At 40.1% G+C, this 72,089-nt stretch overlaps 1 protein-coding gene across 1 annotated transcript; it reads right to left on the bottom strand.

Annotated features, from left to right (window-relative positions):
- Positions 1–17,630: 17,630 nt before the first annotated feature.
- LOC136118470 (RAD52 motif-containing protein 1-like) lies at positions 17,631–61,864 on the bottom strand. Its single transcript, XM_065871725.1, is given in 12 exon segments — positions 17,631–17,732; positions 19,179–19,264; positions 20,913–21,011; positions 21,970–22,138; positions 22,519–22,641; positions 25,781–25,877; positions 25,879–25,951; positions 26,324–26,467; positions 54,848–54,879; positions 58,849–59,078; positions 61,451–61,645; positions 61,757–61,864. Coding segments are annotated over 12 exon segments (1,458 nt in total).
- Positions 61,865–72,089: the final 10,225 nt, after the last annotated feature.

The raw sequence follows: 72,089 nt of genomic DNA, 5'->3' as shown, positions 1-72,089 counted from the left end.
TTAGAACGAAAAAAGGAGCTGGAGGAATAAGGCTCCCTGACTTCAGACTATATTACAAAGCAACAGTAATCAAGACAGTATGGTACTGGCACAAAAACAGAAAGATAGATCAGTGGAACAGGATAGAAAGCCCAGAGATAAACCCACGCACATATGGACACCTTATCTTTGATAAAGGAGGCAGGAATGTACAGTGGAGAAAGGACAGCCTCTTCAATAAATGGTGCTGGGAAAACTGGACAGGTACATGTAAGAGTATGAGATTAGATCACTCCCTAACACCATACACAAAAATAAGCTCAAAATGGATTAAAGACCTAAATGTAAGGCCAGAAACTATCAAACTCTTAGAAGAAAACATAGGAAGAACACTCTATGACATAAATCACAGCAAGATCCTTTCTGACCCACCTCCTAGAGTAATGGAAATAAAAACAAAAATAAACAAATGGGACCTAATGAAACTTCAAAGCTTTTGCACAGCAAAGGAAACGATAACCAAGACCAAAAGACAACCCTCAGAATGGGAGAAAACATTTGCAAATGAAGCAACTGACAAAGGATTAATCTCCAAAATTTACAAGCAGCTCATGCAGCTCAATAACAAAAAAACAAACAACCCCATCCAAAAATGGGCAGAAGACCTAAATAGACATTTCTCCAAAGAAGATATACAGAATGCCAACAAACACATGAAAGAATGCTCAACATCATTAATCATTAGAGAAATGCAAATCAAAACTACAATGAGATATCATCTCACACCAGTCAGAATGGCCATCATCAAAAAATCAAGAAACAATAAATGCTGGAGAGGGTGTGGAGAAAAGGGGACACTCTTGCACTGCTGGTGGGAATGTGAATTGGTTCAGCCACTGTGGAGAACAGTATGGAGGTTCCTTAAAAAACTACAAATAGAATTACCATATGACCCAGCAATCCCACTACTTGGCATATACCCTGAGAAAACCAAAATTCAAAGAGAGTCATGTACCAAAATGTTCATTGCAGCTATATTTACAATAGCCAGGACATGGAAACAACCTAAGCGCCCATCATCGGATGAATGGATAAAGAAGATGTGGCACATATACACAATGGAATATTACTCAGCCTTAAAAAGAAATGAAATTGAGCTATTTGTAATGAGATGGATAGACCTAGAATCTGTCATACAGAGTGAAGTAAGTCAGAAAGAAAAAGACAAATACCGTATGCTAACACATATATATGGAATTTAAGGGAAAAAAATGTCATGAAGAACCTAGGGGTAAGATAGGAATAAAGACGCAGACCTACTGGAGAACGGACTTAAGGATATGGGGAGGGGGAAGGGTGAGTTTTGACAGGGCGAGAGAGAGTCATGGACATATACACACTAACAAACGTAGTAAGGTAGATAGCTGGGGGGAAGCAGCCGCAAGGCACAGGGATATTAGCTCGGTGCTTTGTGACAGCCTGGAAGGGTGGGATGGGGAGAGTGGGAGGGAGGGAGACGCAAGAGGGAAGACATATGGGAACATATGTATATGTATAGCTGATTCACTTTGTTGTAAAGCAGAAACTAACACACGATTATAAAGCAATTATACCCCAATAAAGATGTTTAAAAAAAAAAAAAAAAAAAAGTACTCTAGATAGGATCAATAGCAGAATAACTGAGGCAGAAGAACGGATAAGTGACCTGGAAGATAAAGTAGTGGAAATAACTACTGCAGAGCAGAATAAAGAAAAAAGAATGAAAAGAACTGAGGACAGTCTCAGAGACCTCTGGGACAACATTGAACACACCAACATTCGAATTATAGGGGTTCCAGAAGAAGAAGAAAAAAAGAAAGGGACTGAGAAAATATTTGAAGAGATTATAGTTGAAAACTTCCCTAATATGGGAAAGGAAATAGTTAATCAACTCCAGAAAGCACAGAGAGTCCCATACAGAATAAATACAAGGAGAAATACGCCAAGACACATATTCATCAAACTGTCAAAAATTAAATACAAAGAAAGCATATTAAAAGCAGCAAGGGAAAAACAACAAATAACACACAAGGGAATCCCCATAAGGTTAACAGCTGATCTCTCAGCAGAAACCCTACAAGCCAGAAGGGAGTGGCAGGACATACTGAAAGTGATGAAGGAGAAAAACCTGCAACCAAGACTACTCTACCCAGCAAGGATCTCATTCAGATTTGATGGAGAAATTAAAACCTTTACAGACAAGCAAAAGCTGAGAGAGTTCAGCACCACCAAACCAGCTTTACAACAAATGCTAAAGGAACTTCTCTAGACAAGAAACACAAGAGAAGGAAACCACCTATAGTAACGAACCCAAAACAATATAGAAAATGGGAATAGGAACATACATTTCGATAATTACCTTAAATGTAAATGGACTAAATGCTCCCACCAAAAGACACAGATTGGCTGAATGGATACAAAAACAAGACCCTTATATATGCTGTCTACAAGAGACCCACTTCAGACCTAGAGACACATACAGACTGAAAGTAAGGGGATGGAAAAAGATATTCCATGCAAATGGAAACCAAAAGAAAGCTGGAGTAGCAATTCTCATATCAGACAAAATAGACTTTAAAATAAGGACTATTAAAAGGGACAAAGAAGGACACTACATATTGATCAAGGGATCGATCCAAGAAGAAGATATAACAATTGTAAATATTTATGCACCCAACATAGGAGCACCTCAATACATAAGGCAAATACTAACAGCCATAAAAGGGGAGATCGACAGTAACACATTCATAGTAGGGGACTTTAACACCCCACTTTCACCCATGGACAGATCATCCAAAATGAAAATAAATAAGGAAACACAAGCTTTAAATGATACATTAAACAAGATGGACTTAATTGATATTTATAGGACACTCCATCCAAAAACAACAGAATACACATTTTTCTCAAGTGCTCATGGAACATTCTCCAGGATAGATCATATCTTGGGTCACAAATCAAGCCTTGGTAAATTTAAGAAAACTGAAATTGTATCAAGTATCTTTTCCGACCACAACGCCATGAGACTAGATATCAATTACAGGAAAAGATCTGTAAAAAATACAAACACATGGAGGCTAAACAATACACTACTTAATAATGAAGTGATCACTGAAGAAATCAAAGAGGAAATAAAAAAATACCTAGAAACAAATGACAATGGAGACACAACGACCCAAAACCTATGGGATGCAGCAAAAGCAGTCCTAAGGGGGAAGTTTATAGCAATACAAGCCCACCTTAAGAAGCAGGAAACATCTCGAATAAACAACCTAACCTTGCACCTCAAGCAATTAGAGAAAGAAGAACAAAAAAACCCCAAAGCTAGCAGAAGGAAAGAAATCATAAAAATCAGATCAGAAATAAATGAAAAAGAAATGAAGGAAACAATAGCAAAGATCAATAAAACTAAAAGCTGGTTCTTTGAGAAGATAAACAAAATAGATAAACCACTAGCCAGACTCATCAAGAAAAAAAGGGAGAAGACTCAAATCAATAGAATTAGAAATGAAAAAGGAGAAGTAACAACTGACACTGCAGAAATAAAAAAAATCATGAGAGATTACTACAAGCAACTCTATGCCAATAAAATGGACAATCTGGAAGAAATGGACAAATTCTTAGAAATGCACAACCTGACAAGACTGAATCAGGAAGAAATAGAAAATATGAACAGACCAATCACAAGCACTGAAATTGAAACTGTGATTAAAAACCTTCCAACAAACAAAAGCCCAGGACCAGATGGCTTCACAGGTGAATTCTATCAAACGTTTAGAGAAGAGCTAACACCTATCCTTCTCAAACTCTTCCAAAATATAGCAGAGGGAGGAACACTCCCAAATTCCTTCTACGAAGCCACCATCACCTTGATACCAAAACCAGACAAGGATGTCACAAAGAAAGAAAACTACAGGCCAATATCACTGATGAACATAGATGCAAAAATCCTCAACAAAATACTAGCAAACAGAATCCAACAGCACATTAAAAGGATCATACACCATGATCAAGTGGGGTTTATTCCAGGAATGCAAGGATTCTTCAATATACGCAAATCTATCAATGTGATAAACCATATTAACAAATTGAAGGAGAAAAACCATATGATCATCTCAATAGATGCAGAGAAAGCTTTCGACAAAATTCAACACCCATTTATGATAAAAACCCTCCAGAAAGTAGGCATAGAGGGAACTTTCCTAAACATAATAAAAGCCATATATGACAAGCCCACAGCAAACATCATCCTCAATGGTGAAAAACTGAAAGCATTTCCACTAAGATCAGGAACAAGACAAGGTTGCCCACTCTCACCACTCTTATTCAACATAGTTTTGGAAGTTTTAGCCACAGCAATCAGAGAAGAAAAGGAAATAAAAGGAATCCAAATCGGAAAAGAAGAAGTAAAGCTGTCACTGTTTGCAGATGACATGATACTATACATAGAGAATCCTAAAGATGCTACCAGAAAACTACTAGAGCTAATCAATGAATTTGGTAAAGTAGCAGGATACAAAATTAATGCACAGAAATCTCTGGCATTCCTATATACTAATGATGAAAAATCTGAAAGTGAAATCAAGAAAACACTCCCATTTACCATTGCAACAAAAAGAATAAAATATCTAGGAATAAACCTACCTAAGGATACGAAAGACCTGTATGCAGAAAATTATAAGACACTGATGAAAGAAATTAAAGATGATACAAATAGATGGAGAGATATACCATGTTCTTGGATGGGAAGAATCAACATTGTGAAAATGACTCTACTACCCAAAGCAATCTACAGATTCAATGCAAGCCCTATCAAACTACCACTGGCATTTTTCACAGAACTAGAACAAAAAATTTCGCAATTTGTATGGAAACACAAAAGACCCTGAATAGCCAAAGCAATCTTTAGAACGAAAAAAGGAGCTGGAGGAATAAGGCTCCCTGACTTCAGACTATATTACAAAGCAACAGTAATCAAGACAGTATGGTACTGGCACAAAAACAGAAAGATAGATCAGTGGAACAGGATAGAAAGCCCAGAGATAAACCCACGCACATATGGACACCTTATCTTTGATAAAGGAGGCAGGAATGTACAGTGGAGAAAGGACAGCCTCTTCAATAAATGGTGCTGGGAAAACTGGACAGGTACATGTAAGAGTATGAGATTAGATCACTCCCTAACACCATACACAAAAATAAGCTCAAAATGGATTAAAGACCTAAATGTAAGGCCAGAAACTATCAAACTCTTAGAAGAAAACATAGGAAGAACACTCTATGACATAAATCACAGCAAGATCCTTTCTGACCCACCTCCTAGAGTAATGGAAATAAAAACAAAAATAAACAAATGGGACCTAATGAAACTTCAAAGCTTTTGCACAGCAAAGGAAACGATAACCAAGACCAAAAGACAACCCTCAGAATGGGAGAAAACATTTGCAAATGAAGCAACTGACAAAGGATTAATCTCCAAAATTTACAAGCAGCTCATGCAGCTCAATAACAAAAAAACAAACAACCCCATCCAAAAATGGGCAGAAGACCTAAATAGACATTTCTCCAAAGAAGATATACAGAATGCCAACAAACACATGAAAGAATGCTCAACATCATTAATCATTAGAGAAATGCAAATCAAAACTACAATGAGATATCATCTCACACCAGTCAGAATGGCCATCATCAAAAAATCAAGAAACAATAAATGCTGGAGAGGGTGTGGAGAAAAGGGGACACTCTTGCACTGCTGGTGGGAATGTGAATTGGTTCAGCCACTGTGGAGAACAGTATGGAGGTTCCTTAAAAAACTACAAATAGAATTACCATATGACCCAGCAATCCCACTACTTGGCATATACCCTGAGAAAACCAAAATTCAAAGAGAGTCATGTACCAAAATGTTCATTGCAGCTATATTTACAATAGCCAGGACATGGAAACAACCTAAGCGCCCATCATCGGATGAATGGATAAAGAAGATGTGGCACATATACACAATGGAATATTACTCAGCCTTAAAAAGAAATGAAATTGAGCTATTTGTAATGAGATGGATAGACCTAGAATCTGTCATACAGAGTGAAGTAAGTCAGAAAGAAAAAGACAAATACCGTATGCTAACACATATATATGGAATTTAAGGGAAAAAAATGTCATGAAGAACCTAGGGGTAAGATAGGAATAAAGACGCAGACCTACTGGAGAACGGACTTAAGGATATGGGGAGGGGGAAGGGTGAGTTTTGACAGGGCGAGAGAGAGTCATGGACATATACACACTAACAAACGTAGTAAGGTAGATAGCTGGGGGGAAGCAGCCGCAAGGCACAGGGATATTAGCTCGGTGCTTTGTGACAGCCTGGAAGGGTGGGATGGGGAGAGTGGGAGGGAGGGAGACGCAAGAGGGAAGACATATGGGAACATATGTATATGTATAGCTGATTCACTTTGTTGTAAAGCAGAAACTAACACACGATTATAAAGCAATTATACCCCAATAAAGATGTTTAAAAAAAAAAAAAAAAAAAGTACTCTAGATAGGATCAATAGCAGAATAACTGAGGCAGAAGAACGGATAAGTGACCTGGAAGATAAAGTAGTGGAAATAACTACTGCAGAGCAGAATAAAGAAAAAAGAATGAAAAGAACTGAGGACAGTCTCAGAGACCTCTGGGACAACATTGAACACACCAACATTCGAATTATAGGGGTTCCAGAAGAAGAAGAAAAAAAGAAAGGGACTGAGAAAATATTTGAAGAGATTATAGTTGAAAACTTCCCTAATATGGGAAAGGAAATAGTTAATCAACTCCAGAAAGCACAGAGAGTCCCATACAGAATAAATACAAGGAGAAATACGCCAAGACACATATTCATCAAACTGTCAAAAATTAAATACAAAGAAAGCATATTAAAAGCAGCAAGGGAAAAACAACAAATAACACACAAGGGAATCCCCATAAGGTTAACAGCTGATCTCTCAGCAGAAACCCTACAAGCCAGAAGGGAGTGGCAGGACATACTGAAAGTGATGAAGGAGAAAAACCTGCAACCAAGACTACTCTACCCAGCAAGGATCTCATTCAGATTTGATGGAGAAATTAAAACCTTTACAGACAAGCAAAAGCTGAGAGAGTTCAGCACCACCAAACCAGCTTTACAACAAATGCTAAAGGAACTTCTCTAGACAAGAAACACAAGAGAAGGAAACCACCTATAGTAACGAACCCAAAACAATATAGAAAATGGGAATAGGAACATACATTTCGATAATTACCTTAAATGTAAATGGACTAAATGCTCCCACCAAAAGACACAGATTGGCTGAATGGATACAAAAACAAGACCCTTATATATGCTGTCTACAAGAGACCCACTTCAGACCTAGAGACACATACAGACTGAAAGTAAGGGGATGGAAAAAGATATTCCATGCAAATGGAAACCAAAAGAAAGCTGGAGTAGCAATTCTCATATCAGACAAAATAGACTTTAAAATAAGGACTATTAAAAGGGACAAAGAAGGACACTACATATTGATCAAGGGATCGATCCAAGAAGAAGATATAACAATTGTAAATATTTATGCACCCAACATAGGAGCACCTCAATACATAAGGCAAATACTAACAGCCATAAAAGGGGAGATCGACAGTAACACATTCATAGTAGGGGACTTTAACACCCCACTTTCACCCATGGACAGATCATCCAAAATGAAAATAAATAAGGAAACACAAGCTTTAAATGATACATTAAACAAGATGGACTTAATTGATATTTATAGGACACTCCATCCAAAAACAACAGAATACACATTTTTCTCAAGTGCTCATGGAACATTCTCCAGGATAGATCATATCTTGGGTCACAAATCAAGCCTTGGTAAATTTAAGAAAACTGAAATTGTATCAAGTATCTTTTCCGACCACAACGCCATGAGACTAGATATCAATTACAGGAAAAGATCTGTAAAAAATACAAACACATGGAGGCTAAACAATACACTACTTAATAATGAAGTGATCACTGAAGAAATCAAAGAGGAAATAAAAAAATACCTAGAAACAAATGACAATGGAGACACAACGACCCAAAACCTATGGGATGCAGCAAAAGCAGTCCTAAGGGGGAAGTTTATAGCAATACAAGCCCTCCTTAAGAAGCAGGAAACATCTCGAATAAACAACCTAACCTTGCACCTCAAGCAATTAGAGAAAGAAGAACAAAAAAACCCCAAAGCTAGCAGAAGGAAAGAAATCATAAAAATCAGATCAGAAAGAAATGAAGGAAACAATAGCAAAGATCAATAAAACTAAAAGCTGGTTCTTTGAGAAGATAAACAAAATAGATAAACCACTAGCCAGACTCATCAAGAAAAAAAGGGAGAAGACTCAAATCAATAGAATTAGAAATGAAAAAGGAGAAGTAACAACTGACACTGCAGAAATAAAAAAAATCATGAGAGATTACTACAAGCAACTCTATGCCAATAAAATGGACAATCTGGAAGAAATGGACAAATTCTTAGAAATGCACAACCTGACAAGACTGAATCAGGAAGAAATAGAAAATATGAACAGACCAATCACAAGCACTGAAATTGAAACTGTGATTAAAAACCTTCCAACAAACAAAAGCCCAGGACCAGATGGCTTCACAGGTGAATTCTATCAAACGTTTAGAGAAGAGCTAACACCTATCCTTCTCAAACTCTTCCAAAATATAGCAGAGGGAGGAACACTCCCAAATTCCTTCTACGAAGCCACCATCACCTTGATACCAAAACCAGACAAGGATGTCACAAAGAAAGAAAACTACAGGCCAATATCACTGATGAACATAGATGCAAAAATCCTCAACAAAATACTAGCAAACAGAATCCAACAGCACATTAAAAGGATCATACACCATGATCAAGTGGGGTTTATTCCAGGAATGCAAGGATTCTTCAATATACGCAAATCTATCAATGTGATAAACCATATTAACAAATTGAAGGAGAAAAACCATATGATCATCTCAATAGATGCAGAGAAAGCTTTCGACAAAATTCAACACCCATTTATGATAAAAACCCTCCAGAAAGTAGGCATAGAGGGAACTTTCCTAAACATAATAAAAGCCATATATGACAAGCCCACAGCAAACATCATCCTCAATGGTGAAAAACTGAAAGCATTTCCACTAAGATCAGGAACAAGACAAGGTTGCCCACTCTCACCACTCTTATTCAACATAGTTTTGGAAGTTTTAGCCACAGCAATCAGAGAAGAAAAGGAAATAAAAGGAATCCAAATCGGAAAAGAAGAAGTAAAGCTGTCACTGTTTGCAGATGACATGATACTATACATAGAGAATCCTAAAGATGCTACCAGAAAACTACTAGAGCTAATCAATGAATTTGGTAAAGTAGCAGGATACAAAATTAATGCACAGAAATCTCTGGCATTCCTATATACTAATGATGAAAAATCTGAAAGTGAAATCAAGAAAACACTCCCATTTACCATTGCAACAAAAAGAATAAAATATCTAGGAATAAACCTACCTAAGGATACGAAAGACCTGTATGCAGAAAATTATAAGACACTGATGAAAGAAATTAAAGATGATACAAATAGATGGAGAGATATACCATGTTCTTGGATGGGAAGAATCAACATTGTGAAAATGACTCTACTACCCAAAGCAATCTACAGATTCAATGCAAGCCCTATCAAACTACCACTGGCATTTTTCACAGAACTAGAACAAAAAATTTCGCAATTTGTATGGAAACACAAAAGACCCTGAATAGCCAAAGCAATCTTTAGAACGAAAAAAGGAGCTGGAGGAATAAGGCTCCCTGACTTCAGACTATATTACAAAGCAACAGTAATCAAGACAGTATGGTACTGGCACAAAAACAGAAAGATAGATCAGTGGAACAGGATAGAAAGCCCAGAGATAAACCCACGCACATATGGACACCTTATCTTTGATAAAGGAGGCAGGAATGTACAGTGGAGAAAGGACAGCCTCTTCAATAAATGGTGCTGGGAAAACTGGACAGGTACATGTAAGAGTATGAGATTAGATCACTCCCTAACACCATACACAAAAATAAGCTCAAAATGGATTAAAGACCTAAATGTAAGGCCAGAAACTATCAAACTCTTAGAAGAAAACATAGGAAGAACACTCTATGACATAAATCACAGCAAGATCCTTTCTGACCCACCTCCTAGAGTAATGGAAATAAAAACAAAAATAAACAAATGGGACCTAATGAAACTTCAAAGCTTTTGCACAGCAAAGGAAACGATAACCAAGACCAAAAGACAACCCTCAGAATGGGAGAAAACATTTGCAAATGAAGCAACTGACAAAGGATTAATCTCCAAAATTTACAAGCAGCTCATGCAGCTCAATAACAAAAAAACAAACAACCCCATCCAAAAATGGGCAGAAGACCTAAATAGACATTTCTCCAAAGAAGATATACAGAATGCCAACAAACACATGAAAGAATGCTCAACATCATTAATCATTAGAGAAATGCAAATCAAAACTACAATGAGATATCATCTCACACCAGTCAGAATGGCCATCATCAAAAAATCAAGAAACAATAAATGCTGGAGAGGGTGTGGAGAAAAGGGGACACTCTTGCACTGCTGGTGGGAATGTGAATTGGTTCAGCCACTGTGGAGAACAGTATGGAGGTTCCTTAAAAAACTACAAATAGAATTACCATATGACCCAGCAATCCCACTACTTGACATATACCCTGAGAAAACCAAAATTCAAAGAGAGTCATGTACCAAAATGTTCATTGCAGCTATATTTACAATAGCCAGGACATGGAAACAACCTAAGCGCCCATCATCGGATGAATGGATAAAGAAGATGTGGCACATATACACAATGGAATATTACTCAGCCTTAAAAAGAAATGAAATTGAGCTATTTGTAATGAGATGGATAGACCTAGAATCTGTCATACAGAGTGAAGTAAGTCAGAAAGAAAAAGACAAATACCGTATGCTAACACATATATATGGAATTTAAGGGAAAAAAATGTCATGAAGAACCTAGGGGTAAGATAGGAATAAAGACGCAGACCTACTGGAGAACGGACTTAAGGATATGGGGAGGGGGAAGGGTGAGTTTTGACAGGGCGAGAGAGAGTCATGGACATATACACACTAACAAACGTAGTAAGGTAGATAGCTGGGGGGAAGCAGCCGCAAGGCACAGGGATATTAGCTCGGTGCTTTGTGACAGCCTGGAAGGGTGGGATGGGGAGAGTGGGAGGGAGGGAGACGCAAGAGGGAAGACATATGGGAACATATGTATATGTATAGCTGATTCACTTTGTTGTAAAGCAGAAACTAACACACGATTATAAAGCAATTATACCCCAATAAAGATGTTTAAAAAAAAAAAAAAAAAAAGTACTCTAGATAGGATCAATAGCAGAATAACTGAGGCAGAAGAACGGATAAGTGACCTGGAAGATAAAGTAGTGGAAATAACTACTGCAGAGCAGAATAAAGAAAAAAGAATGAAAAGAACTGAGGACAGTCTCAGAGACCTCTGGGACAACATTGAACACACCAACATTCGAATTATAGGGGTTCCAGAAGAAGAAGAAAAAAAGAAAGGGACTGAGAAAATATTTGAAGAGATTATAGTTGAAAACTTCCCTAATATGGGAAAGGAAATAGTTAATCAACTCCAGAAAGCACAGAGAGTCCCATACAGAATAAATACAAGGAGAAATACGCCAAGACACATATTCATCAAACTGTCAAAAATTAAATACAAAGAAAGCATATTAAAAGCAGCAAGGGAAAAACAACAAATAACACACAAGGGAATCCCCATAAGGTTAACAGCTGATCTCTCAGCAGAAACCCTACAAGCCAGAAGGGAGTGGCAGGACATACTGAAAGTGATGAAGGAGAAAAACCTGCAACCAAGACTACTCTACCCAGCAAGGATCTCATTCAGATTTGATGGAGAAATTAAAACCTTTACAGACAAGCAAAAGCTGAGAGAGTTCAGCACCACCAAACCAGCTTTACAACAAATGCTAAAGGAACTTCTCTAGACAAGAAACACAAGAGAAGGAAACCACCTATAGTAACGAACCCAAAACAATATAGAAAATGGGAATAGGAACATACATTTCGATAATTACCTTAAATGTAAATGGACTAAATGCTCCCACCAAAAGACACAGATTGGCTGAATGGATACAAAAACAAGACCCTTATATATGCTGTCTACAAGAGACCCACTTCAGACCTAGAGACACATACAGACTGAAAGTAAGGGGATGGAAAAAGATATTCCATGCAAATGGAAACCAAAAGAAAGCTGGAGTAGCAATTCTCATATCAGACAAAATAGACTTTAAAATAAGGACTATTAAAAGGGACAAAGAAGGACACTACATATTGATCAAGGGATCGATCCAAGAAGAAGATATAACAATTGTAAATATTTATGCACCCAACATAGGAGCACCTCAATACATAAGGCAAATACTAACAGCCATAAAAGGGGAGATCGACAGTAACACATTCATAGTAGGGGACTTTAACACCCCACTTTCACCCATGGACAGATCATCCAAAATGAAAATAAATAAGGAAACACAAGCTTTAAATGATACATTAAACAAGATGGACTTAATTGATATTTATAGGACACTCCATCCAAAAACAACAGAATACACATTTTTCTCAAGTGCTCACGGAACATTCTCCAGGATAGATCATATCTTGGGTCACAAATCAAGCCTTGGTAAATTTAAGAAAACTGAAATTGTATCAAGTATCTTTTCCGACCACAACGCCATGAGACTAGATATCAATTACAGGAAAAGATCTGTAAAAAATACAAACACATGGAGGCTAAACAATACACTACTTAATAATGAAGTGATCACTGAAGAAATCAAAGAGGAAATTAAAAAATACCTAGAAACAAATGACAATGGAGACACAACGACCCAAAACCTATGGGATGCAGCAAAAGCAGTTCTAAGGGGGAAGTTTATAGCAATACAAGCCCACCTTAAGAAGCAGGAAACATCTCGAATAAACAACCTAACCTTGCACCTCAAGCAATTAGAGAAAGAAGAACAAAAAAACCCCAAAGCTAGCAGAAGGAAAGAAATCATAAAAATCAGATCAGAAATAAATGAAAAAGAAATGAAGGAAACAATAGCAAAGATCAATAAAACTAAAAGCTGGTTCTTTGAGAAGATAAACAAAATAGATAAACCACTAGCCAGACTCATCAAGAAAAAAAAGGAGAAGACTCAAATCAATAGAATTAGAAATGAAAAAGGAGAAGTAACAACTGACACTGCAGAAATAAAAAAAATCATGAGAGATTACTACAAGCAACTCTATGCCAATAAAATGGACAATCTGGAAGAAATGGACAAATTCTTAGAAATGCACAACCTGACAAGACTGAATCAGGAAGAAATAGAAAATATGAACAGACGAATCACAAGCACTGAAATTGAAGCTGTGATTAAAAATCTTCCAACAAACAAAAGCCCAGGACCAGATGGCTTCACAGGTGAATTCTATCAAACGTTTACAGAAGAGCTAACACCTATCCTTCTCAGACTCTGCCAAAATGTAGCAGAGGGAGGAACACTCCCAAATTCCTTCTACGAGGCCACCATCACCTTGATACCAAAACCAGACAAGGATGTCACAAAGAAAGAAAACTACAGGCCAATATCACTGATGAACATAGATGCAAAAATCCTCAACAAAATACTAGCAAACAGAATCCAACAGCACATTAAAAGGATCATACACCATGATCAAGTGGGGTTTATTCCAGGAATGCAAGGATTCTTCAATATACGCAAATCTATCAATGTGATAAACCATATTAACAAATTGAAGGAGAAAAACCATATGATCATCTCAATAGATGCAGAGAAAGCTTTCGACAAAATTCAACACCCATTTATGATAAAAACCCTCCAGAAAGTAGGCATAGAGGGAACTTTCCTCAACATAATAAAAGCCATATATGACAAGCCCACAGCAAACATCATCCTCAATGGTGAAAAACTGAAAGCATTTCCACTAAGATCAGGAACAAGACAAGGTTGCCCACTCTCACCACTCTTATTCAACATAGTTTTGGAAGTTTTAGCCACAGCAATCAGAGAAGAAAAGGAAATAAAAGGAATCCAAATCGGAAAAGAAGAAGTAAAGCTGTCACTGTTTGCAGATGACATGATACTATACATAGAGAATCCTAAAGATGCTACCAGAAAACTACTAGAGCTAATCAATGAATTTGGTAAAGTAGCAGGATACAAAATTAATGCACAGAAATCTCTGGCATTCCTATATACTAATGATGAAAAATCTGAAAGTGAAATCAAGAAAACACTCCCATTTACCATTGCAACAAAAAGAATAAAATATCTAGGAATAAACCTACCTAAGGAGACGAAAGACCTGTATGCAGAAAATTATAAGACACTGATGAAAGAAATTAAAGATGATACAAATAGATGGAGAGATATACCATGTTCTTGGATGGGAAGAATCAACATTGTGAAAATGACTCTACTACCCAAAGCAATCTACAGATTCAATGCAAGCCCTATCAAACTACCACTGGCATTTTTCACAGAACTAGAACAAAAAATTTCGCAATTTGTATGGAAACACAAAAGACCCCGAATAGCCAAAGCAATCTTGAGAACGAAAAAAGGAGCTGGAGGAATCAGGCTCCCTGACTTCAGACTATACTACAAAGCAACAGTAATCAAGACAGTATGGTACTGGCACAAAAACAGAAAGATAGATCAGTGGAACAGGATAGAAAGCCCAGAGATAAACCCACGCACATATGGACACCTTATCTTTGATAAAGGAGGCAGGAATGTGCAGTGGAGAAAGGACAGCCTCTTCAATAAATGGTGCTGGGAAAACTGGACAGGTACATGTAAAAGTATGAGATTAGATCACTCCCTAACACCATACACAAAAATAAGCTCAAAATGGATTAAAGACCTAAATGTAAGGCCAGAAACTATCAAACTCTTAGAGGAAAACATAGGAAGAACACTCTATGACATAAATCACAGCAAGATCCTTTCTGACCCACCTCCTAGAGTAATGGAAATAAAAACAAAAATAAACAAATGGGACCTAATGAAACTTCAAAGCTTTTGCACAGCAAAGGAAACCATAATCAAGACCAAAAGACAACCCTCAGAATGGGAGAAAACATTTGCAAATGAAGCAACTGACAAAGGATTAATCTCCAAAATTTACAAGCAGCGCATGCAGCTCAATAACAAAAAAACAAACAACCCCATCCAAAAATGGGCAGAAGACCTAAACAGACATTTCTCCAAAGAAGATATACAGAATGCCAACAAACACATGAAAGAATGCTCAACATCATTAATCATTAGAGAAATGCAAATCAAAACTACAATGAGATATCATCTCACACCAGTCAGAATGGCCATCATCAAAAAATCTAGAAACAATAAATGCTGGAGAGGGTGTGGAGAAAAGGGGACACTCTTGCACTGCTGGTGGGAATGTGAATTGGTTCAGCCACTATGGAGAACAGTATGGAGGTTCCTTAAAAAACTACAAATAGAATTACCATATGACCCAGCAATCCCACTACTGGGCATATACCCTAAGAAAACCAAAATTCAAAAAGAGTCATGTACCAAAATGTTCATTGCAGCTCTATTTACAATAGCCCGGAGATGGAAACAACCTAAGCGCCCATCATCGGACGAATGGATAAAGAAGATGTGGCACATATACACAATGGAATATTACTCAGCCTTAAAAAGAAATGAAATTGAGCTGTTTGTAATGAGATGGATAGACCTAGAATCTGTCATACAGAGTGAAGTAAGTCAGAAAGAAAAAGACAAATACCGTATGCTAACACATATATATGGAATTTAAGGGAAAAAAATGTCATGAAGAACCTAGGGGTAAGACAGGAATAAAGACGCAGACCTACTGGAGAACGGACTTGAGGATATGGGGAGGGGGAAGGGTGAGTTTTGACAGGGCGAGAGAGAGTCATGGACATATACACACTAACAAACGTAGTAAGGTAGATAGCTGGGGGAAGCAGCCGCAAGGCACAGGGATATTAGCTCGGGGCTTTGGGACAGCCTGGAGGGGTGGGATGGGGAGAGTAGGAGGGAGGGAGACGCAAGAGGGAAGACATATGGGAACATATGTATATGTATAGCTGATTCACTTTGTTATAAAGCAGAAACTAACACACCATTGTAAAGCAATTATACCCCAATAAAGAGGTTTAAAAAAAAAAAAAAAAGCCCTAGGTATGCTCTCCTCAGGTTAAATGGCATCCATAATGGGATCTAAATAATCACCCTCCAACTGTTGTTCTAGACCCTGACTGTGTTGTTTTGAAATTGGCCTGTAGTTCCAACAACAACTTTGGCAAGCCATTGATGCTGAACTAGACCTTTCTTCAGGTTTGGGGGTGAAACCATAAACTTCATTGGTTTTGAGCTCTTACTACCTAGAGGTGGAACAAGTATTCCAAACGATTGATGATCTTCAGCCTGATCTAGACCTATGTCTTTAGCCTTACTTTTGTGTCCAGAAGGCAGAAACAAGGGCTAATTCTGATCCCAGTCTAGAACTGAAACTGCCTCTGGGAGCTTTTGCACTGGAACTGCCTCTGGGAACTTTTGATATTGCGTTTGCTTGTTATTCAGATACTGATGTGGAACAGCAAACTGATCTGGCCCTGTAGGCATCTCTCCAACCGAATCCGTGTCCAGGTATGGAACCTCAGTCTCAGGCAACTCCTGATGAGGTGGGGCAAACATCTGGACTGGAGACAAGGACATCAAGTAATTAAAGACCCCGGCTTCTGCCAGGGGTGTAAGGGCATGGGGCAATTTGGGAGAGGTTCTGAGACATGTGAATACAAAGCCTCGGTCAGACGTGTGGGGTTAGGGGTCACCTGCACGGGGCCCATGGCCCACTCCGGAGGCTGAACTGCCTGGACTAGAAACCAGAGTCCTTGCCACGTGAGGAAGAGCCGTGGGGCGCAGCCACGACACAGAGGCGCAGCCGCGACATAACATGCGGCGGCTCCCAGGCCCAGCGACCCAGGCCAGTGAGGAGCCGGAGCCTCATCCTCCTTCAGAGCCAAACCTAACTGCTCTGCCAGCACCGGGACACGAGGGCTCACGTTAGCAACCGCGGGCCCCGGCCCCGCCTAACGTCCCACCTGTTATTTATGACATCTTTAGTTGCGCCACAGTTATTAGGCTCGTGCGGAGATCCAATCCGCGCCACCAGAGTGGGCCTTTTTCCCAGAGTCCCCAGGGCGCAAGCCACCCTTCCCCTTGCAAAGGCAAAAATTACCTCTTGCTGGGCCCTCTTCCCAACCCCTCCCTGCCCTCCCTGGCCCCAAACAATGAGGCGGGATTTGGGCTGCAGACCCGAGTGGCCCCAAACTCCAGCAGCCCAGGGGTGGAGGGGGGCTGGGAAGGATGCAGACCTTCCCGTGGAAACCAAAGGACCTGGCATTCTGGGAAATTCAAAAGTGCTAGTCCGGTTCTGGCAATCTGAACTCTTCCTCCACAAAGCTGAAGTCTGAGAGACATTCTTCCTCCCTTTGGCCACATGGCTGACAAGAAAAGTAGCTGACCTGCAAAATGAGCACCAGTTAGGGTGGTGGGAGGGGAACACACCTTACAATTATGCAAAAATGTTGCCATTTCCTCCAAACTCTCAATATTCACGTCTCATTATTCATACATCACTCTGTTATTAGGGGTCACCACTGAATCAGTGATGACTCCAGAACTTCTGTAGGAGGGGTTTGGGGCAGGTGAGCAATTCATTCTGGGAAAGAGTCTAAAACCAAGTGAATGGCCCTTTACGTTACCATGGGAAGACTTCCCCCATCCCAACTTGTCCCAACAGAGCCATTAATCTAGAAAAAACTACAGTGTCACTTTTCAAAGGTCTACCCTGTGTGCACATATGGAGAATACACTTAGAATGTTAAAGTCAGCATGTTAAGTAATGTTCTTGAAATACTGTAACTAGCACCCAGTTTGCTTTCTTCACAGTCCTTTTTATAATCTATTTAATTTTAGTCCTTTTTAATTGTCTGCTACACCTTTAACACCTAAACTCCAAGAGAGAAGGAGCTTCATCCTATTTCCAGTGCCTAGCACATAATGGTTTCTAAAGGGAACTGATTCCAAGATTGGCCTCATTTAGGAGTGGATCTGTTGTTATAATCAGATTTCCAAAATCTTTAGTATCAATACGGAATCCTTTCCTCTCACATTTCACAGGAAGATAGACTTCTTAAAGCCCAAACATGGATACGTTTGAAGTGTCCTTGACTGATTAAAATTGAACTGAAATAATTATTCTGTAGAGGAAAAACTTTCAAAATTTTTTCATTTTTCAGAACATAACCACCTTTTCTTTCTCTACTTTCTTCCCTTCAAAACAAACTTTGCAATATTGGGGTGAGTTAAATAATCAGAAATCTAGCCCCAAATTAAGCTCTCAATGGCATGAAACACATTTTTTGCTCCTTTTAAAGAAAAACCCTATATGCAGTACATTAATTTTTTCTTTTAGAAATTACGTTGACAACTTAATCCCTAATTCGAGGTATCCATATAACTGGTTTACAGAAAGGTTCTTTGGCAAAAAGATTTAACACAAGATATATAAGAAATCTGGGTAATACAACTTACTTGAAAGGCATGAATAGTTTTTAAACAGTGTAGCATAATCACACTTAAGACCATAGTTAGTTTGTTCCCAAATCCCTGCAATTCTAATTGAGGGGAGTTCTAAAGGGCCTGTGTCTTCTCCTGTGTCTGCAACCATAGACGTACACTGATGACCCTCGATCCTGCTCTCCAAACTTCAAATAACGGGCCAGAGACAAGGCTCGGAACTTGGAAAAGTCCTAGAAATTCCCTGCCTCAAAACCAGTTTCAGAGTTTCACCTTTTCCTAAGGAAGACAGAACTGAGTAGATATGCTGAAGTCTTCCAAATCCTGCTGGTTGTTTCAAATTATGGCTACACTGGCTGTGTACCCCTTGAGCTTTTACCTACACATACTTGAATTAAATCCTATAGTTCCTCTTCGGTTCTAGCATCTGTGACCTCTTCACAGGGTCTATATGCCACAGCTGTTTTACCACTTTCTGTAAAAAAGTTAACAAGGATCAATTCAGAAGTTTTCTTGTTCTAAAACTTCCTGTATACAATGGTAGCACCAAATAATTAGACATTCTTTTGCTTCTAAAAGCAGAAAATAAGAGCATTTTCCTAGAAGTTCCCTCATCTGACACTTCAGTTTTTATCATAATTATTTGTGAAAACATACATAAGAAGTATCAATTTTGGTTCAAAAATTTTATGAACTTAGAAATAAGAACTAAGGAATAAGGACATAGAAATTAAAAGCTGTGGAAACAAAAATGTTCAATCACAATACAATTAAATAGGAAGGCATTAGGTGGGAGTCAAAGTGAGTTCAAACCTGGGATAGATACCACTGGACTATAATAGATACTTCCTATTAGAAGCAAGGCAAGTGCCTACTCCTTGAGACCAAAATTCTACCAGACACAATGAACATAGCTTTAGAGACAGAGACAGAGAGAGAGAGCATTTGAACACTCTACTGGCAGAAACTGGCCCATGTACATTCTAGACAATACAGCTTTCCTCAAGGCAAGCTAGGGCCACCAGGCTTTTTGGTCTAAGGAGTTTTGGGTACATATAAGGAGTACCTTGCCATATTAGGCACAAACAACCCAGTCATTTAGTTTGGTTCTTAAAGGTTGTTACCCAGAGTTGACAGCTGATGGAGATTCTGCCTGATGACCAGGGAAATCACACTTCACTGGAAGGATTGCCCAGGCTGGAAAGCCAAGACCAATCCAGGGTCAACTCTTAAAAGCAAATAAGGTCTCTGACAACTTAGCTATGATTCCTCAGTCTCTAAGCCTGCAGGGCTGTCAAGCAGGGGAGCGGTTCTCTTCCGGGAATCTACTAATCATAAAGTTTCGTTTGGGCACAGCCTGTGCCATTCTCACCGCTGTATAACTCGATAGGGAACAAAAACAATCCTATTCAATCATATGACCACTTTCAAGGTTTACAAAAACGTAGCCGATTATTATATAAGAATCATATTCACCCAATACATCAGAAATGAAAACTGAAATTAAACTGATTCCGAAAACATAATCTAATAAACTCTTCAACAAGAAAACAGCAGTAATATTAATAGTCAATATATTTTGTCTGCTTACTATGTTTCCGGCATAGCTCTAAGCTTTTTCGATTCATCATCCCATTTACTCTTATAATATCCCCCATATGGTGGTAAGCTGAATTACTAACCCTATTTGCAGATAAAGAAATTGCAGCTTAGAGATATTAAATACCTACAAATGTCTCTGGCTACAAAAATCTAAAATTGCAACAACAACAACAAAATCTAAGAGACAATGTTAGGACTCAAACACAGGTGTCCAAGGCTTATAATCACTACACTATTCTGTATGAGAAGCAAGCAATTGAGGGAGAACTGGATCGAACACCTTCTGTATGAACTGGGGCAAGTGATTCTACATCTAAACACTGGGGACAATAATATGTGCTGTCGTATTTCTCATAAATGCCGCAAAGAACAAATGTAAGACTGCTGCTGTGAAAGCATCTGGTGAATGAAAGAATATGTAATGTTTTAGATAACCATTATTTTCATCCAATTAACTTTTCACATAAGTTTATTTGCTCACTAAAACTGAAGTACTTCAAGGACAATCAAAAAGGTCTTACCTAAAACCACATTCAGCAATTTCTGGAATGCATCTGTCATAGCCTTCTGAATAGCAAGCTTCTGGGTTACCTTCCTTCCCATAAGGAATGATAATGACCCTAAATCCAACCAAAACAGATGAATTTAAAATGCCTATATGAATAACTGATTTCCAGGTTATATGTTTAAAACTAAAAATGCATCTGTGATTCTTAGATCATTACCTTAGTGATTAAGGGCAGGCACAACACTGGGGTACGGGTGAATGTCTCCGTTGCAGGTATACCCTGGCATGGCATACTTTTACTGCTCAGATCTATTCTGGAAGTTCCTAAAATACTACACGGGAAATGTAAACCAAAAGCGTGGCACAAATCTCATATTACTCACAGATTTCAAATGGACAAGCTGAGGCTACACTGCTACAGACCCTGCTCTCCCGTGCGTAAAGCGCTGGATTCATACAGTGAGATAGATTTGGTTGTAGTGCAGATGATCTGGACTCTACTCAACCATCACCCACTCAGGTGGATGGTGGAGCCTCCTCCACCCCATTCGCTAACAGCCCTGCCTCTGACTTAAAACCCTAAGCCCAAGTGCCATGGATTCTAGGAAAAAACTCAGTACCAATCGGAATCCCCTTTCTGGGGATCTACATTTACCTATTCTGCTCAGGCCCTTTTATAGGAGGCAAAGGACTGAACATTTACACAAGAGTTTATTTCAATCTGTAGACAATGATTTTCTTAGGATAACTGAAGGACAGAAGACATCTGTATTTGAAGGACTATTTTAGCACAAAAATAATTATTAACCAAAAAAAAAAAATTCCTAACTAATTTTCCCTCCTCCTAAGATTCTGAACAGGCAGTCAGTTCTAAAATTCTAAAGGTTAAGGTGCTGTCAGGTATTGCCTAAGACAAAAACCTATATTGTCGAGCAGAACCATTCTGCCCAGGGCTTTAGTTGCTTAGAAAAGGTGATGATGTATCTGAAAAGTTGAGTTTCAGAAAGAAAGGAAAAAAGAGAAATCCCACTCCCTCACCTCCCCACACACACACATACTGGAAAGCAGACCTTCCTCCAACTTATCCAAAGGTTCCTCAGCCATGCCAACTCCAGGACTCCTGCACTCGTGGGAGGGCAACACCACCTCTAAAGCACGGAAGAACTTCAGGCTTTGCTTCTGAAGTGGTGTCACAATATCTGTATTTTCCCTTTTTTCAAGGTTAGAAAGATCCTGAAGCTCTTAGGATTTTGAATTAAAAGCTAGACTTCAACATATTCTGTTGTTAGAAATAAAAACTAAACTCCAGCAATCCCAGGTAATAGTCTAGGTATGCTATCCCTTCAAAATCAACTGAGACTTGCAAATGAATGACTAGATATGGACAAGTATTTTTTTTTTTCTGATATACCATACAAATACTGGGGAAAATTATGGACACCACCATCCAAGTCATTGAGATTATCACTAATTCTAGATGGCAGGCCAATGCCCAGATACTTTCATGTGGAAGTCTCTCACATCTCCTCCCCATAGCCCTGTTCTGTTCTGCTCTCTAAAGTCTAGGAGTTCATCGTTGAAAGGAGTCTGGTTAGTCAAAGAAAATCTACAGAGTTTACCTTGATGATCCTTTTTGACCACCCACGGAAACCAAAGTTGTAATTTGCCAATTCTTGGCATCTGGAGCTCTTTAGGGCAAGCGTATTATGTTGAACCGCCTTAGGTCTGGTGCCCAGATGAACCTAAAGACATAAAAGACCAAAAAATATCACAACCCTACATAGAGACTCATTTTGGAAATACCTGAGATTCATCAATACCAATTTTACAGAGTGGTTGTGAAGATTAAGTAGGAAATTTTTAGCAATGAGTTCACAGTGATCCCTAAATAAATGTTATTTAGTATTTTTAAGTCAGTACTTTTCTGCATCATTTCCAGGACCCCTGATTAACCGGAAGGTTCCCTGACCTCTGGTGGTGAAAGTGATGATGAAAGAACAAAAGAAGCCCGGCAGAATCCTATTATGGGGATGGGGGTACGCAAAGGAAGTGAACTGTTTTACTTGTCTCATCCTGTAGCTCCTGCTTGAGAATATGACCTGAAGAGGAGACAAGATGGACCTGCCACTGAATTAGGACCTTAATCTGTAGCACCCCCTCCCCAAGTTACTAACCCCTCTTAGAAGAGGGAATACATACACCTCTATGAATGTTAATAAAGCAACCAAAAGAATTAGAGGTTCATCTGCATTAACAGGTTTCTTTGAGAGTGCAAATATATCCATTCTTAACTCTCTAAAGAACTTACATATTACTGTGGAGTTTTTATATCACTAGTTCTTTCTTAAAGGTCCATTTCCATTTGGAACAGGGTGTAGTATATAAATATAGTCATAAAAATTCAAATAATACAAATAAAGTCAAAGCATTGTTAATTCTTTATTGATTTGTTTGTGCATCTTCCTCTGTCACTAGTGTATGAGCTCCTTAAGTGCTTGAAGGAACCATATATTATTCTTTCCTTGTTACCAGAAACAAGCATAGGTCTTGGCATACAATAGAGGAGTGATGGTCTGTTGACTGAGTGAAGGAATGAGTACATAAGAAAATGAAATTACTTTCTCCAACTGAAGCTGCCTGCAGGGAAGGAGAAATGAAGACTAATGTTTAAATGTTGAGTGTCCCATGGGAGGCTATGTCCTGTGCGGTGAGTCACAATGGATCTGTCCTGGACAATTAGGAAGCTTCAGAAGGGCTCTGAGCCACTGGGTAGTAGAGACCGTTGACATCTGGGATAAGCTTGCCACAGTTCTTGCTGGCAAACCTTTCCCTTCATGCTACTGAGAAAAACTCAGATACATTAGGCCTTTCCTTCCTTTTATTTTAAGATGTTATTCTCTTTTCTGTATTTATAAAACACACAGGGGAAAAAGATAGGAAGATTCCTGCCAATGAATAAGAGAACACATAATTGGAACTTCCGTGCTGGTGCAGTGGTTAAGATTCCGTTATCCCAATGCAGGGGGCCCAGGTTCAATCCCCAGTCAGGGAACTAGGTCTCACATGCATGCTGCAACTAAGAGTTCGCATGCCACATTTAATAAGCCTGCAAGCCACAAATAAAGGAGCCTGCCTGCTGCAAATGGGGAGCCCACATGCCAAAACTGGGGAGCCCTTGAGCCGCAACTAAGGAGCCCGCCTGCTGCAACTGAGACCCGGTGCAACCAAATAAATAAATAAATAAATAAAATTGAAAAAGAACCCATAAGTAAAGTAGGGAAAAATTTCGGGCTTGTGGGTAGTAAACTAAGGCTCTGCATTAAATAAAGAAATCTAATACGAATGCCCTTTCCTCTCAACTCTATTGTGACTTGGAGAACATTTTCTTCATTACGCCATCAGTGACGGGCTTTATGCTGTGAAAATCTCACAACCTATGCTTATGGAATGGTCTTAATGTCCAATATAAGAAAAGAACTCATTACTCACAACCGATACCAAGTAACTGTTTCATAATCTTTCCAGGACCATCTGTAATATCTGAGTGCTACGTGAAATGGTCGCAGGGTCCGCAAATTAAAGAATGTCTGACACAAAATCCTTTCAATCCCAGGGACTACAGCCAGGATTGAAGAGGGTGTTAAACAGGGTACAGAAGTGGGAGGTAGTGTACCTGGAGTCACATCTGAGGAGAGTTCTCAGATTCAATAAAGGTGAAATCAGTGAGTAAAGAAATACGGGTGAGAAGAGGCAGAGGTCAGTAGGAAGTAGCTAGAGCAAGAAGCCAATCAGAGAAGACACACAATTATAAAGGGAAAGGTCTGGGAAATCTAAGCCTCACTCACTTATTCAGAAGAATTGAAAAGGTCCTTAACATAATGAAATGTTAATTCTGGGGAGGTAAAATTGGATGGCATGTTAATATGGAATAAGGTTTCTACAATGCATTAAAGAATATTTAACCATTTTCTGGAATCTGAAGTGAGTTCTTAATAGGCAGTTTGAGAGTGATGATGATGATGAAGCCTCCTTTATCTTACATCTGACAAAAGTCTGTCAAGCTCGGGACTTTGCTGTTGGCACACTGGTTAAGAGACTGGGTACCAATGCAGGGGACAAGGGTTCGATCTTTGTCTGTGAAGATCCCACATGCCGCAGAGCAACTAATCCCGTGTGCCACAACTACTGAGCCTGTGCTCTAGAGCCCGTGAGGCACAACTACTGAAGCCCGCGTGCCTGGAACCCGTGCTCCGCAACAAGAGAGGCCGTCGTGATGAGAAGCCCACGCACCACAACGAAGAGCAAACTCTGCTCGCCGCAAATAGAGAAAGCTGGCGCGCAGCAACAAGACCCAACGCAGCCAAAAATAAATAAATAAATTTATTAATTAATTAAGAAAAATTTTTGTCAACCTCACACATTTGAAATCCACATAAATGTATATATAAGGAAGATTCTTGTGAAGATTTCTTAAATTAAGGGACAGCATAAAATGACATGAGGTTTAACATCAGTTAAGTTAGGGTTTGGCCTCTAGTTTCCACATTTACTGTCATGAACCTTAAGTAAGTCACCTAACCATCCTGAGTTCGAGTTTCTTCATCTAAAATAAAAGAAAGAAACAACTGGGGAACTGGGGGATCAGTGGAGCAGTGCATGTGAGAGCATTCTGTACACCACAGTGCTGTACAAACGCTAGCCGTTTTTTTTTTTTTTGCCCCCTGGGATCTCAGTTCCCAGACCAGGGGATTCAACCCGGGCCTTCAGCAGTGAAAGTGCAGAGTCCTAACCACTGGACCACCAGGGATTTCCAGATGGCCTATTAGTTTTAAATTCAGCACTTCATCCCAGTAGAGCGAGGAATTCCAAATTTGGACCCACCTTCACTGGAGATGTGTGAAAAAGCTGCTTCTGGTCGCATGCCTTTTGGGCTCTGTGGACATCCCTTGCTGAATAAAACTTGATGGCAGAGAACCAGACTGCCCACTGCTGAGTTTAAGACTCGGACTGAATACAGAAGGCCAAACTGGAGAAGATTGTAAACAGAGAATGCTTTAGGGTGGTCTCACACTAAGAAAGTGCAGTAAATTTCAGGCCCAGGAAACCAAATCGCCCATTCCCTTATATTCCCCCAGCCCTTTGCCACAGGTAACTGTGGTGAGCCTGCTACTCCAAACACTTCTCATTTCATGAACAAGTTCCCTCTGAAATCCTAAGCTTGGAGAAGCATTAGGAGGCAATGCCTTCTGTTGGGGACTAACTCTCAAAAATCTATGGGGGTGAGCTGACTGCTCAGGTCGTCTCTAGAACTAAGATTCCTCTCAGCGGAGACCACAGGCAGATGAGGTACTGAAGCAGTACCCCGGGGCGTCCAGTTACTGGGGCGCGGGGCGGCTTCTTCCACCCTTCCCTCCGATCCGGCACGGCTCAATTGCAAAGCCTCGGGGGTGGGTCCAGAGCTCAGCTCCCACACCAGCAAGGTTTTGTCACCCCCGATGGGAACTGCAAAAAGTACCAATTGCACCAACCCACCGTCACCGCACGTGTGCTGCTCGGGGCGCAAACGGACTACGCGTGCACACGCGCACGCGTGCTCTTTAAATACTTAGTGTCCATAAATCTAATATATAGAAAAAGAGCTGAAAGCCCCTGAGTGTTTTGTGGATAGAAAAGCGTGAGATTCAGAGCAAGTTCAGAGCTTGACAGCCAAAAAATAAACTAGCTCTCCATTCCATTAGAAGTGCTAGGTAGCAGCTTCTGGTTATGGAAACAGAAACTCTCAGGCTCCAAAGAGGACATAAAACAGCATCACTTGTACTCTTTATAAAATTGCAGAAACAAACAAAATAAACAAAAATATATTTACACCTGTCCTATAAGACAAAGGGTAACTGAGACCTAATGTATATAAAATCAGTTAAACTGTGAGGCACTATATCAATAAGTTCTCATTTGCAGAGAGCACAGCATAGGATATGTGACCATTAATGTTAATTCCCTTCCCCCATCCATTCCTTTCTCTTGTTCCTTTATGTATGCGGATCAGTTACATTATTAAGCTGACAATGTAACTGAGCTATTATTAGCTTAATAATGTAACCAAGGATCTGACTTTTAGCAAGGGGGTAGTTCTTAGAAACTTAGGGAGCTGGAACTCTGAAAGTATGAATTGAAATAATGCAATTACATCATGAATTTTAAAATTTATCATCATTGATTAAAAATAAAAATATTAAATAATTAAAAATTTATTATCCCACAATTGAGACTCACCACAACGTGTGACGTCTGTCAGGCATTCACTGTCACAACGCAGCTTGACTGTCTTTCAGACAACCTCAATGGTATTTTTAAATTGGCAGAGGCAGCAGGCCATACAGCTAGGTAAGATCCTATAAATGAAAACACAGGTAATTAAATTCGTGGTAAAAGAGTTACTTGAGTAGGTAGAAGAGGTAGGCCAAGGCCACCACAGACCACTGCAAAAAGGAGTTCTTGGGGCATATGGACTGCAGAACTGGATAGGGGCCGGTTGGCCAATTGCTGCTCTTGACTGTTGTAAATAAATATAGAGGAGGAGAGATGTGCCCAACAGAAGGATTAGGATGGCAGTAGGTACGGTATGCCAAGAAAAAAGGGAATAGGGATTAGAATTGGGTGACAGTGATCTGTAGTTTAAATCCGAAGTATTTCCTTCCAACCCGAAAGCCTCACTTTGGGTTGAGAGTACACAGGAAGAAGGCAGACTTCTAAGAAGAGTCTGAATAAGACCGCACCTTCTGGAGTCCCTTTCTCAGGTCCTATTTGTGAGTAGTAATATATTAGAAGTTATTCTAGTAGTAGAAAAGCATCGTGTGGTTAAACAATAACAGAGGTCGCTTTGGCCAAATCTGGACAAAAGGAACATTCCAAAGAATAACATTATCATTATAATAAGTTATAACATAGCTAATTTTAAGAAAAGCACACGAGTTCATAATGATACTCAAAATGAAAGTGGGGGGGCTCTTCATTATAGAATAATGTCAGCTAATAAATGGAAAAGGAAAGATAGAGTTAGCAAAGTGTCATTTGGCAACTATCAATGTAATAATCGATTCAGACAAGGATTATCATTGATGCACATTTGGGTGAAGAGTTGTTTGAACATAGGATCTTCACTGATCCTAAACTTTCACCCCACATATTATTTTTCAATTACCAAGGGGAAAAATAACTTTACAATGGAGAGATATGGAAGATACCACCTTAATCGAGTGATCAAACGTAGCACTGGGCCACCTGAAGTGACGAAGTATGAAGATTACATCACCTATATAGTATTCTTCCCCAAAAAGTTTCCTTTGAATCTAATGAGGAAACAGACAAATCCAGATTGTTGGGCAATTTATAAGACAACTGGCTTAGACTCTTCAAAAATGCCAATGTCATAAAAGACCAAGAAAAAAAATAGCAGGGAAATATTGTAGATTAAAGGAAACAAAGACATGACACGCAATGCCTAATCTTATTTGGACCCTGTATCAAAGCAAAACACACTTAAAGAATGTTATTGGATTCTGGCCAAGATGAAGTAACAAGGACCAATTTAACCTTGCACCTGAAGCAATGAAAAAATCAGACAGAACATATGAAAAAACACTTTTCAAGAAACTGGACCTCAGGCAATAAAGTTCAGTAATCCTCATGAGGTGGGAAATAAATGAAGTGATCCCTATAATTGCCCTAATTTACTTCTCTGAGAGAGTTTCCAGGTCATGGTACAGGGAAGAGAAGTCCAGGCAGAGACTGGTGGACTCCCTGACTGATGAAATGGAGCTGACAGTCTGGGAAAACCAAGGTAACTAGAGTTCAAAAAGCAGAGTATCAGAGACAAAAGAAGTGCACAGACAAAGAAGTCTGGAGATATGCAGAGGGATCTCTTGAGAATTCAACAAAGTATTTGTCAGTACATTTGTGGGAGGAATTACTTGATGCCAGGAAAAGGGCCACATGAAAGGATTAATAATAAGAATAACTGGATATCACACAAGGTTGTAGGAATAGTACCTGTTCTTACAAGTCAGACTGGAAAACCTCATGATACTCAGAAAAGACTTGTCTCAGTAGTTGCAAATAATGCGCGCCAGACTAAAGGAGTCCAAGTAGGACTCCTACCCAACGAAGCTTAAAAGCTAGACCTAAAAGAATAAAATTGTTTTGAGTAACTTAATTTCACCCAAAACAAATCCCAAGCATTTTACAGGAATATAAATATATATATCACAGAATAAACTAAAACTCACAGTATCTGGGATCATATGAAAAATTGCCAAGCATGCAAAGAAGTAGGAAAATATGCCCCATAGTGAGGAGAAAAGGCAATCAATCAGAACTAACCCATAATCTATACAGATGTTAGAATTCGCAGAAAAGAACATTTAAAAAGTTATTATACCTGAAGTAAAGTTATTGTAACTGTATTTCATATGTGAAAAAACCTAGACTAAAAACTGAAAATGTTAAGTACAGGCATGGAAAAGGTAAAACAGACCAAAATTGAGCTTCTAGAGATTAAAAGCAATGTCTAAATGAAAAAGATATTGAAAGGTTAATGGCTGATTAGACACTGCAGAAGAAAGGGTCACTGAACATTAAGGCATAGCAACAGAAACTATCCAAAATGAAACAAAAAGAGTAACAAAACTAAACAACAACAAAACTTAATAGAGCATCAGTGAGCTGTGCAACAACTTCAAGTGGCCAAATACATGTGTAATCAGAGTCCATGAAGGAGAGGAGAAATGCAAAATTTGAAGAAATAATAGCCAAAATGTTTCCAAAATGGTAAACACTATAAAGCCACAAAGTCAAGGAGATCAATGAACTTTAAGCATAAGAAACACGGACAAAACTACACCAAGGCACAAAAAATAATCAAATTGCTCAAAACCAGCAATAAATAGAAAAATTTAAAAGCAGCAAGAGCAAAAAACTATACACTACATACAGAGGAACAAACATAGCAATGACAGCAGAATTTTTGTTGGAAACAATATAAATGAGAACACAGTGAAATAACATCTTTAAAGTAGTGAATTGAATTCTATCAAGCTAGAATTCTATACCCAAATATGTCAAAACAAAAGCAAAATAAAGACTGTCTCAGACATACAAAACCTGAAAGAATTCATTACTAGTAGACTTTCACTTTAAGGTATGTTAAAAGAAGTATTTTCAAGCAGAAGAAAAATGAAATCAGATTGGAATATGGATCTACATAAAAGATTAAGAATACAGGAATAGGGACTTCCTGGTTGTTCAGTGTTTAAAAATCTGCCTGCCAATGCAGGGGACATGGGTTCGATCCCTGTTCCGGGAAGATCCCACATGCCACGGAGCAACTAAGCCTGTACCTCACAACTACTGAGCCTGCACTCTAGAGTCTGTGTGCCACAACTACTGAAGCCCATGCACCTAGAGCCTGTGCTCTGCAACAAGAGAAGACATCCAGTGAAAAGCGGGTGCACCGCAACAAAGAGTAGGCCCTGCTTGCCGCAACTGGAGAAAGCCCAGGAGAAGCAAAAAAGACCCAACGCCGCAAAAAAATAAATTAAAAAAATACTTAAAAAAATTTTTTAAGGATTTTAGTCATTCAATATATGTCTCTGAACACAATGGAAATAAATTAGAAGTTAACAAATCTGAAAAAGCTCCAATTATTTGGAAACTAAACAACACACTTCTGAGTAACTTTGTGGTCAAAGAAGAAATAAAAAGGGAAATCACAAACTATTTTGAACTCACTGAAACTGAAAACATAATATGTCAACATGTGGGATATTGCTAAATCTGTACTCAAATCCCTCAACTTCCACCTTAATCTGGGAAAACGAGAGCAAGTTAATCACAGAGTAAGAGAAGAAAGAACACAATAAAGATCAAGGTAGAAATAAATAAAATGGAAAACAGAAAAATACTATGGATATGAAAAGGATAATAAGAGAATATATAGAATATACCAATAAATTCAAGATGAAATGGACAAGTTCCTTGAAAGACAAGCACTACTAAAGATTTTCAAGAATATAGATATTATGGCTTCCCTGGTGGCGCAGCGTTTGAGAGTTCGCCTGCTGATTCAGGGGACACAGGTTCGTGCCCCCGTCTGTGAAGATCCCACATGCCGCGGAGTGGCTGGGCCCGTGAGCCAAGGCCATTGAGCCTGCGCGTCCGGAGCCTGTGCTCCGCAACGGGAGAGGCCACAACAGTGAGAGGCCCGCGTACCGCAAAAAAAAAAAAAAAAAAGAATACAGCTATTAAAGAAATTGGATGTGCAGTTTAGAACCTTCCAACAAAGAAAGCTTCAAGTCCAGGTGGCTTAACTGATAAATTCTACCAAGCATTTAAGGAATAAAATAATGTCAATTCTACACAAACTCTACCAGAAAGTTGAAGAGAAGGGAATATTTCCCAACTTATTTATAAGGCCAACTTTCACCATATCAAGATTAGACAATGAGGGGGGGACCTTGAAGATGGCGGAAGAGTAAGACGCGGAGATCGCCTTCCTCCCCACGGATACACCAGAAATACATCCACACGTGGAACAACTCCTACAGAACTCCTACTGAAGGCTGGCAGAAGACCTCAGACCTCCCAAAAGGCAAGAAACTCCCCACGTACCTGGGTAGGGCAAAAGAAAAAACAGAGACAAAAGAATAAGGACGGCACCTGCACCAGTGCGAGGGAGCTGTGAAGGAGGAAAAGTTTCCACACACTAGGAAGCCCCTCCGCGGGCGGAGACTGCGGGAGGCAGAGGGGGGAGTTTCGGGACCGCGGAGTAGTGCACAGCGACGGGTGCGGAGGGCAAAGCGGGGAGATTCCTGCACAGACGATCGGTGCCGACCAGCACTCACCAACCCGAGAGGCTTGCTGCTCACCCACCGGGGCGGGCGGGGCTGCGAGCTGAGGCTCGGGTTTTGGTTTTGGACGGAGCTCAGGGAGAGGACTGGGGTTGGCGGCTTGAACATAGCCTGAAGGGGTTAGTGCACCACGACTAGCCGGGAGGGAGTTCGGGGAAAAGCCTGCACCGGCCGAAGAGGCAAGAGACTTTTTCTTCCCTCTTTGTTTCCTGGTGCGCGAGGAGAGGGGTTTAAGAGCGCTGCTTAAAGGAACTCCAGAGACGGGCGCGAGCCGCGGCTAAAAGCGCGAACCCCAGAGACGGGCGCGAGCCGCGGCTGAGGGCGCGAGCCCCCGAGACGGGCGCGAGCCGCGGCTGAAAGCGCAAACCCCAGAGACGGGCGCGAGCCGCGGCTAAAACCGCGGACCCCAGAGACGGGCGGGAGACGCTAAGGCTGCTGCTGCCGCCACCAAGGGGCCTGTGTGCGAGCACAGGTCACTCTCCACACCCCTCTTCCGCGGAGCCTGTGCAGCCGGCCACTGCCAGGTTCCCGGGATCCAGGGACAACTTCCCCGGGACAGCGCACGGCGGGCCTCAGGCTGGTGCAACGTCACGCCGGCCTCTGCCGCAACGTCACGCTGCCTCTGCCGGCGCAGACCGGCCCCGCACGCAGTGCCCCTCCTTCCCCCCTCCCCCAACCCCCCGCCTGAGTGAGCCGGAGGCCCCGAATCAGCGGCTCCTTTAACCCCGTCCTGTCTGAGCGAAAAAACAGACGCCCTCCAGCGACCTACACGCAGAGGCAGGGCCAAATCCAAAGCTGAGCTCCTGTGAGCTGTGAAAACAAAGAAGAGAAAGGGAAATCTCTCCCAGCAGCCACAGAAGCAGCGGATTAAAGCTCCACAATCAACTTGATATACCCTGCATCTGTGGAATACCTGAATAGACAAGGAATGATCCCAAATTGAAGAGGTGGAATTTAGGAGCGAAATCTATGATTTTTCTCCCTTTTCCTCTTTTTGTGAAGGTGTACGTGTATGCTCCTGTGTGACATCTAGTCTGTATACTCTAGCTTCCACCATTTGTCCTAGGGCTCTATCCGTCCATGACTTTTTTTTAAAAATTCTTTTTCTTAATAATTAAGTTTAATTGTAATAACTTTATTATACTTTACCTTCGTTTTTTCTTTCTTTCCTTCCTTCCCTCCCTCCTTTAGACAACGAATCACCCCAAATTGAGGAGGTGGTCTCAGGGAGCAGGATTTATGATTTTTCCCCCTTTACCTCTTTTTGTGAAGGTGTATGTGTATGCTTCTGTGTAAGATTTTCTCTGTATAGCTTTGCTTCCAACATTTGTCCTAAGGTTCTATCCGTCCCTTTTTTTTTTTCTAAATATTTTTTAATTCAATAACTATATTATACTTTATTTTATTTTTACTGTATCATCTTTCTTTCTGTCTTTTTTTCCTTCTTTCCCTCCTTCCTTCCTTCCTCCCTCCCTCCCTCCCTCCCTCCTTTCTTTCCTTCTTTGCTTCTTTCTTCCTTCCTTCCTTTCCTCCTTTCCTTCTTTCTTTCCTCATACTTCTACTAATTCTCTCTACTTTTTCTCCCTTTTATTCTGAGCCGTGTGGATGAAAGGCTCTTGGTGCTCCAGCCAGGAGTCAGGGCTCTGCCTCTGAGGTAGGAGAGCCAACTTCAGGTCACTGGTCAACAAGAGACCTCCCAGCTCCACATAATATTAAACAGCGGAAATCTCCCAGAGACCTCCATCTTAACACCAGCACCCAGCTTCACTCAACGACCAGCAAGCCACAGTGCTGGACAACCTATGCCAAACAACTAGGAAAACAGGAACACAACCCCACGCATTAGCAGAGAGGCTGCCTAAAATCATAATAAGGCCACAGACACCCCAAAACACACCACCAGACGTGAACCTGCCCACTAGAGAGACAAGATCCAGCCTCATCCAGCACAACACAGGCACTAGTCCCCTCCACCAGGAAGCCTACACAACCCACTGAAACAACCTTAGCCACTGGAGACAGACATCAAAAACAACGGGAACTACGAACCTGCAGCCTGCAAAAAGGAGACCCCAAACACAGTAAGATAAGCAAAATGAGAAGACAGAAAAACACACAGCAGATGAAGGAGCAAGATAAAAACCCACCAGACCTAACAAATGAAGAGGAAATAGGCAATCTACCTGAAAAAGAATTCAGAATAATGATAGTAAGGATGATTCGAAATCTTGGAAGTAGAATGGACAAAATGCAAGAAACAGTTAACAAGGACCTACAAGAACTAAAGATGAAACAAGCAACGATGAACAATGCAATAAATGAAATTAAAATCACTCTAGATAGGATCAATAGCAGAATAACTGAGGCAGAAGAACGGATAAGTGACCTGGAAGATAAAGTAGTGGAAATAACTACTGCAGAGCAGAATAAAGAAAAAAGAATGAAAAGAACTGAGGACAGTCTCAGAGACCTCTGGGACAACATGAAACGCACCAACATTCGAATTATAGGGGTTCCAGAAGAAGAAGAAAGAAAGAAAGGGACTGAGAAAATATTTGAAGAGATTATAGTTGAAAACTTCCCTAATATGGGAAAGGAAATAGTTAATCAAGTCCAGGAAGCACAGAGGGTCCCATACAGGATAAATACAAGGAGAAACATGCCAAGACACATATTAATCAAACTGTCAAAAATTAAATACAAAGAAAGCATATTAAAAGCAGCAAGGGAAAAACAACAAATAACACACAAGGGAATCCCCATAAGGTTAACAGCTGATCTCTCAGCAGAAACCCTACAAGCCAGAAGGGAGTGGCAGGACATACTGAAAGTGATGAAGGAGAATAGCCTGCAACCAAGACTACTCTACCCAGCAAGGATCTCGTTCACATTTGATGGAGAAATTAAAACCTTTACAGGCAAGCAAAAGCTGAGAGAGTTCAGCACCACCAAACCAGCTTTACAACAAATGCTAAAGGAACTTCTCTAGACAAGAAACACAAGAGAAGGAAATGACCTATAGTAGCGAACCCAAAACAATATATAAAATGGAAATAGGAACATACATATCAATAATTACCTTAAATGTAAATGGACTAAATGCTCCCACCAAAAGACACAGATTGGCTGAATGGATACAAAAACAAGACCCTTATATATGCTGTCTACAAGAGACCCACTTCAGAACTAGAGACACATACAGACTGAAAGTAAGGGGATGGAAAAAGATATTCCATGCAAATGGAAACCAAAAGAAAGCTGGAGTAGCAATTCTCATATCAGACAAAATAGACTTTAAAATAAGGACTATTAAAAGGGACAAAGAAGGACACTACATAATGATCAAGGGATCGATCCAAGAAGAAGATATAACAATTGTAAATATTTATGCACCCAACATAGGAGCACCTCAATACATAAGGCAAATACTAACAACCATAAAAGGGGAGATCGACAGTAACACATTCATAGTAGGGGACTTTAACACCCCACTTTCACCCATGGACAGATCATCCAAAATGAAAATAAATAAGGAAACACAAGCTTTAAATGATACATTAAACAAGATGGACTTAATTGATATTTATAGGACACTCCATCCAAAAACAACAGAATACACATTTTTCTCAAGTGCTCATGGAACATTCTCCAGGATAGGTCATATCTTGGGTCACAAATCAAGCCTTGGTAAATTTAAGAAAACTGAAATTGTATCAAGTATCTTTTCCGACCACAACGCCATGAGACTAGATATCAATTACAGGAAAAGATCTGTAAAAAATACAAACACATGGAGGCTAAACAATACACTACTTAATAATGAAGTGATCACTGAAGAAATCAAAGAGGAAATTAAAAAATACCTAGAAACAAATGACAATGGAGACACAACGACCCAAAACCTATGGGATGCAGCAAAAGCAGTTCCAAGGGGGAAGTTTATAGCAATACAAGCCCACCTTAAGAAGCAAGAAACATCTCGAATAAACAACCTAACCTTGCACCTCAAGCAATTAGAGAAAGAAGAACAAAAAAACCCCAAAGCTAGCAGAAGGAAAGAAATCATAAAAATCAGATCAGAAATAAATGAAAAAGAAATGAAGGAAACAATAGCAAAGATCAATAAAACTAAAAGCTGGTTCTTTGAGAAGATAAACAAAATAGATAAACCACTAGCCAGACTCATCAAGAAAAAAAGGGAGAAGACTCAAATCAATAGAATTAGAAATGAAAAAGGAGAAGTAACAACTGACACTGCAGAAATAAAAAAAATCATGAGAGATTACTACAAGCAACTCTATGCCAATAAAATGGACAATCTGGAAGAAATGGACAAATTCTTAGAAATGCACAACCTGCCAAGACTGAATCAGGAAGAAATAGAAAATATGAACAGACCAATCACAAGCACTGAAATTGAAACTGTGATTAAAAACCTTCCAACAAACAAAAGCCCAGGACCAGATGGCTTCACAGGTGAATTCTATCAAACGTTTAGAGAAGAGCTAACACCTATCCTTCTCAAACTCTTCCAAAATATAGCAGAGGGAGGAACACTCCCAAATTCCTTCTACGAAGCCACCATCACCTTGATACCAAAACCAGACAAGGATGTCACAAAGAAAGAAAACTACAGGCCAATATCACTGATGAACATAGATGCAAAAATCCTCAACAAAATACTAGCAAACAGAATCCAACAGCACATTAAAAGGATCATACACCATGATCAAGTGGGGTTTATTCCAGGAATGCAAGGATTCTTCAATATACGCAAATCTATCAATGTGATAAACCATATTAACAAATTGAAGGAGAAAAACCATATGATCATCTCAATAGATGCAGAGAAAGCTTTCGACAAAATTCAACACCATTTATGATAAAAACCCTCCAGAAAGTAGGCATAGAGGGAACTTTCCTAAACATAATAAAAGCCATATATGACAAGCCCACAGCAAACATCATCCTCAATGGTGAAAAACTGAAAGCATTTCCACTAAGATCAGGAACAAGACAAGGTTACCCACTCTCACCACTCTTATTCAACATAGTTTTGGAAGTTTTAGCCACAGCAATCAGAGAAGAAAAGGAAATAAAAGGAATCCAAATCGGAAAAGAAGAAGTAAAGCTGTCACTGTTTGCAGATGACATGATACTATACATAGAGAATCCTAAAGATGCTACCAGAAAACTACTAGAGCTAATCAATGAATTTGGTAAAGTAGCAGGATACAAAATTAATGCACAGAAATCTCTGGCATTCCTATATACTAATGATGAAAAATCTGAAAGTGAAATCAAGAAAACACTCCCATTTACCTTTGCAACAAAAAGAATAAAATATCTAGGAATAAACCTACCTAAGGATACGAAAGACCTGTATGCAGAAAATTATAAGACACTGATGAAAGAAATTAAAGATGATACAAATAGATGGAGAGATATACCATGTTCTTGGATGGGAAGAATCAACATTGTGAAAATGACTCTACTACCCAAAGCAATCTACAGATTCAATGCAATCCCTATCAAACTACCACTGGCATTTTTCACAGAACTAGAACAAAAAATTTCGCAATTTGTATGGAAACACAAAAGACCCCGAATAGCCAAAGCAATCTTTAGAACGAAAAAAGGAGCTGGAGGAATAAGGCTCCCTGACTTCAGACTATATTACAAAGCAACAGTAATCAAGACAGTATGGTACTGGCACAAAAACAGAAAGATAGATCAGTGGAACAGGATAGAAAGCCCAGAGATAAACCCACGCACATATGGACACCTTATCTTTGATAAAGGAGGCAGGAATGTACAGTGGAGAAAGGACAGCCTCTTCAATAAATGGTGCTGGGAAAACTGGACAGGTACATGTAAGAGTATGAGATTAGATCACTCCCTAACACCATACACAAAAATAAGCTCAAAATGGATTAAAGACCTAAATGTAAGGCCAGAAACTATCAAACTCTTAGAAGAAAACATAGGAAGAACACTCTATGACATAAATCACAGCAAGATCCTTTCTGACCCACCTCCTAGAGTAATGGAAATAAAAACAAAAATAAACAAATGGGACCTAATGAAACTTCAAAGCTTTTGCACAGCAAAGGAAACCATAACCAAGACCAAAAGACAACCCTCAGAATGGGAGAAAACATTTGCCAATGAAGCAACTGACAAAGGATTAATCTCCAAAATTTACAAGCAGCTCATGCAGCTCAATAACAAAAAAACAAACAACCCCATGCAAAAATGGGCAGAAGACCTAAATAGACATTTCTCCAAAGAAGATATACAGAATGCCAACAAACACATGAAAGAATGCTCAACATCATTAATCATTAGAGAAATGCAAATCAAAACTACAATGAGATATCATCTCACACCAGTCAGAATGGCCATCATCAAAAAATCAAGAAACAATAAATGCTGGAGAGGGTGTGGAGAAAAGGGGACACTCTTGCACTGCTGGTGGGAATGTGAATTGGTTCAGCCACTGTGGAGAACAGTATGGAGGTTCCTTAAAAAACTACAAATAGAATTACCATATGACCCAGCAATCCCACTACTTGGCATATACCCTGAGAAAACCAAAATTCAAAGAGAGTCATGTACCAAAATGTTCATTGCAGCTCTATTTACAATAGCCAGGACATGGAAACAACCTAAGCGCCCATCATCGGATGAATGGATAAAGAAGATGTGGCACATATACACAATGGAATATTACTCAGCCTTAAAAAGAAATGAAATTGAGCTATTTGTAATGAGATGGATAGACCTAGAATCTGTCATACAGAGTGAAGTAAGTCAGAAAGAAAAAGACAAATACCGTATGCTAACACATATATATGGAATTTAAGGGAAAAAAATGTCATGAAGAACCTAGGGGTAAGATAGGAATAAAGACGCAGACCTACTGGAGAACGGACTTAAGGATATGGGGAGGGGGAAGGGTGAGTTTTGACAGGGCGAGAGAGAGTCATGGACATATACACACTAACAAACGTAGTAAGGTAGATAGCTGGGGGGAAGCAGCCGCAAGGCACAGGGATATTAGCTCGGTGCTTTGTGACAGCCTGGAAGGGTGGGATGGGGAGAGTGGGAGGGAGGGAGACGCAAGAGGGAAGACATATGGGAACATATGTATATGTATAGCTGATTCACTTTGTTGTAAAGCAGAAACTAACACACCATTGTAAAGCAATTATACCCCAATAAAGATGTTTAAAAAAAAAAAAAAAAGAAAGAAAAAAAGATAAAAAAAAAAAAAAAAAAAGATTAGACAATGACATTGCAAGAAAACTGCAGACCAGTATCTCTCTTGAACACAGAGGCAAAAATTCTTAACAAAATTTTAGCATATCAAATCCAGTATTATATAAAAAAATGATACATCATGTCCAATTGGGTTGATCTCAAGAATGAAAGGTTGGTTTAATATTTGAAAATCAATTTACCCAACTTAGTACACTAAAAAAGAAAAATCAGGACATCTCTGGTGAGGCAGTGGTTAAGAATCCACCTGCCAGTGCAGGGGACATGGGTTTCAGCCCTGGTCCGGGAAGATCCCGCATGCCACGGAGCAACTAAGCCCGTGCACCACAACTAATGAACCTGTGCTCTAGAGCCTGTGAGACACAACTACTGAGCCCATGTGCCACAACTAGTGAAGTCCATTCACCTAGAGTTCGTGCCCTGCAACAAGAGAAGCCACCGCAATGAGAAGCCTGCATACTGCAATGAAGAGTAGTCCCTGCTCGCCACAACCAGAGAAACCCTGCATGCAGCAATGAAGACCCAAAGCAGGCAAAAATAAATAAACAAATTAAGAAAAGAAAAGGGAAAAATGACATAATCATTGCAATAGATGCAGGAAAACAATGAAAAGAATCTAACATCCATTCCTGATTAAAGAAAAAAACAGCCCTCAGTAGACTAGGAATGGAAGGAGACTTCCTCAACCTGATAAATGACTTCTACAAAACACCAAACATCATATTTAATGGTGAAGGACAAAGTACTTTCTCTCCAGGATCAGGACAAAAGCAAGGATGTCTACTCTCATTACTTCTATTTGACACTGCACTGAAGGTTCTAGCCAGTGCAATAGGGCAACAAAAAATAAGCCATATTCAGAATGGAAAGGAAGAAGTAGAACTATCTTTATTTGCAGATAACATGATTATGTAGATAACCTGATAGAATCTACAAAATTCCTACTGGAAATAATAAATGAGTTTATCAAGTTTGCAGGGTACAAGATCAACATACAAAAAGATTAATTTATCTCAACAAACAATCAGAGATCAAACTTTTAAAATACTACTTATAATAGAATCTAACATATAAAATACTTAGAATAAATCTGATAAAATATGTAAAAGACTTGCACACTGAAAACTGTAAAATATTGCTGGGGGAAATTAAGGAAGACCTAAATAAATGGAGAGATATAATGTATTCATGGATCTGAAGATTCAATATTGATAAGATATCAATTCTCCCCAAATTGATTTATAGATCAAAATCCCAGTAGGCTTTTCTGTAGAAATAGGCAAGCTAATTCTAAATTTTATCTGGAAATAAAATTCAGAATAACTAAAACAACGTTGAAAAATAACAAAGTTGAAGAACAGTAACTGATTTCAAGGTTTATGAAGCTACACTTTCAAGACATTGTGATAGTAGTGTAAAGATACACAAAAAATCAAAGGAACAGAATAGAAAGTTCAGAAGTACAGAGATATGGACAACTGACTTTCAGGTTCAAAGGCATTTGAGAGGAGAAACGATTGTCTTTTCAATAAATGATGCTGGAACAACTGAATATCCAGGTTCAAAACAACTTCCATCCAAACCATATACAGAAATGAACTCAAATTGGTTCAAAGGTCTAAATGTATAACATAAAACTATAAAACTTCTAGAGCAAAACAAGTGAAAATTTTTATGGCCTTGAGTTAGGCAAGATTTCTTAGATACAACACCAAAAGCATAATCCATAAAAGAAAAAAATAGATAAATTAGCCACCATCAAAATTAAGAAATTCTACCCTACAAAAGACACTACAGAGAGAATGAAAAGATGAGTCCAAGAATGGGAGAAAATACTTAGCAACTTACACATTGGATAAAGGACTAATTTCAAGAATATATAAAGAACTCTCAAAACTCCAGAAAAATATAGATAAAAGATTCAAAGATATACATATGGAAAATAGGCATATGAAAAGATGTTTGACAAGATTAATCATTAGGGATGCTAGACTGAGAAAAAATTGCACACCTATTAAACTATCTAAAATTGAAAATACTGAGCATAGCAAGTGTTGGCCGCGACGTGAAGAAGATGCAACTCTCGTACACTGCTGGTAGAGATGTAAAATGATCAAGCCACTATGGAAAATAGGTATTTTTAAAAAGCTTAAACATACACTTACCAATGATCCAGCCATTCTACTTGCAGGTATTTACCCAAGAGAAATGGAAGTATATATCCATACAAAGACTTGTACACAAATATAGCAACTTTATCTGTAAGAGACAAAGACTGAAACAACTCACATGTCCATCAATGGTGAATAGATAAATTGGGGTACATCCGTATAATGGAATACTATTCAACAAAAAACAGAAATGAATTACTGATACATAAAAAATATGGATGAAGATTAAAATAATCATGCTGAGCTTAAAGCCAGTTAGAAAAAAGTATACACTGCATGATTCCATTTACATAAAATTCTAGAAAATGCAAACGGAAAGCACATCAATGGTTGCATGGCGACTGGAAAGGGCAAGGAACGATTGGAAGCAATAATTACGAAGAAACGTTAAGAAACTTTCTGAGGTGATGGACATTTTGATTTTGGTGATGTCTTCATGGTGTGTATGTATGTGTGTATGTGAACACAGATTACTGTATGTCAATTATACCTCAAAAAGCTGTTAATAGAAATGATATTATATGAGAGAGAATTGGGGAAAATTGAATAGCAACTCTTTATTAGGTAATATTATTGTGCAGGAATTTAATTTTTTCAATACTGTGTGTTAACAGTATTGTAGTTACATAGGGAAATAAATTTTTTTTTTTTTTTTGCCGTACGCGGGCCTCTCACTGTTGTGTCCTCTCCCGTTGTGGCGCACAGGCTCCAGACGCGCAGGCCCAGCGGCCATGGCTCACGGGCCCAGCCGCTCCGCGGCATGTGGGATCATTGCTGGACCGGGGCACGAACCCGCCTCCCCTGCATCGGCAGGCGGACTCTCAACCACTGCGCCACCAGGGAAGCCCCGGGAAATAATTTTTAATATCCAGAGAGGAGGACATCTAGCTGACAAGAGAGGGATCACAATTGTGGCAGATGCTGTGGGAGGCTGAGGAAGATGAGGCTAGAGCAGTGAACAATGTGTGATGGCGTGGTGAAGACAGTCATTTGTCAGCTGACCTGACAAAGACGGTTGGAACAGACTGCTAAATGCAGGGTTCTTTCCGCATACTAATCTCATTCAATCCCCTCAACTAGCCTTGGCACAACAAAAACTTTCTATTAGCTTGCCATACTGGAGGGGCGATGGCACAATTTAAGGTGAAGTGAGTTGTGTAATGAACTGTCACAATAGGGTCCTACAGAAATAGATTTTGTTTAATGGAAAAAAAAAAGAAATTTGACCCTTCCCTCAAAACATATATGAAAATTAACTCAAAATGAATCATAGACCTAAATGGAACTATACAACTTCCGAAAGAAAACATAGGAGAAAATCTTTAAGATTTTGGATTATACAATGGGGTCTCAGAAAAAAATTCCTTAGATAAGACACAAAAAAGCACAAACCACCTAAGAAAAATTGCTAAGGGCCTTCCCTGGTGGTTAAGACTCCCAGTTCCCAACGCAGGGGGCCCCGGTTCGATCCCTGGTCAGGGAAGTAGTTCCCACATGCATGCCGCAACTAAGAGTTCACATGCCACAACTAAGAAGACCATGAGCCGCAACTAAGGAGTCCATCTGCTGCAACTAAGACCCAGCACAACCAAATAAAGAAATTAAATAAATATGAAAAAAATTGCTAAATTAGAGTTCATCAAACATTTAAAACTTCTAGTATTCAGAGACAATTTAATACCATGAAGATAAGTCACAATCTGGGAGAAGATATTTACTAAACACATCTCTGAAAGAAAGGACTTTTTCCATTGCTTTTTATATAAAGCCCTCTTAAAACTCAATATAAATATCCAATTAAAAATGGATTTTAACAGACACTTCATTTAAAAAGATACTTGCACATGAATAGATACTCAACATCATCAGCTATTACAGAAATGCAAAATGTGGCAAAACCATGAGATCCAACTACACACCTAAAAGAAAGGCTACATTTGTTTTAAAAACAAATATAATGATCAGGTGACGATGTGGATCAACTGCAACTCTCATAGACTGCTGGTGGGAAAGCAAAATGGCACAGGCACTTTAGAAAACAGTTTAGCAGTTTCTTAAAAAGTTAAATATGCACATAGCATATGATGATGCAATCCAACCCTCAGGTATTTTACCCCAAAGAAATGAAAACATATGCTCGCACAAAACATATGTTCACACACACATGTGAGTGTTTTCAGAGGCTTTGTTCATAATAGCCAGAAAACTAGAAAAAACTCAAATGTTCATCAAACGATGAATGTGTAAACAAACTGTGTTTCCACACAAGTAGAATACTACTCAGCAATAAAAAGAATGAACTACTGACAGGTGCAACAAAACAGATGAATCTCCAAAGAGACTGGTAAGTGAAAGAAGCCAAAAACTAACGGCTACATACCACATGATTTCAGTTATAAGATATTCTGGAAAAGGCAACATTATACGGACAAAAATCAGATTGTTGGTTGACAGGGGCTGGTAGTGGGAGGAGGATGGATTGACTACAAAGGGACATGAGAGGTCTTCTGGGATTTCAGAAGATTTCTTTACCTCAAATGTGGTGGCTACAGAATTATAAGTTTGTCAAAACACATCACAATGTATATTTATAAACAGTGAATTTTGTGAAATGAAAATTATACATAAATAAACCTGACATAAGAAAATAATAAAACAAAACTAAAGAAAAACAATTGAGTGAAAATAAATGTAAGAAAAATCAATTTACAGTTTTTCCAATTCAAGGGTCAACATGACGATGCTTTCAATAGTTGTAAGTGACACTTGTGTTGTTCCCATGTCTCTGAAGGAGAAGCCCAAACATGCATGATATAAAACCCAAAGACAAAAATTCTAAACTTAAGAAGATACTTAACATGTGATTACTTCAATTCTGGCTTCTGACTTGCCATAGATGATAATTCTAAAGAACTTTTACTGAAGAAATTTAAATTTGCATCATCAAATGAATGACCTTGGTGCTGAAGAGCACAATCATTATTTATTATCCGAACTTTTCATTTTCAATTGCATCTACCTCTTTGATCACTCTTTTTAATAAAATCATGTACCCCTTATTCCTTTTTGCTTTCTGGGATAAATAATATTCCTACATTCATCTACATCTTCATAACTATATGTGTTCTTCAACACTGTTCTCATTCTCTGCTGGCTGTCTTACCCATATATATTCTTTCTTAATCCTTTTCTTTGCCAATAACTCTTATTTTCAATAACCCAGTTAAAATCTAAATTATGACTTTTCATCCAAAGTACTCAATCTTTGACGAAAGCAAAAAAGAGCAGAAATTATCTCATGAGCCATGAAACTGTTGCAATACTTACAAATATTTTAATGCTGGCAATTTAAAAAGATAAGAATCTTTACCTGTTGTCAAAGGGTTATGATTGAGAAGTCTGAAAAATGGAATGGAATTAAAATTATCTGCATTTTCCATTACTTCCATGAAAGCTTATATTCACTTTTTTTGGTATGGAACTTGAAGGTGAAAAAAAAAATCATTTTCTATTTTTACCTATAAATCACTCTAAGAGTCTGTAAAACACTCTTTCTTTGGGAACTACCCAGTTCTCTAGATGATAAAGTGGAGAAGAGAAACAAACAAAAAAATAGGAAAAAAAAGTAGCTAGCAAAGAAAAAATATGCCAAAGAACTTTTCAGGTTAAAAACCCAAGAAGTGCCTATGCTGGTAGGAAGCCCTTGCTCTGTAAAAAAGTACTATTCCTAGTGTCCTCCATAATTCAAGGTGTTTTTCTTCCATCTCTACAAATTTTTTAAAATTTCATGATTTAAACTACCCAGTTAAAGACAAAAATAGGGCTAATTCCTTGGTTCTGGAGCCAGAGAAGGAGAGATAAATCCAATAGGAACTGGTGAAAGCCATACTCCCATCACATAGTACCATGTGTATTCTTCTATCACAGCCTTTGTTACTGTGTATGTAATCACCTGTTTACTTGTCAGTCCCCTAGATAGTCAGCAACTTGAGAGCAGGGACCACACTTTATTCTCATTATTATTCCTCTGCCTGACACAGTGCCTAATATTTACTAGGTATTTCATAAATGTTTGCTGAATAAATAAATAAAATTTTGTTTATATATCAATAAAATAAACAAATAAATTTGGGGGAACAAAATTTTATTCCAAAATGCTGGAATAGATTTTCTTCTTAGTTCCTTCTCTCTTTTTTTTTTTCTTACTTCTTTAAAACAAACAGGGGAAAAAAGACCAAAAGAAACAGGAAGAAAGAAAAGACTATCTAACTTTAGGTTAACTCTACTCAAGAATTATTAGCATATTTTTGAAGAATCTTATAATTACCAAAACTAATATCTTTTGGGTTGCCAGGCATCTGTGATCAGCATTTAACAGTCAATCCTCACAGTAACCTTATGTGACAGATATATTACCCCATTGTACGAATTAGGAAACTGAGGCACAGAGAAGTTACATAACTTGTCCTAAGTCATCAAGTTAGTAAGAAGCAGAGCTAGAATTTGAACTCACTTCTGACTGTAAAGCCTGTGTTTAACCTGAATGAAAAAAAAAGTGGGGGTGTATTAAACATATGTTAATTTAACCTTAATTTTCAGAGCACTAAATATAGAAATACCTTTTCAGTCTTCATCTACCCATCCGGGAAAGCCTCTATGAGAATTATATTTTCTCTTTTTAGTTAGTATTTATCTTTTAATTTATTTTTTCCTTAATCATCTCCCATGACAAATATTTAATTAGCCTATGGTCATTGAGACTTTAGAGATTTTTAAAAAACTATTGCAGGAAAATCAGTAAAAATGATGGAGGAAGGACATCTGAAAATTCATCCCTCCATAGAAGCAACAATACCAGTAACAACAGCAACAACAACAAAACTGGCAAAAGTGGTCAGAATCAACTTCTTCTGAACTCTGGAGATTTAACCAACAGGCTTACTGCACATTGGGAAGCAATTTATTCAAGGAAAACAAATTAATTTCTGTAAGAACAATGAGATCTGTGTTGCTTGAACCTGTCCTTGACCTTTGCTCTCCATGCCAGTGGTAGCCTTGAAAAACAGCCCACATCCCTGGTACCAGACGAAGAAGCATGGACTGGGAGGTCCTTCAAAGCCTCATTCCCAAAGAACTGTCATTGTTTAGCATGTCTGGTGGTCCCCTGGAAGACATCACTTGAAAGGCTTGCCCTTTGACCTGACTGAGAGCTGTCTAGTGAGAAAAGCTGTTCCTCAGGTTGCATTTCTGGAAAACATCTTCAAGCAAATATTTTAACATGGCGGTTGCATGAGGCAATGGCTAACAGTTTGGGGCAATAAACAGCCCAACCGAAAAGCTTAAAAAGAAAAGCTGAGGAATAAGATGTCCACAGAGACTTTGAAATGTGCCAATGTATTCCTGGGAAACTGGAAGACCGCAAGACATATTCCTGGGAATCTAGGAAAAGAACTGTTAGCATTAATAAAAGAATTCATCAAGGTTGTAGGATATAAGATCAATATTATTTCTACACACCAGCAATGAGTAATCCAAAAATGAAATTAAGAAAAAAAACTATTCCATGTGTAACAACACCACAAGAAAAAAAATACTTAGGGAAAAACGTAACCAAGTAAGTGCAAGATTCACACTGGAAAGTACAAAACTGTTGAAAGAAATTGAAGAAGATCTAAATAAATATAAAGACATGCTGGATTCATGGACTGGAAGATAATCTTATTAAAATGTCACTACTTCCCAAATCGAACTATGGTTCCATTGCAATTCCTATCAAAATCCCAGCTGATATCTTTCCAGAAATTGCCAATAATTCCAAAATTCACATGGCAATTCAAGGAAACAGAATAACCAAAACAATGTTGGTAAAGAACAAAGTGGGGGACTCACACATCCTGGTTTCAATACTCAGTTCAAAGCTACTGCAATCACAGTGTGGTACTGGAATAAGAACAGACATGTATATCAATGGAACAGAAATGACAGTATAGAAATAAACCCTCATATTTTTGGTCTATTGATTTTCAACAAGCGTACCAAAACAATTCAATGTGGAAAGAACAGTCTTTTCAAATGATGCTGGGACAACTGCACATCCAGACACAAAATAATGAAGCTGGACTCCTACACTTCACACCATATATGAAAATAAACTCCCAATGGATCAAATATCCAAATGTAAGAGCTAAGGCTATAAAACTCTTAGAAGAAAACACAGGAGTAAATCTTTACGACTTGCATTAGACAATAGTTTCTTAGATATGATACCAGAAGTACAAACAACCAAAGGAAAAATAGATGAATTGGATTTTATAAAAATTAAAAAGTTTGTGCTTCAAAGGACACTATCAAGCAAGTGAGAAAACATATAGAATGGGAGAAAATACTACAGGTGGGAAGAATAAGAGGCAGTTGGGAGAAGAAAAACATAGTAGTTGCTAGGTGTGACAATCTCAAAATTTTGAACTATTACAAATAAAACAGCCACCCTGAATCACCCCAAAGGGCAGACCCAAGCTATTTTTGTTTTTAGTGTTAATGCTTTTCTAAATCTGAGAAGCTGCCAGGATTCTAGTACATAGCAAAAAGTGATGACAGCACCCTGAAGTATATAAACTTTTGTGTGTATGTCGCTATCTAAAGGAAACCAATGCTAGCTGACTGGGGAAGCATTAGTGTGGCTCTGTGACGGCAGCTCAATTTGCCTTCATAGTGTAGCCACACCTCCCTTATTGATATTCTCAACAATGAGGTAAATAATTCAATAGGGACAAGGCTTTGATTTTCCCCTTATTCTCTCTTAGTGCTTATGTTCTTGGTACCATATTATTTTTACTTTTTTTTTTTGCGGTACGTGGGCCTCTCGCTGTTGCGGCCTCTCCCGCTGCAGAGCACAGGCTCCGGACGCGCAGGCCCAGCGTCCATGTCCCACGGGCCCAGCCGCTCCGCGGCATGCGGAATCCTCCCGGACCGGGGCACGAACCCGCGTCCCCCACATCAGCAGGCAGACTCTCAACCACTGCACCACCAGGGAAGCCCTTGGTACCATATTAATGTACCACAGAGAAGGCAGCATGTGAATGTGCTCTGTCTGGTTAAGTTATATAGCCTTTCTACATTGTAGAGTCCTACAGTTTCTAAAATCATGGAGCTTGTATTGTTAGAACCAATGAAGTGACTAAAAGAATTTTTTTAAATAAGCCATCAGTCTGGACCTTCATAGGTGAATGAAGCAGAAACACTTTAAAGTCAGAAAAAAAAAGTATACTTAACATTTAGGATTATCAACCACTGCTGGTTTTCCATAATATATTTCATTCCTGATTTTATCTGAAAGAGATATGATTACTACCAACATTCAAAAGGTGGTACTTTATTAATTAATAAGCTCTTGGCTCATTTTTGAGGTTGATTTCGGATATAAAATAGACTACGACACTGCTAACTACTTCACCTGATGTTTGTCAATAACATAGAGGCTTCATTCCAGTAACCTACTGACTTATAATTACCTGCAGCCCGGTGATGAATCAAGGTTTTGTGGGGCCTGAAGCTCATCTACTTTGGAAAATCCTATCTAATAAAAACATGCAAAATTATGAATACAAAAATCGCTAGGACCCTTCTCAAGACTTTGGAAGGGACCTCTGCAAGTGAGGAGCCCTGAAGCCTAAGCTTCATTGAATTCATGATAAATCCACCTCAGCTGGGGCCCTTTCCCAAACTTATTTAATGCAGGAAACTTATAAACACCCCAGTAATATGTCATTATAGGTACTAAAATAACTTAACTCGAGGGTGGCATCTTCCCTTGGTGGCTAGCCTTTGGAAAAAGATGCAATAAAGTTTTTATCTCACCATGGAAAATGTTTCCTGAAGCAAATTAGCTATGTCTATTAGAAAGACTTATCCCAAAACAAAGACTTACTATACTGTGACAATCTTTTTTTTTTTTTTTTTCATTTGCTGTACGCGGGCCTCTCACCATTGTAGCCTCTACCGTTGCGGAGCACAGGCTCCGGACATACAGGCTCAGCGGCCATGGCTCACGGGCCAAGCCGCTCCACGGCATGTGGGATCTTCCCGGACCGAGGCACGAACCCGACTCCCCTGCGTCGGCAGGCGGACTCCCAACCACTGCGCCACCAGGGAAGCACTGTGACAATCTTTTGAAAGTAACTGTGAATGAGTTTTAGGAGTACAGTACTAATTTATTTACAACACCAGATAGATCTGATTCTTTCACTACCTTTTTCTGTCAGTTAAGAGGAACACAAATTCAAAAGGAACAAGTTGGTGCCTCTTCCATTACAAATCTTTTCTAACCTACCACGCATTTTCTACTTCATCACCCCCGTCCCTCACCTTGTTACCTTGCTGCATAGATGCTCGAATAGCTCTCACATGTTTTCCCATCAACATCCATTGTCTCCTTCCAGTATGAAAGCTTCTTGGGGACAAAGTCCCTGCCCTCTGCGTCTTTGTATCCCCAGTACTTTGTACAGTGCTGACACACAGTGGGCATGGCACTCAGTGAATGTTTTTGAATGAATTCATTAATTTTTAAACTGTGATTTATTTATTTATTTATTACCACAATGTATTTTCCCGTGTTGCCGACATAACTATAGTGAAACTCTGATTCTTATAAGGAACTCTTGGTGTTATAGGATGTTTAGGAAAGGTGGTGAGTTTAAGACCTTGTATTGTCGCTACTAAAACTTCCTGGTGAAGGGACCTCATGAGCCTGCTCTCCGGTGTGCTGGAAAAGAAAAACTGACCCTTGGTGCTCTCTCCCCAAGGTAGGCATCAGCAAACTAACAAGGGAAAGGAAGGAGGGCGCTAAAGATAGGCATCTGCAGGAATTGCTAATCCAGCTCCAGACACAGCCTCAACACCTTCATTAACCCAAAATGTGTGAACTGTGTGAAACTGGATTTCTGAACCACAAGACAGGTAAGAGAGTCTTTTCCAAAGCCAGGTGTAGAAGAGCTCTTTTTTACCTTGAGTCTGAAATCACCTTCAGTCCATTGAACATACCCTCTATCATTTATTTGTGTCATGAGAAATCAAAGAATTTTTGAGCTGAAGGGGTGTAAAACCCACACTTCTTATTGAAGAGTAGTCAGCAAAAAAAGTATATTGAATTAGGCTACAGCAATGTATTTTCTTTATATTTTTCACACTACAGCTGAACACAAACAACGTCTTTTTCCATACCTCAAAGGTTCCCATTGGCCACAGATAATTCGCTTCAGAGATATATGCTTTTTGAAAAATAATGTTCTGGTTGGCTGGGGAGATCCCTGTGGTGGGTGTTCAGGAATTCTTTCTGCTTTACCATTTAAAAGAGCTAATAATGGTTGGGGAAGCACCCACACCTTTTGCTCCCTGAAGAATTCGATGCTAAACTTAGTTCTTTGCAGCTCTGTGTTGCATACATTTTAAGCAGTTAGGAACTTTGCACTTGAGGAGGATTCAAAGTTAAATTCAAAAGTGGAACTTCAGGGACCATTCGCATATTGGAGAGGCATCAATGGGATTCCATGACAATGCTAATTTGAGTGTTTTCGCTTGGTGCCTTTTACTGCCCATGCCAAAGATCAGTACTATGGAAAGCAGAGCGTTTCATGTATATGACTTATACAAGTCTCTTGGCCTCTTTGTTCCTTAGTTTCCTCATTTGAAAAAATAAAATAAATGGCTCTCAAGACATGTTTTCCGCACTGCTGGTGGGAATGTGAATTGGTTCAGCCACTATGGAGAACAGTATGGAGCTTCCTTAAAAAACTACAAATAGAATTACCATATGACCCAGCAATCCCACTACTGGGCATATACCCTGAGAAAACCAAAATTCAAAAAGAGTCATGTACCAAAATGTTCATTGCAGCTCTATTTACAATAGCCCGGAGATGGAAACAACCTAAGCACCCATCATCGGATGAATGGATAAAGAAGATGTGGCACATATACACAATGGAATATTACTCAGCCTTAAAAAGAAATGAAATTGAGCTATTTGTAATGAGATGGATAGACCTAGAGTCTGTCATACAGAGTGAAGTAAGTCAGAAAGAAAAAGACAAATACCGTATGCTAACACATATATATGGAATTTAAGGGGAAAAAATGTCATGAAGAACCTAGGGGTAAGACAGGAATAAAGACGCAGACCTACTGGAGAACGGACTTGAGGATATGGGGAGGGGGAAGGGTGAGTTTTGACAGGGCGAGAGAGAGTCATGGACATATACACACTAACAAACGTAGTAAGGTAGATAGCTAGGGGGAAGCAGCCGCAAGGCACAGGTGCTTTGGGACAGCCTGGAGGGGTGGGATGGGGAGAGTGGGAGGGAGGGAGACGCAAGAGGGAAGACATATGGGAACATATGTATATGTATAGCTGATTCACTTTGTTATAAAGCAGAAACTAACACACCACTGTAAAGCAATTATACCCCAATAAAGATGTTTTAAAAAAAAAGAAAGAAAAAGAAAAAAAAAAAAGACATGTTTTCCAATATTCATACTGGTCTTACACCCAGCTAACCAATAACTGCATGATGCTTTTACACACAGTTTTTTACATGTATTCATCTTCTATTTCACTTACTACTTGTGGAAAAACTGCATTCCATGCCGGGCCTGGATGTTCCAAAGCTCAGTTCTGTGAGTAAATTGCAACCAAGATTTCTACAAAAAAAGACACAAGCAAAAGAAGAAGAAAAATATATATTCTTTCAGAACATTTATCCTTTGGCAATCATTCTAATTTATATATGATGAAACATAACATCACTACTCCCTCCATATACACTAAAGAAATCTCACTGTGGAAGATATTATGATTTATACTTTCATGATTATATATGTGGTGCATTAGATAGAAAATAGTAAATGTTCATTAAATACTTGTGTTAAGTGACCTTTATTTCTCTAGAAAGGCAGCACTCTTGGCATTTTGGGCTGGATACTTCTTTGCTGTGGGAGGCTCCCCTGAACAGTTGGATGTTTAGTAGCATCTCTGACCTCTGTCCCCTAGGTGCCAGTAGCATATACTGTTCTGACAAGGAAAAATATCTCCAGACACTACCAAATGTCACCTGTGTGCAAAAATCACCCTGGTTGAGAATCACTGCTCCATAAAGATTCCTCTGATCTGTGTAATAATTCTCACACTAATCTTTGCTAGAGACAAAAAGGATTTGCTACATAATTTTAGTAGTATTTTTAATTGTATTTCAAAATGAGTAACAAATTAATTTTATAAAAAATTAAGCTTTATAAAAATTCCAAATATAATGAAGTTATATTTGTAACTTACATAAACTGCCGAAAAGGTATTGGTTCACATGTACGTTTTTCGATAGACGGTATTTTATTGCAGGATAAATCTCTAGGAAAGGTAAAAGGAAAATATTGCCTCAATTAGCTATTAGATATCTAATTAGTAGGAATAACTAGTAGAAGTTAGAATGATAATAATAAATAAGAAGCTTCATTCTAATCTCCAAACCTTACGAATTACTATTTGAACCTTCCAGAGCCCCTAATCCTGACTTCACCTCTCTTAAGAGTCTCACCTTCAGAATCTTCATAAATTAAATATACAACTATAGATCTTTATAGATTTTGGAGGTAATCCTTCCTGAGAGCAGAGGCATTGATTAGATTCCAACTTTTATGGCCTTATCAAATTCTAGATTATGAGCTCAACGTTTTTATCTCTATATATCATTATAATTTCTAATATTAGAAGGAATATTCTTATATTTACACATTTCCCAGTATAGTTCCGTTTCTCTAGGCCAATTCATTACTGGAAGAAATAAAAGATACCTTTTCACAAAACTTGAAAGGATGTTACTCCTATCATTAATATGTAACGTTAATCCAGGATTACACTTTCTATCATATTGACTTTTATTCGAAAATACCTACTCTTGACGATAGCTGACTATCTTATTTCCATTGATTCCAGCTTAGTCTCTCATTTCACCTAGATCGGTATAACTGTCTTCTGACTGCTGTTTCCATCTCTACCCTCTCCCCTTCTAAAACATGCTCCACGGGATCACCAGATTAACTGCTCTGGCCTTGGAATCAGCCTCACCATTGGCAGGTGATTACTGAACAGGGACTGGATGGAGCTTGGACCTACCCAACAGCAAACCTGCTCTATCAGTGGGATCAGCCTCATACACCAACAGGTACACACTGGCTTCAGGAATACCACCGTCCAGCAGAATGTGTGACCAGAACACTCACTTGCAGGCCAGAAGCAGCCATGGACTCAGCTGGCTCCTGACCCTGCCCATCAGAATGCCAACATAAGATTAGGGATACCCCAGACCCTGCAGATAGTTGTGTCAGGGACAGTGATCCAACACCAACTCTGCGACTCCTGGGTCCTGCAGCCAGAACTCAGGACCTGTGTCTTCCTCCCAGTAGCCAGCATAGCCCCAGGACCAGTGACTGGGCATTAGCCCTGATATCACCTGGACTGCAATTCAACCCATAAATGATCCAGCACTACATTTGGTGTCCCCCAGAGTTGTGCAGCCAGCTGCCTTATGATATAGCCTCACCAAGCAGCACAGACAGCCTCCATACTAGGCAGAGTCTGGCAAACATGCACTCTGGGGGCAGCCAAGCCTACCAGATTACCCACAGTAGTCAGCCCACCACAACAGAAGAGCCCAAGCAGCCCACACAGGGGGTACACCTAGAACATATAGTTCTAGGGACCAGGGGACAGTGGGCTGCTGGGACACATAGGACCTCTCCTACAAAAGGCCACCTCTCCAAGGTCAGCAAGTGCAACGAGCCTACTACATACATAGCAATAAAAACAGCAAGTTAAGAAAAATGAGGTGACACAGAAACACGATCCAAATGGAGGAACGAGATAAGAACTCAGAAGAAGATCTAAGTGAAGTGGAGATAGCCAATCTCCTCAACAAAGAGTTCAAGGTAATGACTGTAAAGATGATCAAAAAACTCAGGAGAAGAACCGACGACCAGAGCAAGAAGTTAGAATTTTTTTTAAAAGAGTTAGACCATTAAAGAACAACAAAACACAGATGAGGAATACAATAACTGAAATGAAAAATACACTAAAAGGAAACTACTGTAGACTAAATGATACAGAGGAATGAATCAGAAAACAGAGGACAGAGTACTGGCAATCACTGAAGATGAATGGTAAAACAATAGATTAAAATGAAATGAGGGGGCTTCCCTGGTGGCGCAGTGGTTGAGAGTCTGCCTGCTGATGCAGGGGACACAGGTTCGTGCCCCGGTCTGGGAAGATCCCACATGCCGCAGAGTGGCTGGGCCCGTGAGCCATGGCCGCTGAGCCTGCGCGTCCGGAGCCTGTGCTCCGCAACGGGAGAGGCCACAACAGTGAGAGGCCCGCGTAACGCAACAAAACGAAAAAAAAAACAAAAAACGAAAACAAACACAAACAAACAAAAAAAAATGAAATGAGGAACGTTGAACAGACTTGTGAAACAACATCAAGTGTACTAATATTTGCAATATACTGGTCCCAGAGCAAAAAAGGAAAGAGAAAGCAGTGTAGAACATACCTGAAGACATAAGAGCTGAAAACTTCCATAACCTGGGAAAGAAAACAGACATCCATGTCCAGTAAACACAGTAAGGCCAAAACAGGATCAACCCAAATAGGACCACACCAAGACTCACTGTAATTAAAATGGCAAAAAAAAAAAAAAGATAAAAAGACACTATTAAAAGGAGCAAAGGAAAAGCAACAAGTTACAAACATGGGAACTTGCATAAGGTTATCAGCTGACTTTTCAGGATAACCTCTGCATGCCAGAAAGGAGTGGCATGGTATGTTTAAAGTCATGAAAGGGAAAAGCCTATAACCAAAAATACTCTACCCAGCAAGGCTCTCCTTCAGATTTGATGGTGAGATCTAAAGTTTTACAGAGAAGCAAAACTAAAAGAGCTCAGCAACACCAAACCAGCTTTATGAAAAATCTTAAAGGGGCTTTTCTCAGTAAAAAAGGAAAGGCCATGACTGAAACCTAAAAATTAGGAAAGGAAACTTACTAAAGGAAAAACCTCATTGGATAAGGCCAATATTCAACAAAGGCAGGAAATCAACCATGTACATAGCTAATGGGAAGGATGAAAGAAAACAGTAATAAAATCATCTATATTCACAATAAGAAGTTCAGGGACACAAAAAACAGGTAGCTGTAAAATATAAGGTCAAATTCAGTAACTGTGGGGGAGCAGAGTAACAGTGCAGGGTCGTTAGTGTCCATGGGAAATTCAGAGCTCAGCAACTAAAATAATCACACACACACACACACACACACACACACACACACACAACTGAAAGAAATCCAAACATAATATTAAAGATAGTCCTCACATCACAGATGAAGGGAATAAAAGGGGAAGAAAGGAACACTGAAGAAATTAAAGAGGGATTCTAAAAATACCCAAGACAAATGAAAATGAACACACAATGATCCACAATCTATGGGACACAGCCAACGCAGTTCACAGGGGGAAGTTATAGTGATACAAGCTTATTCTTAGGAAACGAGAAAAATATCAAATAAACAACCTAACATTACACCTGAAGGAATTAGAAAAAGAAGAAAAAACAAAACTCAAAGCTGTCAGAAAGAAAAAAATTAAGGAAACAATGCCATATGCAATCACACCAAAAAGAATAAGATACTTAGGAACAAACACCCCAAAGCAGGTAAAAGACATGTGCTCAGAAATCTACCAGCCATTGGTGAAAGAAGTTGAAGGCGACAGAAACAGATGGGAAAATATAGCAGGTGCATGGACTAGAAGAATTAATACTGTTAAAATAACCATACTACCAAAGGCAATCTACAGATTTAATGCAATCCCTCTCAGAATACCAAAGCATTTTCACAGAACTTGAAAAAGTAATTTTAAAATTTGTATAGAAACACAAAGATCCCAAATAGCCAAACAATCTTCAGAAAGAACAGAGCTGGAGGCATCACGGCACCTTGACTTCAGATTATACTGCAAAGCGACAGTAATCAAAGAGAACTGGACCAGAGCAAAAACAGACACAAAGATCCCTGGAATAGAAGAGATCCCGGAAGGAAGCCCACACACATATATTTAATTGATTTATGACAAAGCAGGCAATATGGAGAAAAAACTGTCTCTTCAATAAGTGGTACTGGGAAAACTGGTCAGCTACATGGAAAATAATAAAATTAGAGTATTTTAGCACACCATATATAAAATAAACGCAAAACTGAATAAAGACTTAAATATAGGTCCATAAAACCCCTAGAGGAAAATACAGAACATTCTTCAACATAAATGATTGCAACAGTTTTGGGTTCAGTCTACTAAGGCAAATGAAACAAAAGCAAGAATAAACAAATGGGACTTCACTAAACTTAAAAGATTTTGCACAGCAAAGGAAACCAAAGATGAAATGAAAAGACCACCTGCTGAAGGAGAGACAATATTTGCACATGATAAGAGGTTAACACCAAAAAGATGACCAAGCAAGGGTTCATATCTAAACTACAGAAACAGCACATACGATCAATATCAGAACAACACCCAAAATCTTTTTCAAAAATATGAGAAGACCTAAATAGACATTTTTCCAAGGAAAAAATACAGATAGACAGCCAGAACTCACAAAGATGCTAAACATAGCTATTCTGGCAATAAAATGCAAATCAAAACAATGAGATATATCACCTCAGGCTTGTCAGAATGGCTGTCATCAAAAAGGTCACAAATAACAAAGGTTAGTGAGGATGTGGAGAAAGGGAAGCTCTTGTACACTCTTGATGTGAATGTGAAGTAGTGCAGCTACTGTGGAAAGCAGAATGGAGGTTCCACAAAAAACTAAAAACAGAACTACCATAATATCCTGCAATTTCACTCTTGCGTATATAACAAGAAGACAAAAACACTATTTCAAAAACATAACTGCACACCAATGTTCATAACAGTGTTATCTGCCATAGCTAAGATATAGAGTCAAACTAAATGTTCATCAATAAGTTAGGGGATAAAAATGATTTTCTAAGATGACTTCAGCAAAAGATGAAATTTTGCCATTTGCAAGAACATGGATGGACCTGGAGGGTATTATGCTTAGTAAAATAAGCCACAGAGAAAACAAGCCTGGTAGGTTATCACTTACATGTGGCATCCAAAAAATTGAATACAACAACAACAACAAAACAGACTCACAGATTAAAGAACAGACTAGTGGTTACCAGCAGGGAGAGACAGGGTGGAGGAGCAAAATATTGGGAGGAGATTCTGAGGAAGAATCCACTATGTATAAAATCAATAATCTACAGTGACGTACTGTATAGCATAGGGAACAGAGCCACTCTTTTATAATAAGTATAAATGGAGAACAACCTAAACATTTATGAATCACTATATTGTACCTCTGAAACTAATATAATAATGTAAATTAACTATAGATCGATAAAATATAAAGAAACAAGAGGAGATTGTTAGATAGAAATCAATTAAACAAACACAAGTTTTGGAAATCAAGGAATTGAAAAAACAACATTTAAGACACAACATTGGCATTTAAAGTGTACAATCTATTCATTTAAAAGAAATCATTTAAGTGGTGAAAAATGGTACCCATTCTCACCATTTTGTATACCTAAGATAAATTATTATCTACAAAAATATGTTACAAATATTCACTCAAAAAGAAAGAGAAAATTTGGATTAACCAATTTTAGTATACAAATTTAATATCAAAGTCTCTATGTAACATTGATTTGAATAAGTTCTATTAGCCACTTCTAGTTTGTGATGTAAAATCTTTTAAACCATAAAAATCAGCCTTTCTACATTATTCCATTAGACATACATAGAAGTTAAAAGCAATGAGAAGACAGAACAATCAACCAAGAAGGTGCATTTACTGAGAAACAGTTGTTCGTTCTCCCTCCTCCTTTTCTTTTCCTCCTTCTCCAGGTCTCTTTCGATTCCAATCAAGAGAAGTCTTGAGAATTCTGAGAATATTTCTTTCAGGGCTTCAAATCACCATACCTACATCCTCTGCCACAACTACACACACAGGAACAAAAATAAACCTCTGCTATCTACTCGTGTAGGAGGGATTCGTGCAAAATAAACTCCTACATGGAGACCAACAGGTGAGTTTTCTACCTGTTCTTTATAACGTCCTTCCATTATAGTAAATCCCACACATTATGAGGCAGAAGGGGTTATGTGAGCTCTTCCTTGAAGTCAAAAAACTTGCATTCATTTCAAGTACCTGGTGATCATAGGGTACAGCCAGGGAAGGTGCCATCCCCCTTGGGGGGAGGGCGGTGAATGGGCTCCCATAGCCATGCACCTCCTGATGTACAGATTCTGGAGAAACAAGGGCGGTCACACCGCACTCAGCCTGTCAGGCTGTCGGGCCACTGGGCAACCCCACCAGCCTGGAAGTGCCCCCTCAGTTGCTGAAAGCAAAACTCTGTCCCCCCTGTGAAGCCAGGTAATGTGGGCCAGAGAGTCAGAGGAGATCGGTAATCAACTCCTCCTCTCTGCTCACCTCCTTGGGGTTACAACAACCCCATCTCCAAACACAACTCTGATCCTGGAGTGCCAAAGTGGGAGTGCAGGTGGGCTCTGCCGGTGCTTCAGCGCCCTCTGGACGTTGTCTTCTCTTATGGCAACTCTCAGCCCTTCCTCCTCCTCCTTCCCTAGTCCTGGGGCTGCCTTGCCCTCTGCAGCTGCTGGCCTGATTTCATTCTCCTTTTTCCCCAATGACAATGAAGTGTCCTACAGAGGTTTGGAATCTCTGGAAGGAAGATCTTTGAGTCAATACACCTTAACCGTAAGAAGTTGGTTTCAAGAATGAACCTGAAATACTGTAGTTTTCTCCTGATGATTCCAAGGGGAGACAGCTCAAGTTTTCTAAATCATAAGAAAAACCAAGGTAAATATGATATTCTGAGCCAGAGATGAAAAAGCAGTTTTTAGCACTCCCTCCTCATGTCATGTGACCGGGATTTAAATCAATCAACTGCCACTGCTTTTGAAATCACATGACCCAACTTTAAATCAATCAGCTGCTTCCCTGTAACTCACGTGACTTGGCTTTGAATAGTAAGAAATGCAGAGGTATAAAAATGATGTTCTGAACAATAAATGGAAAAACAACATTTCAGAAAGTTTTTTTCTTTTCAAATGGACCATTCAGTGCATACAGAGTAAAGGATTCTCTTCTGGATTTCTTGAACTGTAAACACATACAATGTCTCCCTTGGCTTGACTGACTTAGTTTTTTGGGGGGTTTTGCTGTTGTTGTTAACATCTTTATTGGAGTATAATTGCTTTAGTTTTGGGGGGTTTTTGCTGTTGTTGTTAACATCTTTATTGGAGTATAATTGCTTTACCATGTTGTGTTATCTTCTGTATAACAAAGGGAATCAGCTATTTGTATACATACACCCCCATATCCCCCCCTCTTGCGTCTCCCTCCCATCCTCCCTATCCCACCTCTAGGTGGTCACAAAGCACTGAGCTGATCTCCCCCTGTACTATATGCAGCTGCTTCCCACTAGCTATCTGTTTCACCTTTGGTACTGTATACATGTCTCTGCCACTCTCTCACTTCACCCCAGCTTACCCTTCCCCCTCTCTGTGTCCTTAAGTTCGTTCTCTACATCTGCTTCTTTATTCCTCAGCAGCGACTCCGGCAAGGGGTGGGTACTTACTTTTATGCTCAGGGGAAGTCCCCTAGTTTGTATTTTTATTTGCAGTATGCAGGCCTCTCACTGTTGTGGCCTCTCCTGTTGGGGAAGCACAGGCTCCGGACGCGCAGACTCAGTGGCCATGGTTCACGGGCCCAGCCGCTCCGCGGCATGTGGGATCTTCGCGGACAGGGGCACGAACCCGCATCCCCTCCATCGGCAGGCAGATTCCCAACCACTGCGCCACCAGGGAAGCCCCCTAGTTTGAATATAATTTGAGTTTGATCCTGTGAAACCAGCAGAACTTCCCACCAGAGGTAAATGAGGAGATTCTGGCCTTTATTAGTATGCACGGTGAACACGGCTGTCCTGGCTGTACTTACCAACCCTCCTATTTTACCCACCTATTTTTATCCACCTTCTTCCCTGTGAGTACCTTTGACCAACCCTGAGCTCAGACTCCTGACCTATTACAGTGACTCTGTCAGCCTTTCTTTAAAAATGGACAGGCAGAACTTCCCAGGTGGCGCAGTGGTTGAGAGTCCGCCTGCCAATGCAGGGGACACGGGATCATGCCCCGGTCCGGGATGATGCCACATGCCGTGGAGCGGCTAGGCCCGTGAGCCATGGCCGCTGAGCCTGTCTGTCCAGAGCCTGTGCTCCACATCGGGAGAGACCACAAGAATGAGAGGCCCGTGTACTGCAAAAAAGAAGGACAGGTAATAAAATGAATTTAACCTAGAAGCAGCAGCTCAGTAAGGGAAATATAATCATCAGAAGTTATCTAATCACAGCCACAGCCAGCCAGGGCTCTCTCTTATCTGCTGGGGCATAAGAATGGGACCTTCCTAAACTTGAAGGACAGCCAATCAAATAAGTAAAGGTGTCGCTCACCTCTGGCTCTTGGAGGGATTGCTAGACAGTCTACCCAGTGTATACTAACTGCAAGACACTGTCATGGTTTTGAAACACCTATGTTCAAGGAAATCTTTTTGGGGTGCATGAGGAAGGTTTCTTTTTGACATCAAGCAGAAAATAAATCACCAAGCTCTTTGAGCACAGGGGTGCTTTAGAGGGAAGTACAAGGAAGGAATGGGCAGAAAAGATGATCTCCTCTGAAGTGAAGGTCGTTTTTCCAAAAGAGTAGGATTTAGTCTCAGTTTAAGGAGAAAACTTTTAAATAGCCGGGACAGCTCCAAACTGCAGTTTAGGGAACGAGTGCTTCAAAAGAACAGTGCTTTAAAAGTCCTGGCAAGGCAGCAAGAGGATGAAGAGTTTGTTTTGCATAGTTTTGAACACAGGAGTAAAGAAGCAGAGGCATCTCTGACTAAAAGGCCCTGAGATCCTATGGCATCAATGTGTCAGTTGCAGGGGGCATGGGTGTGGAAGGCAATATTTCTCTCTCAACAACTCCCAGGGCAGCCACCCCTCCCTACCCCACCCCCATACTCCTTTCACCCTTCCTCCCTCCACTGTTGGGTCTCCAGGGGCAGCAGTTCTTAAGCGGGAGCCCTCAGGCACCATCTCTGCAGTCTGGATTCTTTCTGGAGCCTGGAAAGTTCTGGGACAGGAAGCCAGGTCTGCAAGGCCACTGGGGTGCAGTCGGACCTGGAGGCCTGGAGGGGAACTGGAGCCCTGAAGTCCACCCACATCCTTGAAGCCGAGGGAGGAACACAAGCTCCTCACAGTACTTCTCAGGGGTCAGCGTGCTCCCTACCAGACGGTGATCCATACTCACTTGAGGCAGCAAGGACTGCCTCTAACTGGCCCCCTCGATTCCGCCTTAAGGGTCCTCGGACACATGTGAGAGCGCAGGCCCCAGATCTCTTTAGTCAGCTGAGGCCAGTGCTGCCGGGGACCCTCCAGTCCCATCCCCCAGCCCCTCCCTCTCGGACTGTATCTAATAGAAGAAAGAGCACAGAAGAATTGGATGAATCAAGGGACCTGGGAGTCCGGGTATGACTTTGAAGACCGAGAACCTAAGGCGCAATTACATATTATTGGAAACTCTTGTGGAGTGTGTGTGGGGAGGTTAGGAGGCTGAGAGGCGGAGTCGACCTGGTGAGTCCAGCCCCAGGACACCACACAGCCCCGCCCCCACTTCCCTGCCATCAGACAAGGGGTGCCGCAAGTCCAGCCACTAAGGCACTACTGGAAGCTCTTCCTGAACAGCAGTGCTGGCTTGGAGCGAACCCGTGCACCCCCAAAGTTGGTCTCTTCCTGCAGCTGAGGGACGCAGGCTTTAAGTCAGCTGCCTTGGCTTTAAATCAATCAGCCCCCCACTTTAAGTCAGGTGACCCGACTTTAAATCACTGTGTGCCCCTCAAGCCTGCAACTTCTAAAGTTGGGAACTTCGCTTTGATCCCAGCAGCTCACATAGCTGAATGCACACTGTAGTCACTCCCAAGCCTGGCTTAGAGGCAAGATATAAGGTAAGGGGATGGGCGTGCACTCATGGTGATGAGAGTGTACTTCACGTACCAGAAGGGTCTAGGTACCCTGGGGTACAGCAAGCAGTGCACGATACAGCAGCTCCCTGGCAAAGCTGGTGATGCACAGGGAGAGCGGGCACACCCATGCATGCCGAGGTTCCAGGGCGGGAGCTGGGGCACAGCCAGCCAGGAAGGTGTGAAAGCGGAGGATCTGAGCCTTCTTGAGAAAGGCAGACACCGAGAATGGATGAGAAACAAAGACCAGATGAAATATGGATTTGAAAAACACACCCTGCTCTTGAAATTGGGGCGGGGGGCACCCCAGACTTGAGTCTTCTTACTCCCCAGTACCTAGTGCTTTGTCATTTGCCCAATTACTTATGAAATTTACTGATAAGATCTAGCCCATAGAATACTGCATTTGTAGTCGTATCGCGTGTTAATGTTTCTATAGTGGAATAATCTTTTCTACAAGAAGCATGTACACTATCTGACATAAATTAAAACCCCTCTTTATAAAGTTCTATACCGGACTTCCCTGGTGGCGCAGTGGTTAAGAATCTGCCTGCAAACGCAGGGGACATGGGTTCGAGCCCAGGTCAGGGAAGCTCCCACATGCCGAGGAGCAGGTATGCCCACGTGCCACACCTACTGAGCCTGCAGGCCACAACTACTGAAGTCCGCTCGCCTAGAGCCGGTGCTCCACAGCAAGCGCAGCAAAAGAAGCCACCGCAATGAGAAGCCCGCGCACCGCAACAAAGAGTATCCCCCACTCGCCACAACTGGAGAAAGCCCGCGCATAGCAACGAAGACGCAACGCAGCCAAAAATTAATTAATGAATTATTTTTTAAAGTACTATATCCTTCTGTACAACTTCTCTGGGAAGAACACAGAGATGGCATGGTAGAGTGAGAAAGACGAATATTTAGTCCACATCTCTCATGCAGGTGCTCTGCTGGCTCAGATACTTTTATCCCCACTTTACAAAGGAAGAAATAAGCTCAGAGAGGTTTCGTAATTTTCCCAAAGCCAAACAGCTATTGAGTGGCAGAACCAGGATCTGAACCAAGTCTGCTACCTTCAAAGCCTAAGTCCTCATCACAACAAAACTCAATTAATATTTACATTTATCGAATTACATTGAAAACTGGGGAGTTCTTGGCACAATCCTGAATAAGAGTGAGAAAGAAAGAAATAGCATTGCTCCTACAGTCAACCAAAATTTGTGGAGAAGCTGCTAGATACCTGGCCCTTTTTGGGGTTCAGCAGTGATCATGACAGGAAGAGTCCTGCTTTCATGAACCATGCAGTGGGGAGGGGAGACGGGTGCAACTTGGGTGAGGGATTTCACCTTGCTGGGCCCCTGTTTTCTCATCTGGAAAATGGGACGGGTGCTCCTCATTTCGTGGGATTGTCCAGCCCTCACATTCTCTGATTCCATGAGAAGCATTTGTTTTCCTGTTTCTTTAAAATTCATTCAGGCCCTGAGCCGTGATGAATGATGTTAGCTGCTCCCCAAATCACTCTATTCCCACCCTTTTCCTGTGCCCAGGTCTTTCCCGAAACATGACTCACAATCAGTCAAGTCACAGAACCTACGGGGCCCTCAGCAGAAAAATTCCAACCCTTGCTTCTCAGGAGCTCTGCGGTCTACCTGCCAGGTAAACTTAACTCACCTGGCACAAGGTGGCCATCCCTGGTTTCACATCAACGTGATCTCAGGCACAAAACTCCTTGTTTTTCCATTTTGTCTTTACATTACTTGCTGAAACAACTGTACAAATATGACAAAGATATAAAATCAGGCATCTTCTGCCCCCAGTGCCTACTAATATATGATTTTCTGCCACTTTAATGATAAAGATAGAACATTTCAACATTCTGCTGCCCTTATTATTTGTCATTTTTGTTGATATTTCTATTGAATACATCTTTCAATATTTTAACAATGGAACATTTATGTAGGTTGTTCCAGACCCAGCCTTTAGTGGTCAAGGTTTTGTTGTTATATTTCTATTATGTTTCCTTTAAAAATCATTATCCTATTTAAATGGATTAAGTCAATTCTATAGGCATTTATCTTATGATATTGATGAAATGAATACCTAGAGGGCAGTAGTACAAGTTGATTGGACTTGAGAACCTCTATTAGCACAGTTAAGTATAAATATTATCTATATGTAAACCAAAGTACATGCTGAGTGAGATTCTCCGACTCTTTCACTGTCTGCCCCTCAAGCCTGTGAGAAATGGAATATTTCTTACAGGCTCAGTAAACAAAGGATGTCACAGTCATCAGCGCTTGCAGCCCTCCAGTGTGAGCCGCGGGCCCTGAGTAATTCAGGATATGCAAATAGAGAATGCAGGCCCCAGAGAGCTGAGGTGCATATGAAAGGATGGATTTCGGTGAGCCCTGACTTTGGCATCTTCCTATACAAAGAAAAGCGCTACATTCCTCACGTTGGGAGAGCTGCTTTTCTTTAGTTAACAATCACCTTTTAATGTTCCCCAGTACCTGCGCCAGGCCCCTGCCCAGTCCCCTCCCCCCGATACTGTAGCTCAGGGAGGAAGGAGCGCAGAGAGACTCGGCTGAATAAGGGGCTTGCGAGCTTCGGAAGGAGTTTTCAGCCGCTTTCCCCGCAATCGGGAGGAGGGGCGCTGGGGCTGCAGCCGACCCTGCTCCACCCTTGCCCCGTTTCCCCTCAGGACACTCAGGCCGACCCCGCTCCCCACGCCCCACAGGCCCCGCGAGCCAGGCCGAAGCCAGGGGCGAGAGGAGGGACCGAAGTTCCCCGGGACCAGACGCTGGGGGCCGCTCTTTCTGCACAGCAGCGGCGGGTGGCAGCGAACCCCTGTCCCTCAGAAGCTGGTCTTACGCTGCCACCCGGGCACCGGACCAGGCGGAGGGTCGGCGCCCACTTACCCGGCCCGCCGTCCGCACGACTGTCACGGCTTCGGCCGCCGGGGCCCCTCCAGAACCGGCAGCCTCAGTGAGGCCGCCCACCCCTCGGTCTCCGGGGAGTTCCGTGACGGCGGAGGGAAGAGACCCCGAGCTGCGGGAGTTCCAGCTCTGCGGAAACGAGGGCTCCGTTCTGGACGCGGGCTCCGTTCTGGGCGCAGAGGGTGGGACCGCTCTGCCCCGAGGCCTTTCGGGAGGGAGGGGGGCGCCGGGGGAGGGAGCCGCCAGGAGCGCAGGGCCCTGTCGGGGTTCCTGGAGGGGCGGCCCGGCCTGGGCCCCCCCCCAACTGTGACCGCAGCCCAGGCCTTTTTCCTGGAATCCTACACAAAAAAGTTAGAAAGATACACGGTCTATAGTAAATATTCACAAATGATTGTTGCTGCTGTGCTTACTGTCCTATTAAACGTGTAAAATCCATAAAACACTTTAAGTTCAAAATTAAAGATGAATTTTTACCTTTCTAATTATGTCTCTGATATTCACAATTGTCCTTAACGGATCAGAGACTGTGGCATCACTAGTTAAAAATGAGCTTGTTAATAAAATAGAACTCAGGCCCACCGGACCTCCTCAATCATACACAATCTGCACTTTTACAATCTCCCCAGTGTACTTGTGTACCCAAGAATCGTTGAAAGGTACATTTCTACCTTGACATGTCTTTTCTGTCTGAGAAATACACACATTTTATCCAGTTTGATATAAATAAAACATTCAAACATGCATATGCCTGTGTTGAAACCATCATTTTATCATTTCTTTTCCAGATAAGTATAGTCTCTATACTGGTTTTGTGAATCACATGCCATACTCTTTTCTTGTAGTTAGAAATAAGGCAGAGAAAGTTACTTTGTAATAGATAGATAGATAGATAGATATTTGTGATAATTAAAGACATTCTTCTAAATTAAATCCAGTTCTCTTAACTTGCTGTTTTCTTCTTGGGTCACATTATGAACTCTTCTGGTGGCCACATGGCATGTGTACCTTTAATTTCAGGGACTGTTGACATTCCAGGATATGGCCATAGATTTCTCTCAAGAGGAGTGAGAATGCCTGGACCAAGATCAGTGGGAATTGTACAGGGATGTGATGTTAGAGAAGTATACGAACCTGCTCTCCTTGGGTGAGGATACCTTCCTTCCAGAATTCCTTATCCAACCACAGCGTTTAGAGTCCTTCGTTTGTAGAATGTCTCCTGGAATCTTCTGCTTCCTACAATAGAGTTTCAGATTGCAATGTTTCAGGAAATATTGGGAGTTTGTGGGTATAATTTATCTTATTCTTGTAAAATTGCAGCCTCCCTCAGCCGCATAGCACAGGGAGAGCAGCTTGGTGCTTTGTGACCACCTAGAGGGGTGGGACAGGGAGGGTGGGAGGCAGGGAGATGCAAGAGGAAAGAAATATGGGAACATATGCATATGTGTAACTGATTCCCTTTGTTATAAAGCAGAAAATAACACATCATTGTAAAGCAATTATACTCCAATAAAGATGTTTAAAAAATAATAAAAAATAAAATAAAATTGCAGCCTCCCTTTTCATATACTTTGTAACTGCTTGGGATGTGTCTATATGAGCTGTGTACTATAGGCTTCTGTTATAGTCCTTACAATATTTTATCGTCTTATTTTCTGTAACAATGTTCCATGGATTCTTTGGGCTTAAGGTATATTAAAAGGGAGACTGTGATTCTGGGACTTCCCTGGTGATGCAGTGCTTAAGAATTCGCCCGCCAATGCAGGGGACACGGGTTCGATCCCTGGTCCGGGCAGATACCACGAGCCACGGAGCAACTAAGCCAGTGGGCCACAACTACTGAGCCTGTGCGCCACAACTACTGAAGCCGGTGCACCTTGACTCCGAGCGCCATTTATTTTTTGGATAATAAAACCACCTCTGAGTGATTAAAATTTAGACCAGCTAGTCAAAATGCTTTATCACATGTTCCTAAAAACACTGATCAACGGAACAAGTTTTACTAGGGATAACAGTGTAATTGTATTCTGGAGTTCATATCGGCAATATGGTTTATGACCTTGAGGCTGGATCACGATATTTCAATGGTATAACTGCTATTAATTGTCTGTTTGTTCAACGATTAAAGTCTCACATGATCTGAGTTCAGACTGGAGTCATCCTGGTTGCTTTCTGTCTATTGCAGGTTTCTTCCAGTATGAAAGGACAAGAGCAATACGGCTTACTTTACAAAATGTCTGCAAGCTAAATGATGATAAAACCTACATTCAATTAATTTATACATACCTTACTGTAGAACCGGGTTGGTTATGGTGGCAGAGCCCAGTAATTATGTAAAACTGAAACCTTTATCTGCACTGTTTCAAGTCCTCTTCCTAAGAATATGTTTATAATCAACATTCTTTCACAAATGACCCAATTTACTTCACCATAGCATTCCTCATATTAACTAAATGGAAATTCCTAGGCTATATACAAATCCAGAAAGGGCCAAACATCATCAGCCCCCATGGATTATTACAACCCATTGCTGAGGCATTCAAATTACTTATTAAAGAACCACTATGTCCATCAACATCATCAATTTATATATTATTGCCCCAATGCTAGCCTTAACCCTGGCTCTCACAACATGAATTCCTCTTCCCATATCTTATCCACTAATTAATATAAATGCAGGCATATTATTTATATTAGCCATATCACACCTAGCCATTTATTCCATCCTCAGATCTGGATGAGCTTTAGATTCAAAATACTCACTCACTGGAGTTCTAGGGACAGTAGCACACACAATCTCATATGAAGTAATGTAGCACTTATGCCATTCTCAGTCTTACTGATAAATGGATCATTTACACTTGCAACAGTAATTATTACACGAGAACACCTATGACTAATTTTCTCCTACCGCTACCCAGAATTTGATTATCTCCGCAGTAGCAGAAATCCAATGAAGCCCCACTTGATTTCACAGAAGTAGAAACAAAACCTGTATATGTCTTCAATGTAGAAAATGTAGCAGGCCCATTCACCCCGTCCTTCCTAGAGAATATGTCAATTTCCTTATAATAAACATTTCCACAACAATCTACTTTTAGGAGCATTCGAAAATCCCTAGGTGCCAGAATTATATACAGCCCAAGTCATCATTAAAACACATCTAACAATCTCCTTTTTATGAATTTGAGCATCCTACCCAGAATTTTGATATGATTGACGTATACATCTCTTATAAAAAGTTTTTTTACTACTAACATTAGCCCTATATATATGATTTTCACTACCTGTCATCATACCAGGCAACCGACCACAAACTTAAGAAATATGTCTGACAAAAGAGTTACTTTGATAGAGTAAATCATAGAGGTCTCAATGCTCTTATTCCTGGAATTGAATTCTTCCTAAGAATCTTACATTCTCCATGCTACCACTTTACACCACATGCTATATAATAAGGTTCTCTAAGTAAGCTTCAGGCCCATACCCCCAAAATGTTGTCGTATATCCTTCCTGTACTAATAAACTCTCATTGTTTTTACTATCATTTTACTGACCATTTTCTCAGGAAACATAATTGTATAACAAACTCACACTGGTTAATGGTATCCCCATTCTAATAAAAAACACGAACCCATAAGCTACAGAAGCATCCAATAAATATTTCCTAAAACGATCCACCACATCAACACTACTTATATGGCTATTATCATTAATCTAATATACTCTGGTCAAAGAACACAATGAATAACAAAAATCTTTAATCCAGCAGCATCCACCCTCAGGACAATCGCCCTTGTCACAAAAGTAGGACTTGCCCCATTTCACTTCTGAGTGCCTAAAGTCACACAAGGCATCCCATGAACAGCAGGCCTGATGCTATCAGCCTGACAAAATTGCACCCCTATCACTTTTATATCACATGTCACCATCCATCAAGCTAAATATACTATTAATCATAGTGATATTATAAATCATAACTGGAGGCTGAGGCAGACTTAGCCATACTCACCTGGAAAAAATTACACCCTCCTCATCAATTGCCCATATAGGATGAATAACAGCTATTATAAAGTATATTCCAATTATAACAATCCTAAACGTACTAATTTATATCATAACAACACTCTCTTCTTATTATTTATGCCCAGATCATGTACTCCAAGAGTATCGTTATCACACACATGAGATAAAACACCTCCCATCACAATCCTTTTCCTCACCATTATAGTATCATTAGGACATCACCCATCACTATCAGGGTTTTTATCCAAATGAGTAATTATCCAAGAGATAACAAAAATGATAACATCCTTCTACCAACACTAATAGCCATCATAGCAGTCCTCAACATATATTTCTACTTGCAGCTAACATACTCCACATCACTAACTGTGCTCGGCCCCGGGCGTCCCCGGGAGTCCCGACCAGCAGGACAAATCCTTGTGAGTCCGAGGAGGAACCTGTAGGGGTTGAAAAGAGAAGAAAGGGCAGGAGACGCGAAAGAATGGAGGCAAGACAAAATCCTGATCAAGCCTCAAACCTTTATTGCTGCAGTAGCTGTATTTATACAGTACAGAGAAAGGGGGGCGGGATCCAGAATAAGGGAAGTACTTGGCAAATTATCATTGGTGCTGCGTGCGCGGGCTTTCGTTTTAGGCGCGGGCTTTTATCTCATTAAGCAGGAAGAGAAGCAGGATGTCGGCCATCTTCTAATGGCGAAAACTTCTTGGCTCCCAACATCTCCTCCCTTTTTATTTCTTTTAAGGAGGTGGGCATTAACCGAGTGAGGGAGTAGTGACCTGAATCCTCCCGTGGACAATGTATGTGTGTCCACCATTGCTGGCTCTTGGTATCTTTTGGGGAGGAGAGGCAGAGCCAAGAATAATCTTAGATACTGAAGCCAAAAACAATGTTTAGATACCAACCTCTTTTATAATTCAGGTATACTCACAGGGAATAACAGAGATTACCTTATGTATAAAGGTTTTCCCTTGTGCATGCTTTGCTGTCACACTCAACTCGGTACCCATACCCTCCCATCAAAGAGGGGGGTAGGCATGTCTCTGTCTCATGCCGCTCCAGTGGAGGGGCAGCCAGAATCATCTTTTGGTTCTGCTTCAGGTTAAATTCTGAGGCAAGTGTGGAGGGGGTTCAGCCTGGCTGACAACCAGCAAAGATGACAGGATCAGGGTCACAACGGATAGTCCTTGTTGTTTTTGTCGTCTTTTCAATGCCAAGAGGATCTCCATCTTTTTCTGAAAAGGAAAAGAAATACAATCTCAGGGAAAAGGGCCCTGGATAATTTTCATTATTTCATAGAATTTATAGGTTTAATAAGACGCTCGGGCAGCCAACGTGCTCCACCTTCCTTGGTATTGTATACACATGCAGACCCCCTCCCCCAGATGAGGAGTGGATCGGGCCCATGCCACTTAAAGGTCAAAGGGTCTTTCCACATAACTTGTGCATATTGATTTTTAGTTTCTTGATGCCAAAGACGATCGGCGGCAGATCTACCATTAATATCTAATTGTAAAAAATTAATAACAAATAGGGCATGACTAAGAATATTTTTTGGGGAATTTTTTGTAGCAGTTAAATCATTATTTTTAAGTTTGGAAATGGTATTTTTAAGAGTTTGATGGGCTCTTTCTACTATGCCTTGACCCTGGGGGTTATAGGGAATTCCCGTAAGATGTTTTATTTGAAACCGGGTGCAAAAATCTTGGAAAGCCTGGGAAGTATACCCAGGCCCATTATCTGTTTTAATTATTTGAGGCTTGCCTAAAACTGTAAAACATTGGAGCACATGTGAAATAATGTTTCTTGTGGCTTCTCCTCCCTGGAGGGAGGCATATATAAAGCCGCTAAAAGTGTCAATGGACACATGAATAAATTTTAATTTTCCAAATTCAGCAAGATGGGTGACATCCATTTGCCAAATTTCATTACGTAATAAACCTCTTGGGTTTACTCCAAGATGTGGAAGAGGTAAAAGTGTAACGCACCCTGGACAATTTTTTACAATTTGTCTTGCCTGCTCTCGAGTGAGCTTGAACAACAAGTGAAGAGTATGTGCATTAACATGATGTAGCTGATGAAATTGAGTAGCCTGAGAAATAGGATCAGAGGTTATGGTGCACATTAGGCGGGCATTTTTATCAGCTAAATCATTGCCCTGAGAAAGGGGTCCAGGGAGATCTGTATGAGCCCTAAGATGATCAATAAAAAAAGGCACTTGTCTCCGGAGTATAAGACTCTGAAGCTGTTGAAAAAGGGGAACAGCATTGGAAGAGGGTTTAATATATGGAACAGTTTCTAAAAGGGGGACGGACAAGGCTATATATGAGCTATCCGTATATAAATTAAAGGGGGTTTCTTGTAATATTTCAAAAACCTGAAGAATGGCAAAAAGCTCAACAAGCTGTGCTGACAAAAAGGGGGATTGTACCCTATAGGACTGATTGTTTATAACATATACAGCAACACCGGATGATGATCCATCAGTAAATACTAAGGCAGCATCTACCAAAGGAACAGCAGAAGTAATTTTGGGAAATATAAAGAGATGTTTTCTAGCAAACTGAAGGAGCTTATCAGGAGGATAATGATTATCAATATTACCCTGAAAGGAGGATAAGGAAACAAGCCATTTATCATCAGTTTGCAGTAACCAATTAAGTTCTTCTTTGGTATAGGGGAGAATCAAATGATCAGGATCTC

The sequence above is a fragment of the Phocoena phocoena genome, chromosome 2 (genome assembly GCF_963924675.1).
Source record: "Phocoena phocoena chromosome 2, mPhoPho1.1, whole genome shotgun sequence".
NCBI classification, from domain to species: Eukaryota; Metazoa; Chordata; class Mammalia; order Artiodactyla; family Phocoenidae; genus Phocoena; species Phocoena phocoena.
Note: the sequence above shows the minus strand (reverse complement) of the source record. Positions and strands in the feature narration are given on the sequence as shown.